This window comes from Salvelinus namaycush, chromosome 1, assembly GCF_016432855.1.
Source record: "Salvelinus namaycush isolate Seneca chromosome 1, SaNama_1.0, whole genome shotgun sequence".
NCBI lineage: Eukaryota > Metazoa > Chordata > Actinopteri > Salmoniformes > Salmonidae > Salvelinus > Salvelinus namaycush.
Window position 1 is genome coordinate 17,151,983 of NC_052307.1, and position 72,089 is coordinate 17,224,071.

General features: G+C 42.3%; 2 protein-coding genes and 1 pseudogene across 2 annotated transcripts; 2 read left to right on the forward strand and 1 right to left on the reverse strand.

Moving 5' to 3' along the window:
• The first annotated feature begins 6,799 nt into the window (after window positions 1–6,799).
• Window positions 6,800–14,264, forward strand: LOC120054108 (annexin A1-like). Its single transcript, XM_039001498.1, has 12 exons — window positions 6,800–6,847; window positions 7,711–7,801; window positions 8,113–8,207; window positions 8,384–8,497; window positions 9,631–9,721; window positions 9,812–9,891; window positions 9,987–10,043; window positions 10,142–10,235; window positions 12,780–12,875; window positions 13,249–13,307; window positions 13,606–13,728; window positions 14,205–14,264. The coding sequence occupies exons 1-12, from the start codon at window positions 6,800–6,802 to the stop codon at window positions 14,262–14,264; spliced, it is 1,008 nt and encodes a 335-aa protein (XP_038857426.1).
• An 8,637-nt stretch (window positions 14,265–22,901) lies between these two features.
• LOC120054112 (annexin A1-like) lies at window positions 22,902–41,764 on the reverse strand. Its single transcript, XM_039001514.1, has 13 exons — window positions 41,677–41,764; window positions 40,840–40,911; window positions 40,331–40,421; window positions 39,580–39,674; window positions 39,292–39,405; window positions 34,922–35,012; window positions 34,750–34,829; window positions 34,583–34,639; window positions 34,372–34,465; window positions 24,772–24,867; window positions 24,326–24,384; window positions 23,908–24,030; window positions 22,902–23,302 (listed from the first exon to the last, which is right to left on the reverse strand). The coding sequence occupies exons 2-13, from the start codon at window positions 40,897–40,899 to the stop codon at window positions 23,243–23,245; spliced, it is 1,020 nt and encodes a 339-aa protein (XP_038857442.1). The 5' UTR covers window positions 40,900–40,911; window positions 41,677–41,764; the 3' UTR covers window positions 22,902–23,242.
• A 14,236-nt stretch (window positions 41,765–56,000) lies between these two features.
• LOC120050668 lies at window positions 56,001–57,157 on the forward strand (annotated as a pseudogene).
• Window positions 57,158–72,089: the final 14,932 nt, after the last annotated feature.

The following is a 72,089-nucleotide window of genomic DNA, read 5'->3' on the forward strand; positions in this document are numbered from 1 at the left end:
AAGGACTCTATAAGACCATCTCTATTGGACTTTTCCCTACAGACCAGCTTCTATCACTTTATACAGTAGTACTTCACCATAGGAACTAGTTCCCATTACCAAAAACATCACCATAGACAGCTAAGATAACTAGGCATTTGGATTTATGTACACCACAGACCTGAGATGACATAACTCTTGTGGCCAGATAGGCTCGAGCAGATCAGTGGGCGGTGATTAAGCACACCCCCCTGAGGGGACTCCGTGTTGAGGATGTGTTATTACCTACCCTTACCACCTGGGGGCAGCCTGTCAGGAAGTCCAGGATCCAGTTGCAGAGGGAGGTGTTTAGTCCCAGGGTCCTTAGCTTAGTGATGAGCTTTGAGGGCACTATGGTGTTGCACGCTGAGCTGTAGTCAATGAATAGAATTCTCACATAGGTGTTCCTTTTGTACAGGTGGAAAAGGGCAGTGTGGAGTGCAATAGAGATTGCATTATCTGTGGATCTGTTGGGGCGGCATGCAAACTGGAGTGGGTCTAGGGTTTCTGGGATAATGGTGTTGATGTGAGCCATGACCAGCCTCTCAAAGCACTTCATGGCTACAGACGTGAGTGCTACGGGTTGGTAGTTATTTATTTAGTGTTCTGGGGCACAGGGACTATGGTGGTCTGCTTGAAACATGTTGGTATTACAGACTCAGACAGGGAGAGGTTGAAAATGTCAGTGAAGACACTTCCCAGTTGGTCAGCGCATGCTCGGAGTACACGTCCTGGTAATCCATCTGGCCCTGCGGCCTTGTGAATGTTGACCTGTTTAAAGGTCTTACTCACATCGGCTGCGGAGAGTGTGATCACACAGTCATCTGGAACAGCTGATGCCCTCATGCATGTTTAAGTATTACTTGCCTCGAAGTGAGCATAGAAGTTATTTAGCTCGTCTGGTAGGCTCATGTCACTGAGCAGCTCTCTGCTGTGCTTCCCTTTGTAGGCTGTAATAGTTTGCAAGCCCTGCCACATCCGACGAGCGTCGGAGCCGGTGTAGTAATTCACCACATTCCTAAAGAAACATTTTAACTTTTTACTCCGTACATTTTCCCTGACACCCAAAGTGCTTGTTACATTTTGAATGCTTAGCAGGACAGGAAAATGGTCCAATTCACACACTTATCAAGAAAACATCCCTGGTCATATCTACTGCCTCTGATCTGGCGGACTCACTAAACACAAATGCTTAGTTTGTAAATGATGTGTCACACCCTGATCTGTTTCATCTGTCTTTGTGATTGTCTCCACCACCCCTCCAGGTGTCGCCCATCTTTCCCATTATCCCCTGTGTATTTATACCTGTGTTCTCTGTTTGTCTGTTGCCAGTTCATTTTGTTTCGTCCAGCGTCTTTCCCTCTGCTCCTGTCTCTCGATTGTTCCTGTTTCCTAGTTTTCCCGGTATTGAAATTCTGCCGGCCCTGAGCCTGCCTGCCGTCCTGTACCTTTGCCCCACCTATCTGGATTACTGACTTCTGCCTGCCCTTGACTTGCCTTTTGCCTACCCCTGTTTGATTAATAAACTGTTGTTACTTTGAAGTTGTCTACATCTGAGTCTTACCTGAAACGTGTTATGATGTCTGAGTGTTGGAGTGTGCCCTTAGCTATCTGTAAAGAAAAGAAAATGTTGCCATCTGGTTTGCTTAATATAAGGAATTTGAATACTTACAGTTTGGAAGTTTACGTACACTTAGGTTGGAGTTATTAAAACTCGTTTTTCAACCACTCCACACATTTCTTGTTAACAAACTATATTTTTGGCAAGTCGGTTAGGACATCTACTTTGTGCATGACACAAGCAATTTTTCCAACAATTGTTTACAGACAGATTATTTATCACAATTCCAGTGGGTCAGAAGTTTACATACACTAAGTTGACTGTGCCTTTAAACAGCTTGAAAAATACCATAAAATGATGTCATGGCTTTAGAAGCTTCTGATAGACTAATTGACATCATCTGAGTCAATTGGAGGTGTACCTGTGGATGTATTTCAAGGCCTACCTTCAAACTCAATGCTCTTTGCTTGACATCATGAGAAAATCTAAAGAAATCAGCCAAGACCTCAGAAAAAAATTGTAGACCTCCACAAGTCTGGTTCATTCTTGGGAGCAATTTCCAAACTCCTGAAGGTACCACGTTCATCTGTACAAACAAGAGTACGCAAGTATAAACACCACGAGACCACGCAGCCGTCATACCGCTCAGGAAGGAGACGCGTTCTGTCTCCTAGAGATGAGCGTACTTTGGTGCGAAAAGTGCAAATCAGTCCCAGAACAACAGCAAAGGACCTTGTGAAGATGCTGGAGGAAACAGGTACAAAAGTATCTATATCCACAGTAAAACGAGTCCAATATCAACATAACCTGAAAGGTCGCTCAGCAATGAAGAAGCCACTGCTCCAATACCATCATAAAAAAGCCAGACTACGGTTTGCAACTGCACATGGGGACAAAGATCGTACATTTAGGAGAAATGTCCTCTGGTCTGATGAAACAAAAATAGAACTGTTTGGCCATAATGACCATTGTTGTGTTTGGAGGAAAAAGGGGGAGGCTTGCAAGCCGAAGAACACCATCCCAACCGTGAAGCACGGGGGTGGCAGCATCATGTTGTGGGGGTGCTTTGCTGCAGGAGGGACTGGTGCACTTCACAAAATAGATGGCATCATGAGGTAGGAAAATTATGTGGATATATTGAAGCAACATCTCAAGACATCAGTCAGGAAGTTAAAGTTTGGTTGCAAATGGATCTTCCAAATGGACAATCACCCCAAGCATACTTCCAAAGTTTTTGCAAAATGGCTTAAGGACAACAAAGTCAAGGTATTGGAGAGGCCATCACAAAGCCCTGACCTCAATCTTATAGAAAATTTGTGGGCAGGACTGAAAAAACATGTGCGAGCAAGGAGGCCTACGAACCTGACTCAGTTACATCAGCTCTGTCAGGAGGAATGGGCCAAATTCACCCAACATATTGTGGGAAGCTTGTGGAAAGCTACCCGATACGTTTGACCCAAGATAAACAACTTAAAGGCAATGCTACCAAATACTAATTGAGTGTATGTAAACTTCTGACCCACTGGGAATGTGATGAAAGTAGTAAGACCTGAAATAAATCATTCTCTCTACTATTATTCTGACATTTCACATTCTTAAAATAAAGTGGTGATCCTAGCTGACCTAAAACAGGGAATTTTTACTAGGATTAAATGTCAGGAATTGTGAAAACTGAGTTTAAATGTATTTGGCTAAGTAAGGTGTATGTAAACTTCTGACTTCAACTGTAAGTATATTTACTTTTAGACTTTTACTTAATTAGTATCTTACTGGGTGACTTTCACTTTTACTTGAGTCATTTTGGATTAAGGTATCTGTACTTTTATTGAACTATGACAATTGCATACTTTTTCCATCACTGATCATGCGCAACAATGTGAGGTGTTTTCACTTATGGAAAGCAGTGAAAAAGGGAAAAACGGTTTCCTCTCACTAATGTCTACAGATTTATTAAAACAAACAAATATGTAGGTAACTCTTAAAGACATTGACACGGGCAATCCTCGTTACCTACCTTTCCAAAAATGTATTGTGTTATTTGGATGCTATAATTGCAGTATGTACTTCACTGTAAAATAACTACATTTGAACTGCAGTTGAACTACAAAATGACGGGACTACTGCAGGTACAAAATGAGGATGTGTCACGTTCCTGACCTGTTTTCTTTTGTCTTGTATTTATTTAGTTGGTCAGGGCGTGAGTTGGGTGGGTTTGTCTGTGTGTGATTTTCTATGTTGGGATGTTTGTGTTCGGCCGGGTATGATTCTCAATCAGACGCAGCTGTCAATCGTTGTCCCTGATTGAGAATCATACTTAGGCAGCCTGGGTTTCACGTGTGTTTTGTGGGTGTTTGTTCCTGTGTCAGGTTTTGTGCCACACAGGACTGTTTTATATTTTGAAGTGTTTTGTTGACTTTCAGTAAATAATGAACACTGACCACTCTGCGTTTTGGTCCTCTCCTTCTGTCAGCGAGGACAGCCGTTACAGGATGCAGTAATTATAAATGTTAATTGATATTTTGCTTCTGGACATGGGGAGGTGTGCCCCTTATTTTGTCCAATAAGGAATTTTCTGAAAATATATCTGTCCATTAAAGGGGCAATCTGGGATTTAAGCAACAACAAAACGGACACCACACCACTTTTTGGTAAACAGCTGAGGGGGTGGAGAAATGTGTCCAAATGTGTCCATTCTGAAATTCATAGACAGAGCAATGGATTAAAGGACCGACCATCCACAGCTGTGGGATGTTGTGTTTAGCGGGCCATCATCGGCCTGACTGCCTCTGCAATCTCAATCTTATCCTCTTTGATTGTAACTGCCAGTGAAAGTTATTTTGCTAGATCTCTGATGCAGTCTTGTTACTCAGAGACAGAGCTTCTCACAACAACCTTGCTGAGATATGAGAATCATTACTGAAGACAAATCAGTTAACACTCAAACGGCATATTCTGAATCTGTTTGATAGGTTATTAATAGCTTTCATTTTCATGGAGTCGATTAAGCCATGACACAGGTAACCAAGTTATTTTTATGATGAAATAGGTAGACCAGGGATGGGCAATTAGAATTTCCCCCCAACCCTAGCAAACACAGCTGATTAAATGTATTGCTTTCTAAACGGAAGATCATGATTAGTTGATTATTGGAGGTGTGTAGGCTAGGGCTGGGTTAAAAGTGAGACACCAATCAGACCCCCAAGGACTGGAGTTGCCCATCCCTGAGGTAGACAGGGTTGTGTAGGTTACTTTCTAAATGTAGTCCGTTACAGTTACTAGCTACCTGTCCAAAATTTAAATCAGTGACGTAACTTTGATTACCCAAATGTAGTAACGCAATTGGATAACTTTCAGTTAATTTTGGATTCGTTATCCCTTAAGAAGCATTAGAAGAAGACAAAAAGGATCCATCAAATGCATTTGGTGTGTCATCTGACTTGTGATCACTCGCTCAGGTGGAACAAACTTAAACATACACCTTTTTTCAAAGCTGAATTGAATGTCATTGAGAAAACAGAAAGAATTTCTGAATGTAAAAGTAACTCAAGTAATTCAGTAATTATTTAGTTTTTCAAAAGTATCTGTAAGAGTAGCTTTGGAGAGGTTGTCGTGTAATCTTTCTGAGTAACTTGTCCAAAGATCCCCATAGGAATGTTCAAACAAGTTGGACAGGTATCTTACAGTTAGTGTCAGGTCCCAGACCGTCTTGTGGCCTTGACAACCGCAAGAGGTAGCTAGTAAACAACACCCTTTACCACCAGCTGCAAATGAGGATTATACATGAGATCAAAATGATAGTTTTAACCATGTTTTGAAGCTCTACAGTGTTTGTTTACAATTACATTGTTTCCAATCAATGTAGTAAAACAAGTTTATATTTTGGACTCATGGGTAACGCAGCTCATTTATAGGTTATATCCTTCAAGACTCAATGGCTAATTAACTTAAAAATCCAATAATGAATCTAGCTAATCCCATTTAAGGGAACCCCTTTTGGCCTACCGGTAACTGCGCCCCCCATATCGAGGCACAACTTCCATAGCCTAAGAAATCTCATTTCACTTCAATTTATACTGTCTACATTAAATATTGAATTTGTTAACATCATCTCAAGAGGGAACCTTGCTAAACATTCCACATCTGTTTTCATGTAACCAAATTGTGTCAGATCTGTCAGTTTTCTACTGCTGGCTGCTATTCATTTACTGACAACTTTACTGGGTTGCATGGAAAGGTTTACACAGTCTCGCAACCAGCAGTGCCTGTCCAATGATAGCGTCGAGTGTGGGCTGCACCATTTCTAGGTGGGGTTTTTCATGTATATAAATATGAGTGCATCTTCCCAAGGCCCATGCAATCTGTCTGAGAGAGTTTCACAGTCCCTACCTTTGTCTAGCTGGTAAGATATCCCTTTTTTTATTCAATAGACCTTCTCCAGGAAATTGAGCATCTCGACTTCCAATTCTAGGTAACAATCATTTGTTCACTTCTCTCCTTTTTAGGGACTGAAACCATGTTTAGATGGGAAACTAACTTCACCGCTGTATGAATACATTCTAAATGCAGTGTAACGTTACCCTAGGGAACTTTACCATGCGCACATCCCTGTTTCTTTGTTACTCACGTCGCTCATATCAGATAGCCAGTGTGGCTGTGGTGTAGTTGTGATATTTCAGAATGATTTTTGATTCATTATTTTCTGTAACGGATCCATATACCTCAGATCCTGTTATGTCTTGAAAAGCACTGAACTAACTGAGTAAAAGTGAGGAAAAGGTTCAAGTTTTGGGTGAGTTCTATCTACATGATTCCAGTTAGGCGTGGTCACCACCAGATTTTTTGCCAACATTGTGAAATAGATGGTGCAGTGACAAATAATTAATCTGTGCACCCTCATAAACACACATTTCTATCCAGTTGTTCTAGGAATATAATTGTATTCTATGGAATGATGATTAGCCGATATAAGCGGCAGCCTATCATAGGCAGAGACATTGTTTACTTTTTTGTTGGGGATGAGTCCATGAAATACAGTTTGACAAAATATATGCATGGTCTGGTACTGTTACTGTAGCATATGCTGGCATCAAAGAATGAGCTTTTCAACACTAATTATTTTAGAAATTCAATAGACTTTGATGTCAATATAGAGGATTTTATTAATACTGTACTGTGGTTATTACTGAATATCCCTGTTTCTCTCTGCAGACCTGTGCCACCATGTCCTTCTTGCAGCAGACCGTCTATCTGGGCATGGCAGATGATTCGGTAGGGTTCTGTTCCACTTGAGGGAAACCCTAAAAAAAATATATATATTGTGGAATGTGGAACAACTTACCAGGCTGTGTTTGTACACTTGTAGCCAGTGATGTAAAGTACTTTTGTAAAAAAAAAAACGTTAAAGTACTCTAAGTATTTATGTAGGTTTTTGGGGTATCTTATTTTATATATTTTTGGCAACTTTTACTTTAACTCCACTACATTCCTAAAGAAAATAATATATTTTTTACTCCATAAATTTTCCCTAGCAACCAAAAATGCTCATTACATTTTGAATGCTTAGCAGTAGACAAATTGTCAAATTCACGTACTTAAAGAGAACATCCCTGGTCATCGCTACTGCCTCTGATCTGGTCGACTTACTAAACATAAATGTAAAGAAACCAAGAAAGCCATGCAGTCTGGTTTTCATAATATAAGGAATTTGAAATTATTTAAACTTTTAGTTTTACTTTTGATTCTTAAGTATATTTTAGCAATTACATTTACTTGTGATACTTAAGTATATTTAAAAACCAAAAACTTTTAGACTTTTACTCAAGTAGTATTTTACTGGATGACCTTTACTTTTACTTGACTCATTTTGACAATTGAGTACTTTTTGTAGCCGCATAAAAATTAGGGGGAAGGGGAGGGAGGAGGACAGAGGAAGAGTGAGAGAAAAATAGACGGATGTTGAGGATAGCAACAGAGAGTCTGAGAAACAAACTGCACAATTCCTTCTCTTTCCCACTCTATCCCTATTCCTTGTATGGGATGTTTCTCCCTTTGCTTCTGAACTATTCTCTACATTTTGTGAAGGTATCCATCGATTCACTGCATGGCAGCTAAGTGAAATTGTTCTGTCTCAGACCCAACTCAATCAGGGCACTGTGACTCCCTACCCACATTTCAGTGCCGATGGGGATGCAGGCATCTTGGATAAGGCCATCAAGGCCAAAGGTGAGGTTGTCACACACACACAAATAATGTTTGAATGTGTTTCATAGCAGAGAAGCTTAGTTGAATAGAACTCACTCCGTGTGTAACATGATGGAGCATAGAAGGACATTCTGAGGGCATGTGACCGTGTGTACATTTCCGGGTCCGTGTTTTCATTGTCTCTTACTGGGGAGTAGTCAGAGCTGCCTAACCGTAAGCCCGGGGCCACACACACTTAATGTTCATAAAGAAATTGATAAGGGCTCATGGATTAGAGTATGCAACAACGTTTCTTATTGAACAAGTCCTTCCATCTTGTCTCTGTGACGTAGGTGTAGATGAGAACACCCTCATTGATGTGCTGGTGAAGAGGAGCAACGCCCAGAGACAGCAGATCAAAGCTAGCTACCAAAAGGCTAGTGGCAAGGTAAGACGGGACACCCACTAGGTGCGTTTGGTTTGGCAGCTCGTGGGTGGAATTCGCACTTTAGGACTAATGGAACAATGCAAAACGTGCAAACTCCAGCCACCTGGTGCACCTGGAAAGCTAAAACACACACGTGTGTATGACTGTGGAAGTGTGTATCATCCCTCTGTCTGCAGCCTCTGGAGACTGCCCTGAAGTCAGCCCTAAATGGAGAGCTGGAGGAGGTGGTTCTGGCACTGCTCAAAACACCAGCCCAATATGACGCCCAACAGCTCAAACTGGCCATGAAGGTACACATGCACGCACTCCTACTAAGAATATACAATACTACTTAGAATACAAACAAATGTGAATCTTTCCCTCCGTTCGGGTGGCCTAGAGACGGTAATAGATACAATACAAAATTAAAGTGTAATGATTATCTTCTAAAGAGGACGCTGGGATGACGTCATCCTGTATTCTTGCTTAGCTGTTTAGTATGACCCACCCACTTCCTAACACCCTACCCATAGTGACACTATTCTGCTGTATTGTTGTGTAGTTGTGTAATAACGGTGGGACTTTTAAAATGGGTGGGACTGTCTGTCTTCTTCGTACAATGGGTGTGACTGTTTTAATATGTGAGGAGACGGTAAGAAAAGTGGTGATGAGTACCTACTATACTTTTGGTTTAACGATACACAAGTCTGTGCATGTGCAGTGTGTGAGCCCAGCTAGCACATTTGGTTCCTTGGAAGTTGTGGGAACGTACGTTTTTGGTTTCCCTTTGGTTCTGTGAACGAAGCCATAAGTTTCCTGACTGGTAAAATGGTTGCAGGGAGGTTCTGAGAATGTTGTTTTAAACGTTCTGAGAACAGAAGTGAAAATGTGTCTTGTTCTGGGAACGTATATTTTTAGGTTGCAGGGAGGTTCTGGGAATGTTTAGAACTCCAAGCACCGACGGGACACATGGAAATTCATTTGCTTAAGCATTAATAATGCAAACACATTTATTTTTTATTTTGGCACAGTCAGTGAGATTTGAACCTTTGACCTTTTGTTCTCTATCAATGGAATTATAATTTGTGTTTCTTAAATGTGCTGAGTGTTTCAATGCCAAACAACTATCCAGCACCATTCCCAGAAAGTTATGGGAAGGTTGTATGCAGAATAACCATGGGAAAACCACGGTCTCACCAATCTCTAAGAAACATACAGTGTTCACAACGTTATGTGCTAGCTGGGAGGTGTCTGGCATAGTGGTAGACCTGTAGGTGCAGGTAGTGCCATGCTTCAGTCTGTTCTGTTCCATTTGGGGTATAATGAACATGGCCCAGCTCCTTATGTGTTTGTGTCATCCAATCCTGGGCTCTTTTGTCTCAGCTTTGACTCGTGACCCTTTTGTCCTTGTTGACCCTTCACCCCTCTCACCTATCTCTCTCAGGGATTGGGCACAGATGAGGATACTCTGATTGAGATTCTGGCCTCCAGGACCAATAAAGAGATCAAAGAGATAAAGAAAGCCTATCAGGAAGGTGTGTAATATGTGAATATGTATATGTAGATGTCCTGTACATGATGTGATAGTTACAACAAGACAATAATCCTGGCTTTTTTCTTGCTAGAATACAAAAACGAGCTGCAGAATGACATCAAGTCTGACACAGGCGGAGACTTCAGAAATGCTCTGCTCTCGCTCTGCAAGGTGTGTGTGTGTGTTTATTTATAGTTTCTTTAACTTTAGATGAATAGTATGGCACAATTAACCTCACTGCCCCCGCTCTCCCTCACATACTGTAGGCTACTAGGAATGAGGACTTCATCGTGAACCAGGAACTTGCTGAAAGTGATGCCAAGGTATGGAGGAGAAGAAAGAAATCAACGTTTGACACTGGCACAGAGTCAATGTGTAATTTAATCCCTGTGATGCCTGTGCCTACTCTATCGATCCATAGGCCCTGTATGAGGCTGGAGAGAAGAAGAAGGGAACGGACTGCTCTGTCTTCATAGACATTCTGACCACCAGAAGTGCTCCTCAGCTCCGCCAAGGTGAATATGTGACAGCACAGCTATGTGAGCTAAATAAAAGTACAGACTCAGAGCTTCTGGTATATCAAACACTGTAGTTTGACAAAACATGGTAAATTATGCTGCTAAACTTGTAAAACCACTTAGGAGACAAGTAGTAGAAATGCCCTTGCTAGAGTGCTCCTCTTTGTTTAAGCCCATTCAGCATCGTTCACACCCTTTTAAGCCTTAGCCACACCTATTTAAGTATTCATATGTAAACGCATGTAAGTCAGCATGGCATTGTCTTCCAGAAACTAGTCTCGCTACTTAAACTTTCTCCCACTGAACTTTGTCGATAAATAGCACCTGCTCAATTGAGGGCAGAAAAGTTGTTGAGAGTTGTAGCAACACTTTTGCAGTTGTCCATAGCTTTCCAAAAATCTGCAGTAGCAAAGATGATCTATATACTGACCAGTATATTAATGTGGATGCTACCGTGATTACAGATAATCATTAATTAATTGTGAACAATGATGAGTGAGAAAGTTAGAGGGATAAATATCATACCCCTCAAAAATGCTAACCCCCCATTATTGGTAATGGTGAGAGCAGGGCCGGCAAACGTGTGGCGAGCAGCATTTTCCCAGCACTTTTCAATTAGATGAGGCAGTGCTACACCACTTTTGATTTAGTTTAATCATTATTTTTTTTACGCAAATGTGTTGAAATCAAGGACAAACTGTTTCTTTGATTGACTTGCCTTGTCTGATAATTTGTCAACTCACACAATTAGTAGCCTATGTCCTTCTCATCAGAGTACTCCAGGTTATCGTGTGGGCTCACACCGTAGAACAGGGTTTCCCACACTCAGTCCTGGGGCCCCCCTGGTGCACGTTTTGGTCTTTGCCCTAACACTACACAGCTGATTCAAATAACCAACTCTTCATCAAGATTTGATTATATTTATCAGCTGTGTAGTGCTGGGTAAAAAAATGAAACGTCTACCCAAGGGAGGCCCCAGGACTGAGTGTGGGAAACCCTGCTGTAGAGCAATAGGATAGTGGCTTGCGCTCTGCTCACCTCGACCAAAAGTTACACTTCCAGTGTAGCAGGTTTAAAAAAAACATCACCTCCTCCCTCCCGACATACTTGACCCTCTCCAATTCGTCTACCGCCCTGACAGATCCACAGACAACGCAATTGCACTGCACACTGCCCTCAAACACATAAACAAAATAAATGCATATCTGAGGCTGCTGTTCATCAGTTACAGCTGGGCCTTCAATACCATATTGCGCTCTAAGCTCATCACAAAGCTCAAAACCCTGAGACAAGTCCTTATTCAACTGGTTCCTGGACTTCCTGACAGGCCGCCCCAGGTGGTGAAGGTAGGCAACATTATGTCCTCAGTCCCCACCTGTACTCCATGTATACCCACGACTGCGTGGCCTCACGCCGTTCCAACTCCATCACAAAGTTCGCAGACGGCATGACAGTAGCAGGCCTGATTACCAACAACGACGAGACAGCCTAGGACGTAGGCACTCTGACGGTATGGTGCCAGGTAAACATCCTCTCCCTCAACGTCAGCAAAACAAAGTAACTGATTGCGGTATACACATCTCCAATGAGCTGAAATGGTCATATCCACACAGACATCGAGGTGAAAAAGGCACAGCAGCGACTCTTCAATCTCAGGAGGCAGAAGATATTAGGCATTTGTCCGGGGGCCCTCAGTCTCCTACAGGAGCACCATCGGGAGCATACGGTCAGGCTGCATCATGGCCGGGTACAGCAACTCCACTGCCACTGACTGCAAGGTTCTACAGAGGGTGGTACGCTCAGCCGAACGTACAATTGGGTGCTCATTACCTGCCATCCAGGACACCTACAACACCAGGTGTTGAAGGAAGGCCAAGAAGATCATCAAGGACCTCAGACAAGCAAGCCACAGCCTGTTCTCCCCGCTTCCATTACTCAGACGCGGGCAGTATAGGAGTATGACAAAAACTGTCGGACTGACCAATAGCTTCTACCCCCAGACCATCAGGCTGCTGAATAGTCACTAGGCAGCTACCTGCTCCCCCTCCTGCCCCCTTTGCAGCTCTCTCTATGCATATTCTACCCCACCGCCCCCAATGAACATTTACGTATACTCAAGAATTTCACTGTACACTTCGATTACATCTGTGACCCTGTGCATGTGACTAATAAAACGCATCTAATCTATTCATGAAATAATCTTTAGGGGTGTCAATAATTTTTGACCCATACCTTTTTGATTATTTAACAAGTATTAGCTAAAATCTCTTTATTTGAGCAATAGGACAAATATAAGCACCCACCAAATTATTATAATTATTTAATTACACACACTTATTTCTCACCACCTGTTAATTACGTTGTAGCCCTATCTATAGGGTTCTTTGTTTTTGTCATCACTTAGACACTGATGAATACTACTACAATCTAGATGTGCGTGTGTTTTCCCTCTTTCGTACACTGCAAGTACAACCACAAATTATTTGATACTGTTTGAACATTTCAAGTACATCTCTCTCGCTCTCTCTTTCTCTCTCTCAGGGTTTGAGAAGTACTTCAAGTACAGTAAGGTGGATGTGACAAAGGCTATCGACCTGGAACTGAAGGGAGACATTGAGAACTGTCTGACTGCCTTGGGTGAGATGGCACTGCCAGGACCAAGTCTAGTAATGTTCCAATGTCTTTTAAATAATCTGTGCATCACCCTCAATCCATGTCTTCTGCTGCATCACACCCTTCACTGGGCATCAGTCCTGTAACATTCCACTATGTCCTTCATTTCCTCATGCACAAAAAGCCCACACTGTGAGCAAATTAACATTGGTCTCGAGTATAAAATAATCACTTATAAATAGATGGGATGGCACATTATCCAAAGGCACATTCACTATACTGCAATGCACTGGTCACATGGCCATTCCGATATCCTTGCGACAGCTTTGGGGAATGCTGCCTCTTGTCTATGCAGCTCTATGATGTCATCTGACTGGTTTTGCTATCTGTCTTTCAGTGAAGTGTGCTGGAAGCAAGCCTGCTTTCTTTGCTGAGATTCTCAACTTGGCCATGAAGGTCTGTTTACTGTTAAACATAGTTACAGTATGTTTTATGTGCCAGATAAGAGTTTGACCTGGGTTGTGTTCATTAGGGTATGCAACAGAAAAGCTATTAAAAATGAAAATAAATGTTTCTTATCGGACAAATCCAGGTACCTGTTACAGTCCAAAACGACCCTATTTTAAGATTTGACAATCTACAGAAGAACATGCAAATACTGTACAAGAAAGCACAAACAGATCTCGGTTCAAGCTAAGGATCTTGCACCATCTGGTTATAAATCTTCAGTTTGTGTGCCTGTGCCATACCCCAGGGTAAAGGAACCAGGACCAAGATTCTGACCCGTATCATGGTGAGCCGTTCTGAAGTGGACATGGCCCGGATCAAACAAGCGTACCAGAAGACGTTTGGGAAAACCCTCTACCAGGATATTCTGGTGAGCAAACATCTCCACTGCCAAAGTGGCAATAAAAGACAAGGAACTGTTTCCGACCCAGATTAAGCATAGTACTAGACCTTAAAGCTTTTAACAGATTCTCCATTGAGAATGAGTTTAAACCCAGGACTAGGCTTAATCGGGGTCCAGAGTTTTAAGGACATGCATCAGATTGTACGAAGTATTCAGATTTCTGGGTCCAATCTGAGATAGGATAGAAGACTAACCATGTGTGAAATGGGAAAATATGGCATCTGAAAAATAATATGTTATATTATGGTGTCTAAACATGATTTATATTTTGTAGAGTAACTCTTATTTAATTTAACTTGGCAAGTCAGTTAAGAACAAATTCTTATTTACAATGACGGCATACACCGGGCAAACCCAGACGATGCTGGGCCAATTGTGCGCCGCCCTATGGGACTCTCAATCCCGGCCAGTTGTGATACAGCCTCTGTCTCTTACCCCCTTAGAATGACACCAATGGCGACTATGAGAAGATCCTACTGGCCTTGTGTGGAAGTGACAGCTAACTCTCTCTCACCTAGCAAGAATGGCATTCACACCATTTTAGAAAACATTACCCTCCAATGCCTCAATGTGCACTTCCCAAAATATAATGGTTCATGACAAATATCTGAAATGGCAGTCCTGATGTATTTTTGCTAAATGCTAACAGCAATAAGCAGTTAGTATGTTAAGCAGCATTGCATAATTTAGCCTAGCTTCAGTAGACTTGGTGATCTATTCCATAGTGCAATATCACACACTTAACCATTTGTGTGCCAAGAATATACAGTGGCATTGTACCCTGGTTGAATAACTGGTCCTTTGTGAAAATAAAGCTTTATGTGGATCCAAATTGTCTGAATTTGACTGTGTATATATTTTTTATTCTAATTTTTTTAAATTATTAGTATCATTTTTTGCAATGTAGCCTGTCTATGAAAGTTATAATTTGATAATGACCCACCTCAGACCATGTCATGAGTTACATTTACAACACAGACATTGTGTAATACAAATGAGATATCTCACTCTAGAATTTAGATGTAATTATTTGTATTAGGTCTACAGTAGCAAGATGTAATTTTGAAGGATGGTCACATGTAAGGCCATTCTTGAAGACAGAGGAGAGTAGAATACAGGTTTTGAACAAACTGACTTCTTAATCTTATTAACATAAGCCTAATTCAAATTCCAACAAAGAAAAACTATGGAACCATCTGAGGCAAAAATGTACGAAAATATGTGTTCGGACCTGGGTGGTCTAATCAATAACACATTGCTAACCATGTAAGTAAAGAAATGACAATCAAACGTATGAATTTCAACACAGTAGGCCTACATTCTCATGGAGGAATGCCGTGTCATGAACCACAGATATAGTAGGCTACTGATAACAGTTTTGATTAGGCCTAAACAGAGAAAGATGTTTGTTTGAGTCTTGATTAAGCTGAAAAACCCTTGTGGTTTGCTGAAAAGAAATTACGTCCATTGTGGAATGGGTCAGATTGACCCGCACAGTTTAAACACACTCAAGACAGTCAAAGAATCACGTAAAAACAGCCAATACTTTATTTTGTCTTGTCAGACCTTTCAGAAATAAGAAACCCAAGAACATTTGATTTCAAAAACTCCATATTTAAGAATTTTGAAAAAAAAAAAATCCTCACAAATAAGCATTTTCTGGAGCTCATTTTTGAATGTGTGTCAGATCTGCTGTTCTCGCACTGAGGAGAAGCTTGGGAAAACTCCTTTTCTCCCAAAGGTAATGATAAGTGTTTAATTTGGACCTGTGCAAATATCTAGACAGATGAAAGCCTCCGGGTCAAAATGACCCACAACATCATGTTTATATACAAAATCTACACAGACATCCCACAATCAAATCAAATTTATTTATAAAGCCCTTACATCAGCTGATATCTCAAAGTGCTGTACAGAAACCCATTCTAAAACCCCAAACAGCAAGCAATGCAGGACTAGAAGCACGGTGCCTATAAAAACTCCCTAGAAAGGCCAGAACCAAGGAATAAACCTAGAGAGGAACCAGGCTATGAGGGGTGTCCAGTTCTCTTCTGGCTGGGCCGGGTGGAGATTATAACAGAACATGACCAAGATGTTCAAATGTTCATAGCTGACCAGCAGGGTCAAATAATAATAATCACAGTGGTTGTCGAGGGTGCAACAGGACAGCACCTCAGGAGTAAATGTCAGTTGGCTTTTCATAGCCGATCATTCAGAGTATCTCTACCGAAAGAAAAAGAGAGAATTAGAGAGAGCATACTTAAATTCACACAGGGCACCGGATAAGACAGGAGAAATACTCCAGATATAACAGACTGACCCTAGCCCCCCGAAACATAAACTACTGCAGCATAAATACTGGAGGCTGAGACAGGAGAGGTCGGGAGACACTGTGGCCCCATCCGACAATACCCCCGGACAGGGCAAAACAGGCAGGATATAACCCCACCCACTTTGCCAAAGCACAGCCGCCACACCACTAGAGGGATATCGTCAACCACCAACTTACCATCCTGAGACAAGGCCGAGTATAGCCCACAAAGATCTCCGCCACGGCACAACCCAATGGGGGTCCAACCCAGAAGACGGCATGAGTGGGACATCTGACTGCCCTCAAAGTAATTCATAGCGCTTTATTTTGAAGAAGTAGACTGAGGTATTCAAGAAATAAGTTGTTTCATCTAACATGTCCAAGCAGGAATGCATGATTATAGATATTTTCATGTGTAACCTAATCCAGTGATTGTCATGAATTTTGGGTTGACAAGACTAAAGTTGCTATATTTCAGTCAAAATATAAAGTTTTTTTAGTCAGGGTTGGGTAGGTTACTTTAAAAAAGTAATCCGTTGCAGTTACTTGTCTAAAATTGTATTCCGTAACGTAACTTTTGGATTACCTAAACTCAGTAACGTAATCTGATTACTTTGTTACTTTTTGATTATTTCACTCATAAAACAAGAAAAAAAAGATGACCAATTAAACAGCATTTATTGCAGGATGTTTGAGCCACATTAAAAGACGTCACAAAACATTGTGACAACTGTATTTAAGCCCTCTATACCTGCCTCTAGCACGCATCCTTCATCCTGATCTTGTCCATTTACACCTATAAGATCTGATTACAGTCAGACCACAATGCGTCTTAATGCAAGATCGAATCCCGAGCTGACATGGCACAAATCTGTTGTTCTGCCCCTGAACAAGGCAGTTAACCCACTGTTCCTAGGCCGTCATTGAAAATAAGAATTTGTTCTTAACTGACTTGCCTAGTTAAATAAGTAAGGGCTTAAGTAACACAGCAGCATGGATGATGCTAAACACTTATCCCAAGAGACACCAGTACAAAAATAAAAATGTATGCACCCACTACTGTAAATCGTTCTGGATAAGAGCATCAGAGAAATGACAAAAAATTGAAATGGAAATATGAAGAAAACAGTGTAATCACACATTTTGTCCACTAAGTAGTTTAAGTTTAAGCAAAAAAAGTGCAGCTTGGTGCAATAAACCCACATATCAGACATGGCATTGCAGTAGGCCTATTCTGAAGCTAGCCTACTCACATGAAGGCAGAAATTGCTTTTGTATTGTAGCAAGAGGACATGCTCTAATGAGCATCAGACATTCTGTTTCACTGAGGGGTAAACAGTTTCCACCATAGCTGAAAAGGCACTCAACTGGGGCACTGGAGGGCAGTGTCGTGTTGTACTTCAGAAACAAGTTTCGGACTGCGGGGAACGATTTCAATGAGTCCAAAGACTTGTCTTTGAGGAACTTCCTCACCTCATCCTCTGCAGTGCCACTGGCCCTTGTTGTTGCATCTCCGAACACAAAAAAAATTGTCTTCTGACTCAGACTCGTTCTATGCTCCCTCATCAACCTCTTCGGAGTGTGTGTTCTCCATAGAAACTGCATCTCCTCTCTCTTTCCAGGGTTGAGAGGCATTTTCTCTGAGAGCTTAGACTTGAAGCTTAGGATTGTTGGGATAAGAAAGCCAAGAAAACACTTCTCTCTCTGAAGAAGATCAATAGAGAATGCAAGTGGCTGTAAGACTGTACTGTACTCCTTGAGAAAAGCAATCTCACGAGGATGTAGTTTGCTGCTCACACCCAGGTCTTCACAGATTTGCCCCAACTGTTCATATGTGAGGGCTATGAGTTTGGAGATGGCACGGTACTCTGAGCTCTATCTTGTCACACGTTACTTTCATGCTTGCAATGTCCTCTATTACCTCTGAAGCTAATGTGGACCAGTGTGCGTTGTTCCAAATGAAGGAAACATTTTGACATTGCACTTCTTTCTGTACAATTGGGATGGACCTTGGGATGCAGCTTTGTTCACCTCATTGGTGGCGATACATTTAAATAATAAATAATACCAGCATTTACTTGGGTTGAAAAAACAATTGAACAGCAGGCAAACTGCAGTGTGTCTATTGATTTGGGTAGCATGTTACTCTGAAACCATAGCAAACTTTAAACCCGATTCCGTACAATGTGCGCAACTGCAACATTCAAACGAGGCTACAAAGAAAACTAATGGGACTCTAGCGACTGTGTTGACTTCAAAATCGGGGGTGTGAACTAGGTTTCTATTCAAGCGTTGATCGACATGGTAATGGCTCGATAGTATTGGAGAAAAGTTGGAAAAAACGTACCCTCCGTTACATCGTGACGTGTCATGCCGTAACGTACAGCACGCATAAAGCAACTATTTCTGTCTTACAATCTCTCTCCACCAGGTGTAGCACTTCTCTCATCCTTTAAAAACAAGAAATGGACAGTGACGGGGGTAACGTTAAGGGGGGGGATACCTAGTAATTTTCTCATCATTGCATGCGATCATCATTCTCAAAGCCGCTGTTTACTTCTAAGAACACTTTAGCACCGCCCTAAAAACCTGATTCAAATTCGACACAAACCTTCAAATAGGTATGTAATGACACATTATATAAACTCTTTATAGTGTTTTATTTATATTTTAGAGGTGATAAGTTGGACAGATCGAGTGAAAAAAAGCAATTTTCCCACACAACATCTCTCCTTCTCACTATCACGCATTAGTTTCGCTTCCCCACCCGCCATTTTTAAAAAGACCCGACGGGGCTCATTGCCTTCTTGAATCATGCAGAAACGGGCAACGCTGGGGTCATGTAATTGATTCTGTTGGAAAGGGGAGAAATTGTGCTTTACAATGGTATTGACATTACAGTTGATCTGGAAGTATTACGTTTTTGGGGCGCTACAATAAGGTCAATTGTACGGACCAAGGCGATGTACAAAAGTGAGTGAGTTTACGTCGTAAACTCACCCCATTCCGTACAAATGTGCGTAACCGCGACATTCAAACGAGGCTGCAATGAAAACGAGTGGGACTGTAGTGACTGTTGGCATCAAAATCCGGGGTGTGAACTACGTTTCGATTCAGCGTTGATTGACATTGTCATGGACTAACAGTATTGGAGAAAAGATGAAAAAAAACTGACCCCCCTGACGCTGTACGTTACATCGTGACGTGTCACTACGTAACGTACGGCGCGCATTTGCAACTCATTTTGTGCCGTACAGCCTCTTTCCACCTGGGGTAGCCCTTCTCTCGCAGATTAAAATCATGCTTAACCATATACACTTGTAAGAAAACTTCATTATTTATGATTTTTGTCTAAATTAACCTCTCTAGGGTACGTGAGATGGTAGCGTCCCACCTCTTCAACAGCCAGTGAAACTACAGGGTGCCAAATTCAAAACAGAAATTCCATAATTAAAATTCCTCAAACATACATGTATTTTACATCATTTTAAAGATACACTTGTTGTAAATCCAGCCACAGTGTCCGATTTCAAAAAGGCTTTACGATGAAAGCAAACCAAACGATTATGTTAGGTGAGTGCCTATTCACAGAATAACACAGCCATTTTTCCAGCCAAAGAGAGGATTCACAAAAAGCAGAAATATAGATAATGTATCACTAACCTTTGATGATCTTCATCAGATGACACTCATAGGACTTCATGTTACACAATACATGTATGTTTTGTTCGGTAAAGTTCATATTTATATCCAAAAATCTGAGTTTACATTGGCACCTTACGTTCAGAAGTCACAAAACATCCTTTGATTTTGCAGAGAGCCACATCAATTTACAGGAATACTCATAATAACATTGCTAAAAGATACAACTGCTATGCATGGAATTTTAGATGCACTTCTCCTTAATGCAACCGCTGTGTCAGATTTCAAAAAAGCTTTACGAAAAAAGCAAACCATGCAATAATCTGAGTCGGCGCTCAGAGCCCAATCGAGACACAAATATAGCCGCCATATTATGCAGTCAACAGAAGTCAGAAGTAACATTATAAACATTCACTTACCTTTGATGATTGTGACGATTTTCTTCTTCATCGGATGAGGAGTATGAAGGATCGGACCAAAATGCAGCGTGGTAAGTGTCCATGTTACTTTAATATAACAGAACACGAAAAAATACAAAAATAACAAAGTGAATGACAACGAAAACCGAAACAGTCCTGAATGGTGAAACAAACACAAAACAGGAAACAACTACCCACAAACACAGGTGGGAACAGGCTACCTAAGTATGATTCTCAATCAGAGACAACGATTGACAGCTGCCTCTGATTGGGAACCATACTAGGACAAACACAGAAATACAACACATAGAACAAAACATAGAATATAGAACATAGAATGCCCACCCCAACTCACGCCCTGACCAAACCAAAATAAAGACATAAAAAAGGAACTAAGGTCAGAACGTGACAACGATCTTCATCAGAATGCACTCCCAGGAATCCCAGTTCCACAATAAATGTTTGTTTTGTTCAATAATGTCCATCATTTATGTCCGAATTCCTCCTTGTTGTTCTAGCGTTCAGTACACTTTCCAAACTCACGACGCGCGGGCAGGTCCAGCGGAATGTACGGACGAAAAGTTAAAAAAGTTATATTACAGTCCGTAAAAACATGACAAACGAAGTATTGAATCAATCTTCAGGATGTTTTTAACATAATTCTTCAATAATGTTCCAACTGGAGTATTCCTGTGTCTTCAGAATTGCGATGGAACAGAGCTCGCTCTAACGTGAACACACATGGTCAGGGCATGTTCAGGTCATGGCAGACCTGACTCATTCCTCTCTCCTTCGGCCCCACTAAACAGTAGAGGCATCAGACAAGGTTCTAACGACTGTTGACATCTAGTGGAAGCCTTAGGAAGTGCAACATTACCAATATCCCACTGTATCTTCAATAGGAGCTGAGTTGAAAATCGACAAACCTCAGATTTCCCACTTCCTGGTTGAATTTTTTCTCAGGTTTTTGCCTGCCTGATGAGTTCTGTTATACTCACAGACATCATTCAAACAGTTTTAGAAACTTCAGAGTGTTTTCTATCCAAATATACTAATAATATGCATATTCTAGCTTTTATGGCTTTGTAGCAGGCCGTTTACTCTGGGCATGCTTTTCATCCGGACGTGAAAATACTGCCCCCTACCCCAAAGAAGTTAATATAATTATTGCTAATATTTCATGACTAGGGTGCCAATTGCATTTTTTTGCACGTCATTACTGCGAGCCATCATGACACTCAAAAGCCGGAACAGCTGCAGTTCACTTGTGAGGCTAACGTTAGCGCAGCCCTAAATCCCTCTTCAAATTCGACACAAACCTTCAAACAGGTATGTGATGAGACATTACATGAACTCTTTATGTTTTATTTACATTTTAAAGTTAATTAGTTGGACAAATCGGGTGAAAAAACCTGTTTCTTCACACAACCTATTTCCCCCTTTCAAGATCACTTCGTAGCCTTCGCTCCCCACCCGACATTTTTAAAAAGACCCGACGAAGCTCATTACCTTCTTGAATTATGCAGAGATGGGCATCATGAAGATCTCATCATTCATTTTGTTGGAAAGGGGAGAAATTGTGCTTTACATTGGTTTTAATATTACAGTTGATCTGGGAGTATTACGTTTTTTGGGCGCAAAAATAAGCTCAATTGTACGGACCAAGGCGATGTACAAAAGTGAGTTTACGTTAGTTAGCTACAAATCTGACTAACTAGTTAGCTAGTGCTCTCTGAAATCCCAGACATATGCTGGAACATTGGTAACATTGGGAAGACAACCTGGCTGTCTCTAAAGACTAGATAGCTAAGCAAGCTAACGCGCCACACCAGCCAATCGTCATCCTTACCTCCAAGTGTTTCTTCAGGTTTGCGGTCGAGTCTCTGGATGTCGACAGCAGCTTTCACCATGGGCAAACATAGTTTGCATTGAACTGTTGCATTCCTTCCTTTTCTTCTTTGAACACAAATTGTTATTTGAAACGACATCCAAAAATGCACTGCGCTGGCACGCCATACCTTTTTCTTTTTTGACCATGTATGTTGCACAGGCAGGAAGATCAAAGTAGCAGTTTTTCGCCGTTTAATCAAGACACAAACAAGCATCTTTCTCCGTTTAAGCCTAATCAAAACGGTTATCAGTAGCCAATATCTGTGGTTCATGACACTGCATTCCTCCATGACCGCGAGAATGTAGACCTACTGTATTGAAATTCATGATTTTGAATGTCGTTTCTCTACTCACATGGTTAACATTGTGTTACTGATTAGAATCCCGGGTCTGAACAAACACATATTTTCGTAACCTTTTGCCGCTGGTGTTTAAAAATAAATTTAATACAGGTTTTTCCTCATTGGATAAAATCTATTTTTCAAAGCAGACCCGATTTCGATTTAATTTAGGCTTATGTCTATAAGATTGAGAAGTCAGTCGTTTAAATAAAAAGGTGTCATCTACTTTTCGGTCTTCCTCAAGAATGGCTTTACATTTAACTGTAGTCTCACGGGACCATCCTTCCAAAGCCTGTCATGCTATTTACTGTAGGCCTAATACACATGTCTATCGAAATTCTAGTGTTACACACCATATCTGTGTTTTACAATGTTGTAAATGTAACTCATGACATGGTTCATTCTCAATGGGTCATTATCAAATTATAACTTTTCATAGAGAGCATTATTTTTGTATTATTTTGTAGCCTAATTATTAACATGCAATGTTGCATAGAATGAAAAATATATACACAAACATTCAACAGACAATATGGATCCACATAAAATGCTTTATTTTCACAAAGGACCAGTTATCCAACCAGGGTACAATGCCACTGTATATTCTTGGTGTGCGATAGATTGCACTATGGATCACCAAGTCTGCTGAAGCTAGACTAAATTATGCAATGCTGCTTAACATGCTAACTGTGCTTATTGCTGTTAGCATGTAGCGAAAATACATCAGGACTGCCATTTCAGATAGTTGTCATGAAACATATTTAGCATTTGGCAAGAGCATTTGAGACATTGGAGGGTAATGTTTCATCATGTACATTATTCTCCATTGGAACTCATGCACTGTGGTAGACAGTATCTCCTGGTGAGATAAGAGAAAGTTAGTTGTCACTTCCACACAGGGCCAGTAAGATCTTCTCATAGTCTCCATTGGTGTCATCCTAAGGGGATAAGAGAGAGCACAGTTACTCTACAAAATATAAATAATGTTTAGACACCATATTATAAACTGGGTGGTTCAAGCCCTGCAGGCAGATTGGCTGACGGCTGTGGTATACCACAGGTATGACAAAATAGTTATTTTTTTTACTGTCCTAATTACGTTGGTATAGAGTATATAATAGCAATATGGCACCTTGGGGGTTTGTGATATATAGCCAATATACCATGGCTAAGCGCTGTGTCCAGGCACTCCACGTTGCGCGTAAGAACAGCCCTTAACCATTGTTTATTAGCCATATACCACACACCCTCAGGCCTTATTGCTTAAATATAACATATTTTGACAATTATTTTCAGATTACAAATTTCTCCATTTCACACATGGTCAGTCTTCTATCCTATCTTGAATTGGACCCAGAAATCTGAATACTTCATACAATGTGATGTCCTTAAAACTCTGATTAAGCCTAGTCCTGGGTTTAAACTCATTCTCAATGGAGAATCTGTTGAAAAAGCTTTAAGGTCTAGTACTATGCTTAATCTGGGTCGGGGAAACAGTTCCTTGTCTTTTATTGCCACTTTGGCAGTGGAGATGTTTGCTCACCAGAATATCCTGGTAGAGGGTTTTCCCAAACGTCTTCTGGTACGCTTGTTTGATCCGGGCCATGTCCACTTCAGAACGGCTCACCATGATACGGGTCAGAATCTTGGTCCTGGTTCCTTTACCCTGGGGTATGGCACAGGCACACAAACTGAAGATTTATAACCAGATAGTGCAAGGTCCTTCGCTTGAACCGAGATCTGTTTGTGCTTTCTTGTATAGTATATGTGCATAAATGTTTTCTTCTCTAGTTCTTCTGTAGATTGTCAACTCTTAAAACTGAGACGTATTCATTAGGTAGAAAATTGACAGAAACAGGTAGGGAATACATGGATGTGTCCAATAAGAAACACATTTTTGCTTTAAAAATGTTTGTCTAGTACATAAAACATACTGTAAGTATGCTTAAGAGTAAACAGACCTTCATGGCCAAGTTGAGAATCTCAGCAAAGAAAGCAGGCTTGCTTCCAGCACACTTCACTGAAAGACAGATAGCAAAACCAGTCAGATGACATCATAGAGCTGCATAGACAAGAGGCAGCATTCCCCAAAGCTGTCGCAAGGATATCGGAATGGCCATGAGGTGACCAGTGCATTGCAGGAGTTGTAGTATAGTGAATGTGCCTTTGGATAATGTGCCATCCCATCTATTTATAAGTGATTATTTTATACTCGAGAGACCAATGTTAATTTGCTCACAGTGTGGGCTTTTTGTGCATGAGGAAATGAAGGACATAGTGGAATGTTACAGGACTGATGCCCAGTGAAGGGTGTGATGCAGCAGAAGACATGGATTGAGGGTGATGCACAGATTATTTAAAAGACATTGGAACATTACTAGGCTTGGTCCTGGCAGTGCCATCTCACCCAAGGCAGTCAGACAGTTCTCAATGTCTCCCTTCAGTTCCAGGTCGATAGCCTTTGTCACACCCACCTTACTGTACTTGGAGTACTTCTCAAACACTGAGAGAGAAAGAGAGAAAAATAATGATGTACTTGAAACGCTCACACAGTATCAAGTCATGTGTGGTTGCACATACAGTGTATGAAAAAGGGAAAACCCCACGCACATCTACACTGCTCAAAAAAATAAAGGGAACACTTAAACAACACAATGTAACTCCAAGTCAATCACACTTCTGTGAAATCAAACTGTCCACTTAGGAAGCAACACTGATTGACAATAAATTTCACATGCTGTTGTGCAAATGGAATAGACAAAAGGTGGAAATTATAGGCAATTAGCAAGACACCCCCAAAAAAGGAGTGATTCTGCAGGTGGGGACCACAGACCACTTCTCAGTTCCTATGCTTCCTGGCTGATGTTTTGGTCACTTTTGAATGCTGGCGGTGCTCTCACTCTAGTGGTAGCATGAGACGGAGTCTACAACCCACACAAGTGGCTCAGGTAGAGCAGTTCATCCAGGATGGCACATCAATGCGAGCTGTGGCAAAAAGGTTTGCTGTGTCTGTCAGCGTAGTGTCCAGAGCATGGAGGCGCTACCAGGAGACAGGCCAGTACATCAGGAGACGTGGAGGAGGCCGTAGGAGGGCAACAACCCAGCAGCAGGACCGCTACCTCCGCCTTTGTGCAAGGAGGTGCACTGCCAGCGCCCTGCAAAATGACCTCCAGCAGGCCACAAATGTGCATGTGTCTGCTCAAACGGTCAGAAACAGACTCCATGAGGGTGGTATGAGGGCCCGACGTCCACAGGTGGGGGTTGTGCTTACAGCCCAACACCGTGCAGGACGTTTGGCATTTGCCAGAGAACACCAAGATTGGCAAATTCGTCACTGGCGCCCTGTGCTCTTCACAGATGAAAGCAGGTTCACACTGAGCACATGAGCACATGTGACAGAGTCTGGAGACGCCGTGGAGAACGTTCTGCTGCCTGCAACATCCTCCAGCATGACCGGTTTGGCGATGGGTCAGTCATGGTGTGGGGTGGCATTTCTTTGTGGGGCCGCACAGCCCTCCATGTGCTCTCCAGAGGTAGCCTGACTGCCAATAGGTACCGAGATGAGATCCTCAGACCCCTTGTGAGACCATATGCTGACACATGCACATTTGTGGCCTGCTGGAGGTCATTTTGCAGGGCTCTGGCAGTGCACCTCCTTGCACAAAGGCGGAGGTAGCGGTCCTGCTGCTGGGTTGTTGCCCTCCTACGGCCTCCTCCACGTCTCCTGATGTACTGGCCTGTCTCCTGGTAGCGCCTCCATGCTCTGGACACTACGCTGACAGACACAGCAAACCTTTTTGCCACAGCTCGCATTGATGTGCCATCCTGGATGAACTGCTCTACCTGAGCCACTTGTGTGGGTTGTAGACTCCGTCTCATGCTACCACTAGAGTGAGAGCACCGCCAGCATTCAAAAGTGACCAAAACATCAGCCAGGAAGCATAGGAACTGAGAAGTGGTCTGTGGTCACCACCTGCAGAATCACTCCTTTTTTGGGGGTGTCTTACTAATTGCCTATAATTTCCACCTTTTGTCTATTCCATTTGCACAACAGCATGTGAAATTTATTGTCAATCAGTGTTGCTTCCTAAGTGGACAGTTTGATTTCACAGAAGTGTGATTGACTTGGAGTTACATTGTGTTGTTTAAGTGTTCCCTTTATTTTTTTGAGCAGTGTATATTCGAGTAGCATTTGTGGTGCGTTGACAAACATTTTGCCCGACTTCAGTGTCTAACTGATGACAAAAACAATGTAATTAACAGGTGGTGAGAAAATGTGTGTGTGTACTTAAATAATCATTTGGTGGGTGCTTATATTTGTCCTATTTCACACATGCACAAGTGAATATTAGATGCATGTGTGACTTGGAAATGTATTTTTTGCACATCCCAAATCTGAGACAACCTCTCTCTCTCTCTCTGTGTGTGTGAGTGAGTGAGTGAGTGAGAGAGAGAGAGAGGGGATTCAAGAAGTTGGTCATTTGGCACTGGTTCCTTCTTCACAGTAGGGATGTTAGATTATTATTATTTCTTCAGAAATGCCTTTGAACATTCATGTGCCTTAATAACAAAGTGTGTATTTTCTGTAAAATATGAATACATCTGAAACATGTTTAATTACAAGCCTAGTTTAGCCAAGGAGAAAGCACTGAGCTACACTGGAGCTACAAATTCCAGTAGGCCTATCTGAAATGGATCTTTGTGGTTAAATTGTTTAAGCGAAAGATGGACAATTTATGGCATTTACGGCAGCCAGTCAAGTTGAGCCCGCTCTGTGGTTGTCCCATTAGGCAAGGGATTTTTTAAAAACTGAACACAGAATTCCAGCAGCCGAACAGTGCTACACTGGGGCGTCGCAAAAGCAGTTGATTTTTTTAAATTTACATTAGAGTGTCTAGTTTGAGAAACAGATGCCTCACAAGTCCTCAACTGGCAGCTTCATTAAACAGTACCCGCAAAACACCAGTCTCAACGGCAACAGTGAAGGGACTCCGGGATGCTGGCCATCTAGGCATAGTTCCTCTGTCCAGTGTCTGTGTTCTTTTGCCAATCTTAATCTTTTCTTTTTATTGGCCAGTCTGAGATATGGCTCTTTCTTCGCCTCTTCACTGTTGACGTTGAGACTGGTGTTTTGCGGGTACTATTTAATGAAGCTGCCAGTTGAGGACTTGTGAGGCGTCAGTGTCTAGTTTGAGAAACACTAATGTACTTGTCCTCTTCCTCAATTGTGCACCGGGGCCTCCCACGCTTTCTATTCTGGTTAGAGCCAGTTTGCGCTGTTCTGTGAAGGGAGTAGTACATTGTGTTGTACGAGATCTTCAGTTTCTTGGCAATTTCTCACATGGAATAGCCTTCATTTCTCAGAACAAGAATAGACTGAAGAGTTTCAGAAGAAAGGTCTTTGTTTCTGGCCATTTTGAGCCTGTAATCGAACCCACAAATGCTGATGCTCCAGATATTCAATTAGTCTAAAGAAGGACAGTTTTATTGCTTCTTTAAATCAGCACAACAGTTTTCAGATGTGCTAACATAATTGCAACAGGGTCTTCTAATGATCAATTAGCCTTTTAAAATTATAAATTAAAACGCAACGTTCCATTGGAACACAGGAGTGATGGTTGCTGATAATGGGCCTCTGTACTACTATGTAGATATTCCTTAAAAAAAAAATATATATTTTTAAAATCAGCTGTTTCCAGTTACAATAGTCATTTACAACATTAACAATGGTCTACGCTGTATTTCTGATCAATTTGATGTTATTTTAAAAATGGACAAAAAAAAGTGCTCTTTTCTTTCAAAAACAAGGACATTTCTAAGTGACCCCAAACCTTTGAACGGTGGTGTGTGTATATAAACTCAGCAAAAAAGTAAACGTCCTCTCACTGTCAACAGCGTTTATTTTCAGCAAACTTAACATGTGTAAATATTTGTATGAACATAACAAGACTCAACAACTGAGACATGTGACTAACAGAAATTTAATAATGTGTCCCTGAACAAAGGGGGGGGGGGGGGGGGTCGGTCAAAATCAAAAGTCAGTCAGTATCTGGTGTGGCCACCAGCGGCATTAAGTACTGCAGTGCAGTACTCATGGACAGCACCAGATTTGCCAGTTCTGGCTGTGAGACGTTACCCCACTCTTCACACCAAGGCACCTGGAAGTTCCCGGACATTTCTGGGGGGAATGGCCCTAGCCCTCATCCTCTGATCCAACAGGTCCCATTAGGTGCTCAATGGGATTGAGATCCGGGCTCGTCGCTGGCCATGGCAGAATACTGACATTCCTGTCTTGCAGGAAATCACGCACAGAACGAGCAGTATTGTTATGCTGGAGGGTCATGTCAGGATGAGCCTGCAGGAAGGGTACCACTTGAGGAACGAGGATGTCTTCCCTGTGTCGCACAGCGTTGAGATAGCTTGTTGTCATTGCAGGCACAGTCCAATGATGCTGTGACACACCGCCCCAGACCATGACGGACTCCAGAGTACAGGCCTCGGTGTAATGCTCACTCCGACGATAAACGCGAACCGACCATCACCCCTGGTGAGACGAAACCGCAAATCGTCAGTGAAGAGCACTTTTTGCCAGTCCTGTCTGGTCCAGCGACGGTGGGTTTGTGCCATAGACGACGTAGTTGCCGGCGATGTCTGTTAAGGACCTGCCTTACAACAGGCCTACAAGCCCTCAGTCCAGCCTCTCTCAGCATATTGAGGACAGTCTGAGCACTGATGGAGGGATTGTGCGTTCCTGGTGTAACTCGGGCAGTTGTTGCCATCCTGTACCTGTCCCGCAGGTGTGATGTTTGGATGTACCAATCCTGTGCAGGTGTTGTTACACGTGGTCTGCCACTGCGAGGACGATCAGCTGTACATCCTGCCTCCCTGTAGCGCTGTCTTAGGCGTCTCACAGTACTGACATTACAATTTATTGCCCTGGCCACATCTGCAGTCCTCATGCCTATTTGCAGCATGCCTAAGGCACGTTCACGCAGATGAGCAGGGACCCTGGACATCTTTCTTTTGGTGCTTTTCAGAGTCTGCAGAAAGGCCTCTTTAGTGTCCTAAGTTTTCATAACTGTGACCTTGCCTATCGTCTGTAAGCGGTTAATGTCTTAACGACCGTTCCACAGCTGCATGTTCATTAATTGTTTACGGTTCATTGAACAAGCATGGGAAACAATGTTTAAACCCTTTACAATAAAGATCTGTGAAGTTATTTGGATTTTTCAGAATTATCTTAGACTGAAAAAGGACGTTATTTTTTTTGCATATATATATATATTACACATACTTACATACATACACGAAGTCGGAAGTTTACATACACTTAGGTTGGAATCATTAAAACTTGTTCTTCAACCACTCCACAAATTTCTTATTAACAAACTATAGTTTTGCCAAGTCGGTTAGGACATCTACTTTGTTCATGACACAAGTAATTCTTGCAACAATTGTTTACAGACAGATGATTTCACCTTATCACAATTCCAGTGGGTCAGAAGTTTACATACACTAAGTTGACTGTGCCTTTAAACAGCTTGGAAAATTCCAGAAAATGATATCATGGCTTTAGAAGCTTCTGATAGGCTAATTGACATAATTTGAGTCAATTGGAGGTGTACCTGTGGATGTATTTCAAGGCCTACCTTCAAACTCAGTGCCTCTTTGCTTGACATAATGGGGAAATCAAAAGAAATCAGCCAAGACCTCAGAAAAAAAAGATAGACCTCTACAAGTCTGGTTCATCCTTGGGAGCAATTTCCAAATGCCTGAAGGTATCTCGTTCATCTATACAAACAATAGTACGCAAGTATAAACAACATGGGACCACGCAGCTGTCATACCACTCAGGAAGGAGACGCGTTCTGTCTCCTAGAGATGAGCGTACTTTGGTGCGAAAAGTGCAAATCAGTCCCAGAACAACAGCAAAGGACCTTGTGAAGATGCTGGAGGAAACAGGTATAAAAGTATCTATATCCACAGTAAAACGAGTCCTATATCGACATAACCTGAAAGGCCGCTCAGCAAGGAAGAAGCCACTGCTCCAAAACCGCCATAAAAAAGCCAGACTACGATTTGCAACTGTACATGGGGACAAAAATCATACTTTTTGGAGAAATGTCCTCTGGTCTGATGAAACAAAAACAGAACTGTTTGGCCATAATGACCATCGTTATGTTTGGAGGAAAAAGGGGGAGGCTTGCAAGCCGCAGAACACCATCCCAACTGTGAAGCAGCATCATGTTGTGGGGGTGCTTTGCTGCAGGAGGGACCGGTGCAAAATAGATGGCATCATGAGGCAGGAAAATTATGTGGACATATTAAAGCAACATCTCAAGACATCAGTCAGGAAGTTAAAGCTTGGTCGCAAATGGGTCTTCCAAATGGACAATGACCCCAAGTATACTTCCAAAGTTGTGGCAAAATGGCTTAAGGACAACAAAGTCAAGGAATTGGAGTGGCCATCACAAAGCCCTGACCTCAATCCCATAGAAAATTTGTGGAAAGAACTGAAAAAGCGTGTGTGAGCAAGGAGGCCTACAAACCTGACTCAGTTACACCAGCTGTCAGGAGGAATGGGCCAAAATTCACCCAACTTATTATAGGAAGCTTGTGGACGGCTTCCCGAAACATTTGACCCAAGATAAAAACTTTAAAAAGGCAATGCTACCAAATACTAATGGAGTGTGTATGTAAACTTCTGGCCCACTGGGAATGTGATGAAAGAAAGAAATGAATCATTCTCTCAACTATTATTCTGACATTTCACAATCTTAAAATAAAAGTGGTGATCCTAACTGACATAAGACAGGGATTTTTTTTACTATGATTAAATGTCAGGAATTGTGAAAAACTGAGTTTAAATATATTTGGCTATGGTGTATGTATACTTTCGACTTCAACTGTATACATACATACATACATACATACATACATACATACATACATAGCGAAAGTATTCACCCCCTTGGCATTTTTCCTTTTTTGTTACCTTACAACCTGGAATTAAAATATATATTTTTTTGGGGGGGGGGGTATATCATTTGATTTACACAACATATTGTGAAACAAGAAATAAGACAAAAAAACTGAACTTGAGCGTGCATAACTATTCACCCCCCCAAAGTCAATACTTTGTAGAGCCACCTTTTGCAGCAATTACAGCTGCAAGTCTCTTGGGATATGTCTCTATAAGCTTTGCACATCTAGCCACTGGGATTTTTGCCCATTCTTCAAGGCAAAACTGCTCCAGCTCCTTCAAGTTGGATGGGTTCCTGCTGGTGTACAGCAATCTTTAAGTCATCCCACAGATTCTCAATTGGATCGAGGTCTGGGCTTTGACTAGTCCATTCCAAGACATTCAAATGTTTCCCCTTAAACCACTCGAGTGTTGCTTTAGCAGTACGCGTAGGGTAATTGTCCTGCTGGAAGGTGAACCTCCATCCCAGTCTCAAATCTCTGGAAGACTGAAACAGGTTTACCTCAAGAATTTACATGTATTTAGCACCATCCATCATTCCTTCAATTCTGACCAGTTTCCCAGTCCCTGTCGATGAAAAACATGATGATGATGTTCTCGGGGTGATGAGATGTGTTTGGGGAGTCTCCCACATGCCTTTTGGGCGAACACCAAACGTGTTTGCTTATTTTCTTCTTTAAGCAATGGTCCTATGGACAGATACTCCAATCTCCGCTGTGGAGCTTTGAAGCTCCTTCAGGGTTATCTTTGGTCTCTTTGTTGCCTGTCTAATGCCTCCTTGCCTGGTCTGTGAGTTTTGGTGGACGGTCCTCCCTTGGCAGGTTTGTTGTGGTGCCTAATTCTTTTCATTTTTTAATAATGGATTTTTATTTTTATTTATTTTTTAAATGGTGCTCCGTGGAATGTTCAAAGTTTCTGATATTTTTTTATAACCCAACCCTGATCTGTACTTCTCCACAACTTTGTCCCTGACCTGTTTGGAGAGCTCCTTGGTCTTCATGGTGCCCCTTGCTTAGTGGTGTTGCAGACTCTGGGGCCTTTCAGAACAGGTGTTTATATACTGAGATCATGTGACACTTAGACTGCACACAGGTGGACTTTATTTAATTTATTAAGTGACTTCTGAAGGTAATTGTTTGCACCAGATCTTATTTAGGGGCTTCATAGCAAAGGGGGTGAATACATATGCACGCACCACTTTTACGTGTGTATTTTTTTAAATATTTTTTTAATTTCACTTCACCAATTTTGACTATTTTGTGTGTGTCCATTACATGAAATCCAAATAAAAATACATTACATTGCATTACAGGTTGTAATGCAACAAAATAGGGAAAAAAACACCAAGGGGGTGAATTATTTTGGAAGGCACTGTGTGTGTGGGTGTATATACATACACCCACACATACACTTTCATTACATATAAAGATAGAGCTTTACAGCCTTATTCTAAAATGTATTAAATAGCCCCCCCCCCCCTCCCCCCCCTCTCAATCAATCTACAAACAATACCCCATAATGACAAAGCCAAAACAGGTTTTTAGAATTATCACATTTACAGAAGTATTCAGACCCTTCACTCAGTACTTTGTTGTCTTTTTGGGTATGACGCTACAAGCTTGGCACATCTGTATTTGGGGAGTTTCTCCCATTCTTCTCTGCAGATCCTCAAGTGCTGTCAGGTTGGATGTGGCGCTGCACAGCTATTTTCAGGTCTCTCCAGAGATGTTTGATCGGATTCAAGTCCGGGCTCTGGTAGGGCCACTCAAGGACATTCAGAGACTTGTCCTGAAGCCCCTCCTATATTGTCTTGGTTGTGTGCTTAAGGTTGTTGGCCTGCTGGAATATGAACCTTCGCCCCAGTCTGAGGTCCTGTGTGCTCGAGAGCAAGTTTTCATCAACGATCTCTCTATACTTTGCTCCTTTCATCTTTCCTTCGATCCTGACTAGTCTTCTAGTCCCTGCCGCTGAAAAACATCCCCACAGCATGAAGCTACCAACACTATGCTTCACTGTAGGGATGGTGCCAGGTTTACTCCAGATGTGATGCTTGGCATTCAGGCCAAAGAGTTCAAAGTCTCATGATCTGAGAGTCTTTAGGTGACATTTGGCAAACTCCAAGCTCACTGTCATGTGCATTTTACTGAGGAGTAGCTTCCATCTGGCCACTATCATAAAGGCCTGATTGGTGGAGTGCTGCAGAGATGGTTGTCCTTCTGGAAGGTTCTCCCATCTCCACAGAGGAACTCTGCAGCTCTGTCAGACTCCCTGACCAAGGCCCTTCTCCCCCGATTGCTCAGATTGGCCGGGCGGCCAGCTCTAGGAAAAGTCTTCTTGGTTCCAAACTTCTTCCAATTAAGAATGATGGAGGCCACTGTGTTCTTGGTGACCTTCAATCCTGCAGAAATTATTTGGTACCCTTCCCCAGATCTGTGCCTCGACACAAGCCTGTCTCAGAGCTCTACGGACAATTCCTTCGACCTCATGGCTTGGTTTTTGCTCTGACATTCACTGTCAACTGTGGGACCTTATCTAGACCGGTTGTGTGCCTTTCCAAATCATGTCCAATTAATTTACCACAGGTGGACTCCAATCAAGTTGTAGAAACAGCTCAAGGATGATCAATGGGAACAAGATGCACCGGAGCTCAATTTCGAATACTTACTTATGTAAATAAGGTATTTCTGTTTTGTATTTTTAATACATTTGCAAAATTGTCTTAAAACCGGTTTTCACTTTGTCATTATGGATATTTTTGTAGATTGATGAGCTAAAAAACCATTTGATTAATTTGAGTAAGGCTGTAACGTAACAAAATTCCGGAAAAAGTCAAGGGGTCTGAATACTTTCCGAATGCACTGTATATATGGAAAAATAAATAAGGACATCTTTCGGTCGACCAAGATTTTTTTGTTTTTGGGGACACCCCTAGTGGTTTTACAAGTTTGTCAACTTTCAAAGCAGCATAACTTTCCATGTTTCGAGTAGACTTAAGCTCACAGAGCTGTGCCGTCACATATTCACCTTGGCGGAGATGAGAAGCACTTCTGTTGGTCAGAATGTCTATGAAGACAGAGCAGTCTGTTCCCTTCCTCTTCTCTCCAGCCTCATACAGGGCCTATGGACCGATAGAGTAGGCACAGGCATCACATACAGGAATCACATTACACATTGACTTCTTAAATTCTCTCACATACAGACACAAACACACTCCCTCTCCCTCTTTTCTCCATACCCTGGCATCACTGTCAGCAAGTTCCTGGTTCACCATGGAGTCCTCAATCCTAGCAGCCTACAGTGTGTGAAGGGGGGGAGGGGGGTGGGTTTATTGTTCCAAACTATTCATCCGAAGTTAAACAATAACACACACACACACACACACACACACACACACACACACACCTTGCAGAGCGAGAGCAGAGCATTCCTGAAGTCTCCACCTGTGTCAGACTTGATGTCATTTTCCAGCTCCTTTTTGTATTCTAGCAAGAAAAAAAGCCAGGATTATTGGCTTGTTATAACTATCACATCATGTACAGGACATTTACATATTGCAGACAAACATATTACACACCTTCCTTATAGACCTTCTTTATCTCTTTGATCTCTTTATTGGTCCTGGAGGCCAGAATCTCAATCAGAGTATCCTCATCTGTGCCCAATCCCTGAGAGAGATAGGTGAGAGGGGTGAAGGGTCAACAAGGACAAAAGGGTCACGAGTCAAAGCGGAGACAAAAGAGCCCAGGATCGGATGACACAAACACAAAGAGCAGGGCCATGTTCCTTATACCCCAAATGGAACAAAATAGGCAAACAGGGGACTACCTGCACTTACAAGTCTATCACTATACCAGACACCGCACTGCTAGCATATAATGTTCTATGAACCAAATGTTTCCTAGAGCTTGGTGAGAGCGTGGTTGTCCTATGGTTATTTTGCATACAACCTTCCGGGAATGGTGCAGGATAGTTGCTTGGCTTTGGAACATTCTCAGCACATTTAAGGAACTTGACCAAAAAATATATATATATAATAATAATTGCCATTTCATTACCTTAACATTTACTAAAACCACAATAAAACATTAAAACGTTCAAAGAACGTTATAAAGCGAATTTAGGCCTAAATTCAGTTTGTGAGAAAACAAGCAACTATAGCGTAGAGAATCATTGTACCATCTAAACCGCTATGAAATGTGACCTTTTCAGGAAGCTAAATGTATGTCGCACGTCACTACAGGAGAGGCATTTAAATATAAACAAATACATTTTGTTTATAGTGACTTGACAACAGGACAAACAAGTGTTCATCCATGTATACAGGTAAGAGTCTAGCTTCATTTTCTGGTATTATACATTTCTAATTTAGTCAGAAATAAGTTGTTTTCATTTTAAGTTAAAGCGTACTGTTAGCTAGCTTGCGAAAGATAGCTAGCCAGCCAGCAACCTAACGTTAGGTGGATGATCTGCAATCCATTTCCATTTCTAGTTATAGTCTATTGTTAGCTAGCTAACATTGAACCTAGTTGGTTCGCTTTAGCTACCTGAATATTCAAACTACAGCATTTCATGCATGGTGGCTAGCTACAACAATCCATTTGTACTGTAGCTATGGGTTGGGATTATGGTTTATTGTTCAGCTACCTACCTGTCTAAACAGAATACTCCACTTCGCCAGACGATTACATAACCCATCAAGTTAGCCAGGTGTGTCTGGGGGTGATTATGGTGATCTATTGTATTTCATGAACATGTGTACATGTCTAGACAATAGTGACCCCTCCACTTAGCTTGATGTGGCTAGGTTGGTGGTTATAGCATTTCTTTCACATGAACCATCAATTTAGACAATATTTGTATAACCATTTCACTGTTCCGTTTACACCTTTATCCTGTACACGTGACAAATACATTGATTTAATATACTGTGTATTTACCAGAAACGGCAATATGAAGAACAGGACCTGCACCAAAGTCAGATTAGGATATAGGACTAGAGAGTGTATTTTTATTACTATTTTTTATATTACTTTCAGCACTTTTAGTATTGACATTTTTGGATGTTTACTACACTACCTTACTCACTCTGTTTAGCACATGGCCTCATGTGAATCCTTAAAGAGATGGGTGGGGTTTAAGAGGGTGTGAACGATGCTGAATGGGTGTAGACAAAGAAGAGCTCTCTAGTAGGTGTACCAAAACATTCAAGGACCATTTTCTCAAAGCAGAATTACTTTCCCATTGTTCCTCAATTGCAGTGTATGATATACCACTGTAGCTCTGAGTCTGTACTTTTATCCAATGTAAAAAACACAATTTAAAATGTTGACACATAAGACTGAATTGAGGTGGTGGGTCAAATATATTTTCCATAACCAATAATATTGTAATTTCAGCCGTTTGAAACTGGTGTACAAAACCAAACGTAAAAGACGCAAAAACAAAACTTAACGGTAAGCATAGAAAAAGTGCACATAGAACAGATCTACTGCTTCTTAGACTTGCTTTCAACGAGAATGACAGATGTATAACTCACATTTCTATGTGAATTTGGTCGGGTCACCCAAAAAGTTACACAATGCAGCTTTAAATGTATTCAAATGTATTAATTGGCCACACCTGATCTTAATGAGCACTTATTTTCCTTTGAAATGGTGTTTGTTTGAATAGACTAAAATGAACCGCTTTGTATGTGTTAAAAAGATATGGCATGGCGCAATAAACTAATTCCATGGATAGAGAACAGAAGATTATAGGTTCGAATCGGACTGACTCCATGCCACAATTAAAAAAAGAAATGTGTTTGCATGATTAATAATGCCTTAGCAAATTAAGTTCCATGTGTCCTGTGATTGGAGTTAACGCAAACTAAGTTAGCCGTGTTATTATACTGAACAAAAATAAAACGCAATTTCAACAATTTTACTGAGTTACAGTTCATATAAGGAAATCAGTCCAATTAAATAAATTCATTAGGGCCCAATCTATGAATTTCACAAGACTGGGAATACAGATATGTAGTTGTTGGTCACAGATACAAAAAAAGGTAAGGGCGTGAATCAGAAAACCAGTCAGTATCTGTTGTGTCCACCATTTGCCTCATACAGCATAACATCTACTTCACATAGAGTTGATCAGGCTGTTGATTGTGACCTGTGGAATGTTGTCCTAGTCCTCTTCAATGGCGGTTCAAAATGGCTGGATATTGGTGGGAACTGGAACACGCTATCATAGAAGTGAATCCAGAGCATCGCAAATTTGCTCAATGGTCTGGTGAGTATGCAGGCCATGGAAGAACTGGGACATTTTCAGCTTCCAGGAATTGTGTACAGATCCTTGCGACATGGGGCTGTGCATTATCATGTTGAAACATGGCAGCGGATGAATGGCACAACAATGGGCATCAGGATCTTGTCATTTTATCTCTGTGCATTCAAATGACCATTGATAAAATGCAATTGTGTTCGTTGTCTGTCGCTTACACCAGCCCATACCATAACACCACCATAGGGCACTCTGTTCACAACATCGACATCAACAAAACGCTCACCCACACGACGCCATACTGCCCGGTACAGTTTAAACCTGGATTAATCCGTGAAGAGCGCACTTCTCCAGCGTGCCAGTGGCCATCGAAGGTGAGCATTTGCCCGCTTAAGTCAGTTACGACGCCGAACTGCAGTCAGGCCAAGACAATGGTGAGGACGATGAGCACACAGATGAGCTTCCCTGAGACGGTTACTGAATGTTTGTGCAGGAATTCCTCGGTTGTGCAAACCCAGAGTTTCATCAGCTGTCCGGGTGGTTGGTCTCAGACAATCCCGCAGGTGAAGAAGCCTGATGGAGGTCGTGGGCTGGCATGGTTACACATGGTCTGCGGTGGTCTGCGAGGCCGGTTGTACAATCTGCCAAATTCTCTAAGACAACGTTGGAGGTGGCTTATGGCAGAGAAATGAACATTCAATTCTCTGGCAACAGCTATGGTGGATATTCTTGCAGTCAGCAAACCAACTGCATGCTCCCTCAACTTGAGACCTGTGGCATTGTGTTGTGTGACAAAACGGCACATTTTAGAGCGGCTTTTTCTTGTCCCCAGCACAAGGTGCACCTGTGTAATGATAATGCAGTTTAATCAGCTTATTGATATGCCACACCGGTAGGGTGGATGGATTACCTAGGCAAAGGAGAAATGCTCACTAACAGGGAAGTAAACAAATTTGTTCCAAAAATCTGAGAAATAACCTGGGGGGGGGTTCAGCTCATGAAACAGAGACCAACACTTTACATGTTGCATTTATATTTCTGTTCAGTATAAAAAAGTCTAATTGAAACATATTCACAGAACCTTATTAAATTACCTTTAAATAAACTATAATTTCCATTCTTAGAACATTAATAAAACCTCCCAGGAAAACTTTAAAGGAACCATAGGAACCTCCATGCAACCATTTTACCAGTCAGGAAACGTATGGCTTAGTTACCAGAACCAATGGGAAACCAAAAACATACATTCCCACAACTTCCTAGAAACCAAATGTGCTAGCTGGGCTCACACACACTGCACATGCACAGACTTGTGTATCCTGAAACTTAAAGTACCGTGAAACTTAAAGTACAGTAGGTACTCATCACCACTTTTCTTACCATCTCCTCACATATTAAAACAGTTCCACCCATTGTATAAAGAATACAGACAGTCCCACCCATTTTAAAAGTCCCACCGTTATTACACAACACTATAATAAAGCAGAATGAGTCACTATGGGTAGGGTGTTAGGAAGTGGGTGGGTCTGACTAAACAGCAGAACAAGAATACAGGATGACGTCATCACAGCTTCCTCTTTAGAAACAATTCATTACTCTTTAAACATTTGTACTATACAGTATCTGTTACCATCTGTAGTATTGTATATTCTTAGTAGGAGTGAGTGCGTGCATGTGTACCTTCATGGCCAGTTTGAGCTGTTGGGCGTCATATTGGGCTGGTGTTTTGAGCAGTGCCAGAACCACCTCCTCCAGCTCTCCATTTAGGGCTGACTTCAGGGCAGTCTCCAGAGGCTGCAGACAGAGGGATGATACACACTTCCACAGTCATACACGTGTGTGTTTTAGCTTTCCAGGTGCACCAGGTGGCTGGAGTTTGCACGTTTTGCATCGTTCCATTGATCCTGAAGTGCGAATTCCACCCACGAGCTGCCAAACCAAACGCACCTAGTGGGTGTCCCGTCTTACCTTGCCACTAGCCTTTTGGTAGCTAGCTTTGATCTGCTGTCTCTGGGCATTGCTCCTCTTCACCAGCACTTCAATGATGGTGTTCTCATCTACACCTACGTCACAGAGACAAGATGGAATGACTTGTTCAATAGATGGGTTGGCTGACAACGTCACGAAAATGATGAGCATGCATCGGTGTGGCCAGAAGGTGTGTGTTATGATTCTGAACGGTCAGATAGCTAGCAACAAATGACAAAAAGCTGTCATGTAGGGAATCGTGGGTATCTTTTTATTGATACCATGTCTTGTTTTGACTAATGTACTCTCTTTGCTAATATGGCTAAAATTCACTAGATAGCTAACCAACAACTTCAGACAAAGTATAGCCAATCCCATCTGTTTTGCCACATAGTTGTACACTCGTCAGTTTTGTTGCTAAACAGCCAACCCGTCTCTAGGAAACACCATTGCCTAGCTTAATCCATGAACCCTTATCCATTTTTTAACTAACACAAAGAATCTGTGTGGCCCCAGGCTTACGGTGAGAAATCTTTCACTGCTCCCAAAGCAAAAGACAATAGAAACAGACATGTACACACATGCTCACATTCCCTCCCAGAATGTCCTTCTATGCTGCCTCATGTTACACACGGAGTGAGTTCTATTCTAACACATTCAAACATTATTTGTGTGTGTGTGTGTGTGTGTGTGTGTGTGTGTGTGTGTGTGTGTGTGTGTGTGTGTGTGTGTGTGTGTGTGACAACCTCACCTTTGGCCTTGATGGCCTTATCCAAGATGCCTGCATCCCCATCGGCACTGAAATGCGGGTAGGGAGTCACAGTGCCCTGATTGAGTAAGGTCTGAGACAGAACAATTTCACTTAGCTGCCATGCAGTGAATCAATGGATGCCTTCACAAAATGTAGAGAATAGTTCAGAAGCAAAGAGAGAAACATCCCATACAAGGAATAGGGATAGAGTGGGAAAGAGAAGGAATTGTGCATTTTGTATTTTTGGTTTCTAATGGTTCTGAACCGAAGGGCTCCACCTACTCAATTCCTTCTATGAATCACAAGATAAGTATGGTCATCCATCTCTCCTCCCATGACTCTCTGTCTCAGACTGACCCTCTTTCTTTACCCTCAACATCCATCACTTTTGCTCTCACTCTGTCCTCCCCCGTCCCCTCCTCTCTATCTGGCTAGAAATGTAGAAACACAGCCTGGTAAATATTTGCAGATTCAAGGCTATTCCTCAAGCAAGTGGAACAGAACCCTACCATGTCATCGGGCATGCCCAGATAGACGGTCTGTTCCAGGAAGGCTGCAACGAAGGACATGGTGGAACAGGTCTGCAGAGAGGAATAGGGGGATTCAGTAATAACCACAGTACAGTATTAATAATATCCTCTATATTGACACCAAAGTCTATTGAATTTCTAAAATAATTATAGTTGAAAAACTAATTATTTGATGCCAGAATATGCTACAGTAACAGACCATGCATATATTTTGTCAAACTGTATTTCATGGACTCACAAAAGTAAACAATGTCTCTGCCTATGATAGGTTGCCACTTAGATCTGCTAATCATCATTCCATAGAATACAATTATATGCCTACAACAACTGGATAGACATGTGTTTGAGGCTGTACAGATTATGTATGTCACTGCAGAACAAACTGCCCCCATCTATCGCACAATGTTAGCAAAAAATCTGGTGATGACCGCGCCTAACTGGAATCATGTAGAACTCACACAAAACTTTAACCGTTTCGTCACTTTTACTCAGTTAGTTCACAATGCTTTTCTGCTTTTCAAGACATAACATGATCTGCTCACTCAGGTAAATGCAACCGTTACAGAAAATAAGGAATCAAAATAACTCTGAAATGTTACTACTGCGCCACAGCCACTGGCTACCAGATCAGAGCGACAAAGAAACAGGGAAGTTAGTTTCCCATCTAAACACGTTTCAACGTCCCGAAAAAGGAGAGTTCCCAAATGCTAAATATAATGGTTCATGACAACAACAAATTATTGTTATCTAGGATTGGAAGTCGAGGTGCTCAATTTCCTGCAGAAGGTATATTGAATCAAAAATTGGATATCTTACCAGCTGGCCACAGGTAGGGACTGTGAAACTTTCTCAGACTGAGATTGCAGGGGGGTTGGGAATTTGCACAACCATGTATATATATGCGAAAAACCCCACCTACAGTAGCAACGGTGCAGCCCACACTCGCAATACGTACCATTGGACAGGCACTTCTGGTTGCAAGACTGCGTAAACGTTTCCATGTAGCGCAATAAAGTTGTCAGTAAATTAATAGCAGCCATGTCGAAAAAAAACTGTTGGTCCTGACACAATTTGGTTAAATGAAAACAGATGTGGATTGTTTAATAAGGTTCCTTCTTGTGTCGATGTGAACAAATTCAATATTTAATGTAGACACTATACATTGAAGTAAAATGTGATTTCTTAGCCTATGGAAGTTGTGCTTCGATCTGGGGTTACAATTACCGGTAGGCCAAAAGGGGTTCCCTTGATTTTTAAATTAATGATATTTAGCCATTGAGTCTTGAAGAATATAACCTATAAATACTTCATGACCTGCGTTACCCATCAGAGCCCAATATATAAGCTTGTTTTACTACATTGTTTGTAATATTTTTTATTTATTGTAAACAAACACTGTAAAGCAGGGTCCCCAACTGGTGGCCGGGTGGTTTTATGTGCCCCAAGTTTAATGAGCAAACATAATAAACTGTAAAAACACCAGGAAATAAGTCCCAAGTGATTCTTATTTAAGAAATCTGTTCTTGAGTATTCCCATGCATAATAGAGAGACATGTGAACAAATATAAGCAAGGCTTGAAATTATTCACTTTTAGTCAAACATATCTGTTTGGACTTCTCGTGGTCAATTTGCAGTCTACGCTCAAGAAAAACCATCCGCTTAAGAAAAAAATCATCCATGGCTGAATCTAGTTGATGATCCCTGCTGTAAAGCTTTAGAACATGATTCAACTATCACTTTTATCTCATGTATAATCCTCCTTTGAGGCTGGCGGTAAAGAGTGCCTCACGGGTGTGGTTGTTAAGGCCACAGGTCTGAGACCTGATGCTACCTGTAAATTGCCTGCCAAGCTTGTGCCTGCCTCTGTCAATGTTATTTTAAAGAGTTACCTGCATATTTGTTTGTTTTGATACATCTCTATAGATTAGTGAGAGGACACCACCTTTTCACTTCTCTTTGGTAATAGGTAAAACCCTTTGGGTTCCCACCTTTTAGGTTCTGCTTTGCCTCATTGAAAACACCTTAAATTCCTGCTCATGATGACTGACTGTCCATCCACACCTGTACAACACCTGTAGCAGGCAACCAGCAGACACCGCCCACAGATCTGCTTGAGCGTACACGCTTTCAAAAAAGGGTTTCAAAAGGGTTCGGCTGTCCCTACAGGAGAACCCTTTTTGGTTCCCTCTGTGACATGGAATCCAAAAGGGTTCTACCTGGAACCAAAAGGGTTTTTACCTAGTACCAAAAAGGGTTCTATAAAGGGTTATCCTATGGGGACAGCCAAATAACCCTTTTAGGTTCTAGATAGTACATTTTTGGGTTATAGATAGCCACAAGTGTTATATCATCTCAGGTCTATGGTCTACGTAAAACCAAACACACCTGGTTATCTTTAATGTAGGCCTATCATCCATGACTATGTGAACAGTGATTCCCAGAGATCCTCCTTTGAGGCTGGTGGTAAAGAGTGGCTCAAGGGTGTGGTTTACTAGCTATCTCCTGTGGTTGTCAAGGCCACAAGACTGTCTGGGACCTGACACTAACTGTAAGCTACCTGTCCAACATGTTTCAACATTCCATGCTTCATACAATGAAGATGTTTGTACAAGTTACTCAGAAGGAGTAGACTACAACCTTTTCAAAGCATGCACATAATAGGGTTGAGGAGAAACTGATTACATGTAATATTGTAGAGGATTCATTATTGGATGACTTTTAAATTCAGTAAGGATGTTTTTTGTTATCGACCAAATTGTATTTATTTTGTAATATTTTATAATTATCAGTTATCTCAGCAGGGTTGTTGTGAGAAGCTCTGTTACCCTGAGTAACAAGACTATCAGAGATAAAGTGAAATAACATTCACTGGAAGTTACAATCAAAGAGGAAAAGACTGAGATTGCAGAGGAACAGCTATGGATGGTCAGTCCTTGCATCCATTTCTCTGTCTATGAATTTGAAAGTGGATATATTTCTCCACCCCATCAGCTGTTTACCAAAAAGTGGTGGGGTGTCCTCTTTGTTGTTGAATCCCAGATGGATCCTTAATGGACAGATATATTTTCTGAAAATACCTCATTGGACAAAATAAGGGGCACACCTCCCTACACCCAGCAGCAAAAGATCAATTAACATTTACTGCATCCTCACTTTTGTAACTGTAGTAGTGCAGTCATTTTGTAATTAAACTGCAGTTCAACCTTAGCTATTTTGCAGCCAGTCCTTCAGGGTGGGGGTCCTTCAGGTCGCCACTGAGCCCCACATTTTTAGCCCCACATTTGGGGGGGGGGGGGGGGGGGTTCGCCTGCTTTGCATGTTATTTTGGCATTGATACGTGTCACATATCACTTTTCAAGCTATGTAAAAAAATATATACATTGAGTTAATAAAGCCGCATACAAACATGGTCTCTTTTTTGCTTTTTTGAGTAAGACAGCTCCAAAATGCAGGTGTTTCAGCCTAGCTCAGTGCTTTCTGTGGTGGTGGGACAGCCAGCGGAAAATACGGAGCGCTCAATGTTCTGTTACTCATCGGGACACTATGTCACCACCAAATCTAAGGGTAAAGCTCGAAATTCAAGCCCCTTGGGTGCTGCCATAGAGTTACAGTGCCCATCCAAGAAGGGTCAAGGTCATTGGCCACAGATAAAATGACGTCAAATCACTTTATATCTACAGTAGCTTTGATTGGACTGATCATGTCAACGTCATACTTTCAAAAAGCTAGTAGTCATCATCATCAATCAAGTCGACAATCTACTGGCAAATCCTTTTTAATCCTTGTCATATGAAGAGAAATTATAGATAAAACGTATCGGTGCTCATCGGCAATTGGACATTTTTTACATTTTATTTAACCTTTATTTAACTAGGCAAGTCAGTTAAGAACTAATTCTTATTTACAATGACGGCCTACCCCGGCCAAAACCGGACGACGCTGGGCAAATTGTGCGCCGCCCTATGGGACATAAACATTACACAACTAGTTGGATATCGCAAATTCAACAATGAGTGTTATGGAAGGAATCAGTGGCTAACTGCAAGCATTGCAAAGCAATCACTAGCCTGCTATTCAACGGACCATGTTCTGAATTCTGTCGCTGTACATTTCAAAAGTGCTGAACAATTAGTATTATTGACTATGTCTGTCTAGCTCGCTCATTAATGTCTTAATCGAAATTACGGATTGCCTCTTATCCGCTTGTCGTCCCTTTAAGCCGTGTTTTGTACATCTCAATTGTCAGTAGAAACCCCATTTGTTTAAGCAAGTCAGCCATATCAGCTATGTTTTTTTTAAAGGCAGTAAATGAGGCTGAATGAACTGTTTCGCTGCCAGACAAGGCTCAGCTGATAGCCAGGTGTAGCAGTGGTAAGGTGTTGGGACTGCTGTTGGGACAGCTTTATGTAGGCCCTAACAGTTTGTGGACACCGTTTGTCACCGTCATAGTGCAAATCATGTATTTTTTGTGTTGTGTTGTGGCTTTGCTAAAATCGCCACTGATACTGCATACAAATTAACACTGTTTATTTTTGTAAAGGTAGGTATCAAGGATTGCCTGTCAATGTCTTTTTAAGAGTTACCTACATATGTTTGTTTTGATAAATCTCTATACGTTAGTGAGAGGAAACCTCCCTTTTTCACTGCTCTCCATATTTGAAAACACATTCCTGCGCATGATGAATGCGTGTCCATCCACACCTGTAGCAGGAAACCAGCAGACACTGTCCACTGATCTGATCGAGCCTACCTGGCCACAAGGGTTATGTAATCTCAGGTCTATGGTGTACGTAAAAACCAAACACCCCTAATTATCTTTGCTGTAAGCCGATCATCCTTGACTGTGCAAGCAATGATTTCCAACTCCTGTCCTCCAGTCCCCCAACACCATACTATTTTGTTGTAACTCCAGAAAAACTCAGCTGATTCAACTCATTCAGGGCTTGATGATTAGTTGACAATTTGAATCAGGTGAGTTTGTCTGGGTCTACAACAAATATATGTGCAGTTGGGGGACTGGCGTTGGGAAACACTGCTCTAGAGATCCTCCTTTGACGCTGACAGTAAAGAGTGCCTCAAGGATATGGTTGAATAGCTAATTCCTGCAGTTGTCAACACCACAAGACTGTCTGGGACCTGACACAACCTGTAAGCTACCTGCTCAACTTGTTTGAACATTCCATGCTTCATAAAATGGAGATGTTTGGACAAGTTACTCAGAAAGATTAGGCTACAATCTCTTCAAAACTTGCACTTATTATAGTCCACTTCAGCGATGGGGAGCTCTAGTCCTCGAGGGCCTGATTGGTGTCACAGTTTTGCCCCAGCTCCAGATAACACACCTGACTCCAATAATCATCTAATCATGATCTTCAGTTTAGAATGACATTAGTTTAATCAGCTGTGTTTGCTAGGGATGGAGAAAAAGTGTAACACCACTCAGGCCCTCGAGGACTGTAGTTGCCCATCCCTGGTCTACCTATTTCATCATCAAAATAACTTGGTTACTTGTGTCATGGCTTAATGGACTCCATAAAAACAAAAGCTATTAATAACCTATCAAACAGATTCAGAATATGCCGTTTGAGTGTTATAAGAATCATTACTGAAGACAAAATTGTCAATGATCAGTTATAATGATCAGTTATTTCAGCAGGGTTGTTGTGAGAAGCTCTGTCTCTCTGAGTAACAAGACTGAATCAGAGATGAAGTTAAATAACTTTCCCTGGCAGTTACTATCAAAGAGGATAAGACTGAGATTGCAGAGGCAGTCAGGCCGATGATGGCCCGCTAAACACGACATTCCATAGCTGTGGCCCTTGGAGAGTTTTGTGGCACTCTTACTTGCTAGATCCCTGGCAGGGAGGCAGAGAGACTAGTGGTTAACATTTTAGCGCCAGTAACCGAAAGGTTGCTGGTTTGAATACCCAAGCCGACAAAGTGAAAATCTGTTGATGTGCCCTTGAGCAAGGCACTTAACCCTAATGTGCTCCAGGGGCGCTGTACTACTACTATGATCCTGTAAAACAACACATTTCACTGCACCTATCCCGTGTGTACACTGAGTATATCAAACATTAGGAACACCGTCCTAATATTGCACCCACCTTTTGCCCTTAGACAGCCTCAGTTCATCGGGTCATGGACTCTACAACGTGTCGAAAGCTTGTTGGCCCATGTTGACTCCAATGCTTCCCACAGTTGTGTCAAGTTGACTGGATGTCCTTTAGGTGGTGGACCAATGTTTTGTATACTCAGTGTGTATGGCAACACAACATATTTATATATGTATGTGTGCCTGGCATGCATTGTTAACTGTGAGTGAGTTAGTGACTGACTGACTGACTGACTGACAGATCTGTATCTGTCTACCAGGCTATGGATGTCCTCTGGGTATTTTGGGTAGTGGAAGCAGAAGCAGGGATGCTATTAGTCATTTCCTGCCAAGTCAGGATGTTCATTAAAAAGGCATAAGTATGGGTTTAGGGCATCTGGGTTATACCAGATGCTCCCTTTGTGCCTTTCAATTCAGATCTTTAGATGGCGCATGGGTGGTTTCATACCTTTTTTCCTGGCCATGTGACCTGATTACTGCAAATCTTACAGATTGTGGTTTTAAAGTAAGTCACTAATAGTCCTCTGACCTTCCTGTTGGCCAGGTCACACTGTTTCTGCTCTGGACAACTCTGCTGTTGTTCGGCATGACAACAACAATAACAAAGTTGGCGAAAGTTACTATTCATAAAGCATCTCAGATCTTGGACCAGTTTTGCCTTTTAGATGATAATTAATAAAATCCTGATGCTACATTTTAGCAGATGCTCTTATCTAGAGCAATTAGGGTAAAGTGCCTTGCTCAAGGGCACATCAACAGATTTTTCATTTAGTCTAGTTACAATCTCTAACTCACACACTGGAAACCTGCTGATTGTTTGAAGTTCGTCCTCTGCAGCGAACAGGGCAAGCTAATATCAAAGTGGTAAAACCCCATCTTAAAGTATAATATTTAAGGATTAATTTAGTTTGTATCATTTTTGGATACAATGTTAATGCCATACTTGACATATAACTGTTTGTTGTGCTTTAGCTGTCACCTTGAGACATTGGCTGCACTAGCTAGCTAGTGCTTCACTCGCGGTAAAGTTAACAGAACTGTGGGAAAGCAGTGTTCGACAGGCGCTGACAGTGAGATTTTCTACATTGTAGAATAATAGTGAAGACATAAAAACTACGAAATAACACATATGGAATCATGTAGTAACCAAAAAAGTGATCAACAAATCAAAATATATTTTATTTGAGATTCTTCAAAATAGCCACCCTTTGCCTTGATGACAGCTTTGCACACTCTTGGCATTCTCTCAACCAGCTTCATGAGGTAGTCACCTGGAATGCATTTGACTTATCAGGTGTGCCTTGTTAAAAGTTAATTTGTAGAATTTCTTTCCATCTTAATGCGTTTGAGCCAATCAGTTGTGTTGTGACAAGCTAGGGCGGTATACAGAAGATAGCTCTATTTGTAAAATATCAAGTCCATATTATGGCAAGAACAGCTCAAATAAGCAAAGAGAGACGACAGTCCATCATTACTTTAAGACATGAAGGTCAGTCAATCCGGAACATTTCAAGAACTTTGAAAGTTTCTTTCATGTACAGTCACAAAAACCATCAAGTGCTATGATGAAACTGGCTCTCATGAGGACCGCCACAGGAATGGAAGACCCAAAGTTATCTCTGCTGTAGAGGATAAGTTCATTGGAGATAACTGCACCTCAGATTGCAGCCCAAATTAATGTTCAAGTAACAGACACATCTCAACATCAACTGTTCAGACGAGACTGCATGAATCAGGCCTTCATGGTCGAATTGCTGCAAAGGAACCACTACTAAAGGACACCAATAAGAGGAAGAGACTTGCTTGGGCCAAGAAACACAAGCAATGGACATTAGACTGGTGGAAATCTGTCCTTTGGTCTGATGAGTCCAAATTTTTGATTTTTGGTTCCAACCGCTGTGTCTTTTGGAGATGCAGAGTAGGTGAACGGATGATCTCTGCATGTGTGGTTCCCACTGTGAAGCATGGAGGAGGAGGTGTGATGGTGTGGGGGTGCTTTGCTGGTGACACTGTCAGTGATTTATTTAGAATTCAAGGTGTTCTTAACCAGCATGGCTAACACAGTGATACACCATCCCATCAGGTTTGGGACTATCATTTGTTTTTCAACAGGACAATGACCCAAAACACACCTCCAGGCTGTGTAAGGGCTATTTCACCAATAAGATGAGTGATGGTGCTGCATCAGATGACCTGGCCTCCACAATCACCCAACCTCAACCCAATTGAGATGGTTTGGGATGAGTTGGACCGCGGAGTGAAGAAAAAGCAGCCATCAATTTCTCAGCATATGTGGGAACTTCAAGACTGTTGGAAAAGTTTTGAAGCTGGTTGAGAGAATGCCAAGAGTTTACAAAGCTGTCATCAAACCAAAGGGTGGTTACTTTGAAGAATCTCAAATATAAAACATATTTGGATTTGTTTAACACTTTTTTGGTAACTACATGATTCCATAGGTGTTATTTCATAGTTTTGATGTCTTCACTATTATTCTACAACGTAGAAAAGAGTAAAAAATAAAGAAAAACCCTGGAATGAGTAAGTGTGTCCAACCTTTTGACTGGTACTGTATATTTGTTTACTGCATCAGGGATAGTGTACACAGACGTTTCGGCTTTACACTCAATATGGCCACAGGTTCACCCTTCACAGAACGGTGACTTGAACGGAAATGTCCATTCTAGTCCCTCTATTTCTATGGGAGTAGCAAAGGGAGTGTGTTGGAGAGGATTGGTATATTTTGGTGTAGAGAGAATTAGGGAGCGAGTGGGTGGAAAATAAACAATGACATTTTCTAGAATACTTAGGCTTGACTGAAGAGTCAGGATGAGGAAGATTTTGTGTATTTTGTTAGACTGTGTGTGGATTCTCTACCGCTGACAAGCATCTCTCAATCTCTGCCATCGGGGTGGAAGCAGAGGGGTCATGGAGGTCCAGATTTACATCCCCTACGAGTCAGCTGAACTGCATTACGCAGATACAGTGACATTCATATGTCAGAGAATATCTGGGGGAAATTAACATTACAAAGAGTTTTTATGGTACTATACAGTACATTCGGAAAGTATTCAGACGTCTTGATTTTTCACACATGTTGTTACGTTACAGCCTTATTTCCCCTCCCTCGTCAATCTACACACAATAGCCCACAATGACAAAGCCAAAACAGGTTTTTAGAAAATAAAAAAGTATAAAAAATACATAATATTCAGAACCTTTGCTATGAGACTCGAAATTGAGCTCAGGTGCATCCTGTTCCCATTAATCATCATTGAGATGTTTCTACAACTTGATTGGAGTCCACCTGTGGCAAATTCAATTGATTGGACATGATTTGGAAAGGCACACACCTGTCTATATAAGGTCCCACAGTTGACAGTGCATGTCAGAGCAAAAACCAAGCCATGAGGTCGAAGGAATTGTCCGTAGAGCTCCAAGACAAGATTGTGTCGAGGCACAGATCTAGGGGAATGTACCAAAAAATGTCTGCAGCATTGAAGGTCCCCAAGAACACAGTGGCTTCCATCATTCTTAAATGGAAGAGGTTTGGAACCATCAGGAATCTTCCTAGAGCTGGCCACATGGCCAAATTGAGCAATCGGGGGAGAAGGGCCTTGGTCAGGGAGGGGAGGCAACAAGAATCTTATGGTCACTCTAAGAGAGCTGCAGAGTTCCTCTGTGGAGATGGGAGAACCTTCCAGAAGGACAACCATCTCTGCAGCACTCCACCAATCAGGCCTTTATGGTAGAGTGGTCAGACGGAAGCCACTCCTCAGTAAAAGGTACATGACGGCCCGCTTGGAGTTTGCCAAAAGGCACTTAAAGGACTCTCAGACCATGAGAAACAAAATTCTCTGGTCTGATGAAACCAAGATTGAACTCTTTGGCTTGAATGCCAAGCGTCGCGTCTGGAGGAAACCTGGCACCATCCCTACAGTGAAGCACGGTGGTGGCAGCATCATGCTGTGGGGATGTTTTTCAGCGGCAGGAACTGGGAGACTGGTCAGGATCAAGGGAAAGATGAACGGAGCAAAGTACAGAGAGATCCTTGATGAAAACCTGCTCCAGAGCGCTCAGGACAGTTCACCTTCCAACAGGACAACGACCCTAAGCACACAGTCAAGACAACGCTGGAGTGGCTTCAGGACAAGTCTCTGAATGTCCTTGAGTGGCCCAGCCAGAGTCCGGACTTGAACCCGATCAAACATCTCTGGAGACCTGAAAATAGCTGTGCAGCAACGCTCCCCATCCAACCTGACAGAGCTTGAGAGGATCTGCAGAGAATAATGGGAGAAAATCCCCAAATACAGATGTGCCAAGCTTATAGCGTCATACCCAAGAAGACTCAAGGCTGTAATCGCTGCCAAAAGGTCCTTCAACAAAGTACTGAGTAAAGGGTCTGAATACTCATGTAAGTGTGATATTTCATTTTTATATTTGTTATAAATTTCCAAACATTTCTAAAAACCTGTTTTTTCTTTGTCATTATGAGGTATTGTGCGTAGATGAGGGGGGAAAATGTTTTAATCAATTTTAGAATAAGGCTGTAACATAACAAAATGTGGATAAAGTCATGGGGTCTGAATACTTTCCTGAATGTACTGTAAGTGTTTAGCATTTCTGTGAAGCCACATAGTAGACTATTGAGTTCAAGAGCAGTAATCATAATGCAATGTACAGAGAAGGAATGGGTTAAAATAGTCAGACGTGTGACTCAGGAACAGGCCTGATGTTGATGTGGGAAAAGAAACACACAGTGAGTTCATTGATAGAGATAGTGTTGTGTTCTCCTCTTTACTCACATGTCTGTGGCTCCTTCTGCCTAGAGGCGTGTGTGTGCGTGCATTTGCATGCAGATCAGATTAGAATTACCTGGTGTTTGTGATTTGTCAGTCTTTATCGCTATGTAATCTGTGCTGTCATGCTGCTGTAAACTCTTTGTGTGTATATGAGTCATTAACCTTTGTCCTGGCATATTATCAGTTGACTGATCTTAAATCAAATCAAATAGTCACGTACACAGATTTGCAGGTGTTATAGCAAGTGCAGTAGAATGCTTATGTTACTAGCTCCAACTGTGCAGTAGAATGTCTGACAAATACACAAATAATCCCCCCAAATTAACAAGAAATCAAGAAATAACAATCCAAAGTAGATATATTAGAGTGAGCACACATGAGAATCCAGAATTTTCACTGAGTGCACAAAACATTAGGAACACCATCCTAATATCGAGTTTTGGCCCTCAGAACAGCCTCAATCGGGGCATGGACTATTCAAGGTGTCGAAAGCTTCTTTTGTCTTGCCCATTCACCCTATGAATGGCACACACACAATCCACGTCTCAATAGTCTTAAGGCTTAAACATCATTTAACCTGCTTCCTCCCCTTCATCTACACTGATTGAAGTGGATTTAACAAGTGACATCAATAAGAGATCTTAGACTGACCAGGTGAATCCAGGTGAAAGTTCTCATGGAAAGAGCAGGTGTTCTTAATGTTTGGTACACTCAGTGTAAATGTTTTCCATTGTGATCAGGTATTCAGTTTTATGGAGAGTTGCTAGAAGTTCCCCCAAAATGCTTTCGTTACCTTAATTGTGATGGTAAGGATTGGGGGTAGAGTAATCTGATCCTTGATCTGTGGTTACTGGCAATTTCTACCATAAGCATTCAGTGTAGTGGGGTTGTGACTTTGAGCACTGAGCAGGCTTTGTGGTCCATATGGGTGCAGTGACACAGTGCTGCCTCTGGAGGGGGCCCAAGCCCGCCTAGAGAAGTTGAAGGAGAGTCTATATACTGGAGAGAGGGGCTAAAACCCAAATCCCCCCTTCCCCTTCTCGTCACCCCTCGGCCCTACATTTGAGCGTACACTTGTGCCTCCACCACTTGAACAAGTGTCCCAAAGCTGAGGGAGTGACAATTTTGATTGTAGGGTCTAATTAGACCCTCGGACACTTCGACTGAGAGGCTGCAATGCTGCAGGCTTCAGAGCGAAGTGCTATCCCGACACGCACTGCGATATGTTTGTAATTTGCACGATTTCATCAAAAGAATGGAGAGGTGGGCTTAATTATATTCCATTTGCATTTGTTTGTCTGATTTTGAGACTTGACACATAATGTAACAGATGAAGTTCTTCCCAAATTAAATGTTTACCTGTTACTGAGGTTAATATCTTGTAAAACGACAGACGGGATTTGTTCATTTGAATTTGTATTATTTAAAAGTGGAACATGAATTCCATCATTCAAGTCAGGAAGGTGTCCTGAAGTTGATGTTTTTTTTTTACCCTATCCCCTTGGAGTTTTGTCAGCAACATGTAACAATTGAGGGCCCACCGAGCAAGTTGGTAGGGGCGAGGTTAGGGGGTGGTTTGGGATTCATAAGAGATTACTGAGCTCCTGCATGCAGAGCAGACACCATCCCACCTGTCTCTATGGCATAGCCCCCATGGGGTGGCCTGCTCTGCACTGTCATTGAGAAGGTGAGGCAGTCTTGAAATGTCTCCATTATACAGTGTCTTTTAAAAAGTATCTAATCTCGGAAACCCAGAACTAAAATCTGTCAACGAGAGATTAAACAGTCTCCATTATGTTTATGTACTGTATGTAGCCCCAGGGCTACATACAGTATTGACTATATAGCTATACAGTATTGACTATATAGCACTGATCTTTATTATCATCATTGAAGCTATGGAAAGTAAAAAGGAAGGAGCACTGCTTGAGGGCCAGTTTCCCAGACACAGATTAGTCCTTGTCCTGGACTAAAAAGTGCTTTCAATGGAGAATCTCCTTTGTGAATGCTTTTTAGTCCAGGTCTAGGCTTAATTAGTGTCTGGGAAACTGTCCCTTAAAGAACCGTGAGGAGAACCGTGTGGCCTTGTGCCAAGCAAGAGAGAAGCTTGACTATATGTCACAACTACTTTATTAAGGAAAAATGTACTCACTATAACTGTGAAATCTGGTTGGCCCACCTAGCTATCTTAAGATGAATGCACTAACTGAAAGTCACTCTGGATAAGAGTGTCTGTTATATAACTAGAATTGAAACATTTTAATATAATATGACAGCAGATGACCACAATCGCAAAGAGGAGGACAATCCTGACCCAGAATGGTCAGTATACAAACTACAATGCTGATTTCCATCCCATGAAAATGTCTTTGACTTACTGTAGCTTCCTTTCCAGCCATGGAATCTTCCTTATTCAATCTTGTTCTTAGGGCATCTCTGCCTCAAGGGCAGAACAAATGTGGTTGTGTTTAGGCAAGAAGTCCCAATTGGTTAGGGTTGAGGCTAAGGTTAGTGTTGAACAGTGATATGGACATGAAGCTACAGTTAGGATTAGAGTTGAGGCTAGGATAAGGGTTGAACCAGGATATCGACATGAAGCTACGGTTAGGATTGGAGTTGAGGCTAGGATAAGGGTTGAACCAGGATATGGACATGAAGCTACGGTTAGGATTAGAGTTGAGGCTAGGATAAGGGTTGAACCAGGATATGGACATGAAGCTACGGTTAGGATTAGAGTTGAGGCTAGGATAAGGGTTGAACCAGGATATGGACATGAAGCTACGGTTAGGATTAGAGTTGAGGCTAGGATAAGGGTTGAACCAGGATATGGACATGAAGCTACGGTTAGGATTGGAGTTGAGGCTAGGATAAGGGTTGAACCAGGATATGGACATGAAGCTACGGTTAGGATTGGAGTTGAGGCTAGGATAAGGGTTGAACCAGGATATGGACATGAAGCTACGGTTAGGATTGGAGTTGAGGCTAGGATAAGGGTTGAACCAGGATATGGACATGAAGCTACGGTTAGGATTAGAGTTGAGGCTAGGATAAGGGTTGAACCAGGATATGGACATGAAGCTACGGTTAGGATTAGAGTTGAGGCTAGGATAAGGGTTGAACCAGGATATGGACATGAAGCTACGGTTAGGATTGGAGTTGAGGCTAGGATAAGGGTTGAACCAGGATATGGACATGAAGCTACGGTTAGGATTAGAGTTGAGGCTAGGATAAGGGTTGAACCAGGATATGGACATGAAGCTACGGTTAGGCTAAGGGTTGCGGTAAGTTTTCGAACCAACAACCTTTTGAATGGAAACCTGTGTGGAAGCACTAAAGAGACCATAGCTAACCCCTATATTACATAGTACCCTTTAGATAGTGGGGCAAAAAAGTATTTAGTCAGCCACCAATTGTGCAAGTTCTCCCACTTAAAAAGATGAGAGAGGCCTGTAATTTACATCATAGGTACACTTCAACTATGACAGACAAAATGAGAAAAAAAAATCCAGAAAAACACATTGTACGATTTTTAATGAATTTATTTGCAAATTATGGTGGAAAATAAGTATTTGGTCAATAACAAAAGTTTCTCAATACTTTGTTATATACCCTTTGTTGGCAATGACAGAGGTCAAACGTTTTCTGTAAGTCTTCACAAGGTTTTCACACAGTTGCTGGTATTTTGGCCCATTCCTCCATGCAGATCTCCTCTAGAGCAGTGATGTTTTGGGGCTGTTGCTGGGCAACACGGACTTTCAACTCCCTCCAAAGATTTTCTATGGGGTTGAGATCTGGAGACTAGCTAGGCCACTCCATGACCTTGAAATGCTTCTTACGAAGCCACTCCTTCGTTGCCTGGGCGGTGTGTTTGGGATCATTGTCATGCTGAAAGACCCAGCCACGTTTCAATCACCCCCCTCAATCATTCTTAAATGGAAGAAGTTTGGAACCACCAAGACTCTTCCTAGAGCTAAAACAGGTGAGAGAGGAGAATGGGAAAGTCGTGGAGAACTACACTTCAGAGAGGACAATGAGGAAGAAATACTACAACATGGTGGAGGACATGAAATGTAGTTATCCATCATTGGGACCAACTAGGTTTGAACACAGGTCTTCTACGTGCCCAAAGACTATTTCAGTTGAGCTTAAGCTTAGGCGCAATTTCAGTACTGTACAGTGTGGGGTCGCTTGACCTTTGCGGTTGCTTTGTCGTGGTGCAGATTACATGTTGGTGTTCTGTCAGATACAATCAATGAGCCAGGCCAAGCCAGCTCAGGGAGGGGACATTGCCGTGGAGCATCTGGACGATTACTCTGTTACCGTGGAAACGCCAAGGGGGCCAAGAGCGTTCCGAATCGACCGGGTATTCAGCGGTGAGAGCTCCCAGGAAGATGTGTTCCAAAACACCAACATGTGATGCTGCCAATCTTAACATCCTTTTATTGGTTAAAAGTGAACTAAAGGAAACAAGAAAGGAGGAAAGCCTCTGCCAAAGCCCATCCCTAACCCCTTTACCCCTATCGCAGATTCAGCAAGTCTGTCACGAAATACAGCACTGAGCACTGGGATTGCTTGAGCGTAATCAGGGGTTGAATGGGTTCAGTTGAGGTGGTGGAACTGGAAATGTACTCAAAGGTATTTTTTCAATTAAGAATTTTGTTCTTCTTGTACGCACCGTTGTTTAACTAAACCCAACCTCCTGCTCTTGATTGTTGCCAATGTTTTCGCTGGCCCACAGTAGCTCGAGGACATTAAGCATACCTGTTTGAACCAGTCATGTTTCCAGCATGATCCAGTCAGCCATCGACGGCTACAACGTGTGTATCATTGCGTACATTCAGACAGGCTCCGGAAAGACATTCACCATGGTGGGTGACAGAGACCAGAGAAGCCCAGGCATCATGCATGCTGAGAGCGTTCAGCGCCATATTTGACATCCTCCAGGAGAATGCCCCAAGTTTGACTTTAAGGTGAGGGCTAAGAAGTCTCACTGAGCGAGGAGAAACTATTTGCCTATTGTTCATCAGCAACAAGAAGCAAATACACCTTATATTAAACATAAAAAGACATCCATCTAATTTTTTCTCCTCTCCCCTCTTTTCTCCTTTCTCCTCTCCTCTTCGTGCTACGCTCTCCCTACATGTTGGAGCTGTATAATGACTGGCTCCAGGACCTCTTTGTGAGTGGACCAAGGTCCTGAGTAGGCGGGTGGAGATTAAGAGGAACAGAAAGGGGCTTGTGTTTGCCCAGGGAGCAGAGACAAAGGAGGTCCCCAGCGCCGGGGAGCTCTTCACCATGTTTCAGCAGGCCTGCGCCAACCGCCATATCGCAGCCACCAGTACACCCAAACGCCCGCGCCCCATTTCAAAGGGGCCCTATTAAATTGGTTTAGTCAGAGTGTGAATAGTAGGTACATCATTACAGACCCGGGCTCAGAGAGGGATAGCTGCCAATCAAGGCATACGTAAAAGGAGATCGGGGGTCTTAGCACAATGACTGGCTCTTTAATGTACTTCAGGGGTTAATGTGACAACCCTGATACCACCCTTCTTAATTCAACCTCATGTCATGATGCAGTTTTGCAGATAAAATATGATACAATCAGAAAATAGGAATAAAGTAAACAGGAAATAAATATATATACAGTACCAGTCAAAAGTTGACACACCTACTCATTACAGGGTTCTTCTTTATTTGTACTATTTTCTACATTGTAGAATAATAGTGAAGACATCAAAACTATGAAATAACACATTTTGAAACATGTAGTAACCAATAAAGTGTTAAACAAATCAAAATATATTTAATATTTGAGATTCTTCAAAGTAGCCACCTTTTGCCTTGATGACAGCTTTGCACACTCTCTTCAGTTATCCCGGGGAAGCTCTAGCAGGGCAGAAATTTGACGAACTGACTTGTTGGAAAGGTGGCATCCTATGACGGTGCCACGTTGAAAGTCACTGGGCTCTTTAGTAAGGCCATTCTACTGCCAATGTTTGTTTATGGAGATTGCATGGCTATGTGCTCGATTTTATACACCTGTCAGCAACGGGTGTGGCTGAAATAGCTGAACCCACTAATTTAAAGGGGGTATATAGTGTACATCTAACTTATATATTGTACAAATTTATGTACTCTAACTAATATCATAGGCTAATTCATTTGGGGCTCAACACCTGAGGAAGTGTAAAATCAAAACACATGAACTAATACCCACTGCTAGTAGCTAAGTATTAATCCAACAGTAAATGTAATGTCCTAAAAACTTTGTAGTTGTAGGCTACTACCAAATGAGACCTATAGGCCTATGCCCTCGCAATGGCCGGTGTGCATTAAACACTCACGCCACTCCATAATCGCAAAGATTTATAAAATATTTTGGTTGTGAAATAGTTCATCAACTATGAAATAACACATGTAGTAAAAAAAAAAAAAAAAAAAAAAAGTTATATTTGAGATTCGTCAAAGTAGCCACCCTTTGCCTTGACAGCTTTGCACACTCTTGGCATTCTCTAAACCAGCTTCATGAGGTAGTCAACTGGAATCCATTTCAATTAACACGTGTGCCTTGTTAAAATTGCATTTGTGGAATTAATTTCCTTCTTCATGTGTTTAAGCCAATCAGTTGTGTCGTGACCAGGTAGGGGTGGTATACAGAAGATAGCCCTATTTGGTAAAATACCAATTTCATAAATTGGCAAGAACACCTCAAATAAGCAAAGAGAAACGACAGTCCATCATTACTTTAAGACATGAAGGTCAGTCAATCCGGAACATTTCAGAACATTGAAAGTTTCTTCAAGTGCAGTCGCAAAAACCATCAAGTGCTATGATGAAACTGGCTCTCATGAGGACGGCCACAGGAAAGGAAGACCCAGAGTTACCTCTGCTGCAGAGGATAAGTTCATTGGAGTTACCAGCCTCAGAAATTGCATCCCAAATAAATGCTTCAGAGTTCAAGTAACAGACATATCTCAACATCAACTGTTCAGAGGAGACTGCTTGAATCAGGCCTTCGTGGTCTAATTGCTGCAAAGAAACCACTACTAAATGACACCAATAAGGAGAAGAGACTTGCTTGGGCCAAGAAACACGAGCAATGGACATTAGACCGGTGGAAATACGTCCTTTGGTCTGACGAGTCCAAATTTGAGATTTTTGTTTCCAACCGCCATGCCTTTGTGAGATGCAGAGTAGATGAATGAGGATCTCTGCACTGTGAAGCATGGAGGTGGAAATGGTGTGTGGAGGTGCTTTGCTGGTGACACTGTCAGTGATTTATTTAGAATTCATGGCACACTTAGCCAGCATGGCTACCACAGCATTCTGCAGCGATACGCCATCCCCTCTGGTTTGCGCTTAGTGGGACTATGATTTGTTTTTCAACTGGACAATGACCCAACACACCTCTAGGCTGTGTAAGGGCTATTTGACCAAGAAGGAGAGTGATGGAGTGCTGCATCAGATGATCTGGCCTCCACAATCACCCGACCTCAGAGTGAAGGAAAAGCAGCCAACAAGTGCTCAGCATGTGGGAACTCTTTCAAGACTGTTGGAAAAGCATTCCAGGTGAAGCTGGTTGAGAGAAGCCAAGAGTGTGCAAAGCTGTCATCAAGGCAAAGGGTGGCTACTTTGAAGAATATAAAATATATTTAGATTTGTTTAACACTTTTTTGGTTACTACATGTTTCCATATGTGTTATTTCATAGTTTTGTCGTCACTATTATTCTACAATGTAGACAATTGTAAAAATAAAGAAAAACCCTTGAATGAGTAGGTGTCCAAACTTTTCTTTAGTAACATATATATATATATAATTTCCCCCCATGGATATCATTGTTGAATACTCCTGTCTTTCTCTCGCTCTCTGTCCCTCCCTCCATTCCCGCTCTTTCTGAGGCTAGCTCCATTAACTTCTACTTGGTCACAATCCCGGATCCGGGAGCACCCCCATCAGTAAAAAAGCTGACTAGCATAGCCTAGCATAGCGTCACAAGTAAATACTAGCATCTAAATATCATTAAATCACAAGTCCAAGACACCAGATGAAAGATACACATCTTGTGAATCCAGCCATCATTTCTGATTTTTAAAATGTTTTACAGGGAAGACACTATGTATTTCTATTAGCTAACCACGATAGCAAAAGACACAACTTTTTTTTCCCACCATTTTTTTCCTGCATAGGTAGCTATCACAATTCGACCAAATAAAGATATAAATAGTCACTAACCAAGAAACAACTTCATCAGATGACAGTCTGATAACATATTTATTGTATAGCATATGTTTTGTTAGAAAAATGTGCATATTTCAGGTATAAATCATAGTTTTACATTGCAGCCACCATCACAACTCTCACCAAAGCAACTAGAATAACTACAGAGACCAACGTGAATTACCTAATACTCGTCATAAAACAAGATCTTGTGAATCCAGCCAATATTTCAGATTTTTTAAGTGTTTTGCAGCGAAAACACAATATAGCATTATATTAGCTTACTACAATAGCCAACCACACAACAGCATTGATTCAAGCCAACAATAGCGATAACGAATAAACCAGCAAAAGATATTAATTTTTTCACTAACCTTCTCAAACTTCTTCAGATGACAGTCCTATAACATCATATTACACAATACATATAGAGTTTGTTCGAAAATGTGCATATTTAGCAGCACAAATCGTGGTTATACAATGAGAATAGTAGCCAAGCTGCCAACAAAATGTCGGGAGAAATCTTGGGAGAGGCACCTAATCTAATCAGTAACTAATCATAAACTTGACTAAAAAAATACAGGTTGGACAGCAAATGAAAGATACATTAGTTCTTAATGCAACCGCTGTGTTAGATTTTTAAAATTAACGTTACTACGACATACAGCGTGCGTTAAAGCGAGACCGCACCGAAATTAATGGCGGAATAGTAGGTCAACATTTTTCAACAGAACAACGAATTAACTTCATAAATAGTTCTTACTTTTTGATGAGCTCCCATCAGAATCTTGGGCAAGTTGTCCTTTGTCCAGAGGAATCGTTGCTCGGTTGTAGATTGTCGCCTTCAACTTTGGAATTAGCAGTAAACATTAGCCATGTGGCGAAGACGTGTCCAACTCACTATAACGCAGCACTAAGAAATATCCGAAAATCGCAATATACTGATATAACTCGGTTTAAAATAACAACATTATGATGTCTAACACCTATATCGAATAAAATCAGAGCCGGATATATCTAAGGCCTATAACGGGAGCTTTCCAGAACGCAATCCTGAGGTCTGTCTTGCGTCATGGCGAATGAAGAAAAGACTGGACCCCACGTTCCCAGACCCTTTATATGGCCTCAGATCTGCCTAGCAACTCCATTCCAATTCTCACTATTTGCTGACATCTAGGGGAAGGCGTATGCAGTGCATCTCGACCAATAGAAGACATGCAAATTAATAAACTGACCTCAGAACAGCCTGCCTGATTTCAGATTTCTCACTTCCTTACAGGAAAATTGCTCCAACTTGAGTTCTGTTTTACTCACAGATATAATTCAAACGGTTTTAGAAACTAGAGAGTGTTTTATATCCAATAGTAATAATAATATGCATATTGTACGAGCAAGAATTGAGTACGAGGTAGTTTAATTTGGGAACGAAATTTTTACAAAGTGAAAACAGCACCCCCTATTGAGAAAAGGTTTTAACAAGTCTCTGAGTGCTCTGGGAGATGTGATCTCGGCCATGTCATCAGAGCTGCCCTATATCCCCTATAGCAGGGTTGCCCAACTGGCGTCCCGGGGGTGTTTTTTATTTTATTGTTTGACATAAGACTGTAATAACACAGGCAAACAATTTTAGAAATCTGTTCCAAAGTATTCCCACACATAAGAGAGATATGTGATCGTATACAAATGTCAAGGTTTGAAATTATTACATTTTAGGCCGATAATATAACTGTTTGGGCTTCTTGCGATAAATTATTTGTAATTATCTTTCCGGACCCATGCTAATCTCCCTCATGTGAGAGATACTTACCAAACACACCGGGACCAAAGACCCGGACAACAACACACACACCTATAAGAAAATAAACAAAAATGGCCCATGCCCATATGGGTACAAAATGCTGAAATCACATCTCTTCATCCTTACCTGGCTGGAGCACCAGGAAATGGATAAACTGTAGTATGCAAAACATAGGTAACCATTCTGCATAGTATCATGGTTTTGTCCGAATAGGCAACCCTTGCTTGGGTTTTTCTTAGAAATGTTGTTTGTATGATGTATAGTGAGAGGATTTGATCAGTGTATGGCGAAATATGATGAAACTTCCACCTAGCCTGTTAGAGGGCAAGGTGGAGCTCTTGATTACACCTGTCAAATCCTCTCAGCTCTCCGCTAGTGCATAGGGCTTACGGGTCCATTTGGGATTGGACCTATGTGTACTGTGTTTGTGTGTGTGTGAGCGTGTGTATGTATGTGTGTACAGTATGTATTGTATGTTTACTGTCTGGCTGGGGGCTAGGTTTATGGCTGGGGGGGGGGGGGGGTGGCATTGCGTGCAGGGTGTTAATGGGAGCCCCTGGGCAGCAGAATGGGGCCCACAGAGGACCAGCGGGGCAATTAGGAAGTCACTTGGCCAGTTTGTGCTTCTATTGTGGGAAAATCATTCAGTGTGAAGCGCATTAGCGTTCGCTTGGCAGGTAGAGGCCCGCACTGAGCTGCCCATGGCCAGCCACTGTCACGCAGTCAGATCCCATAGCAGGGAACAGACAGGGTCACACTCAAACACGCAAAGGCCCTGTCATGTTGGTTTTGAGAACGACGGGGAGTCCAATAAAATTAGAGCATTCGGAACAGGCAACAGGAGGAGGGGTGGGTGGGGGCTGAAAGGATGCCTGGGTTTTAGTGGTTTGAGGGGAGTGGATCGGGTACGAACTGGCATTTTCTGGAAACTGTTACCACTGGTGAGCTTGATTCCACTGGTTTCTCTTTTACTCATTTCTCTCTGTGGTTTCCTCTTCTGGTGTTTATATATATATACACACATACACAATATGTCCCAGCAGGTGTCAATAAAAGTACAAATTCAAAATGGGCTTGTCTACTGTTGTGAGTGTAGCAAGGTAATTTTGTTCCCTAAGGTTATGAACAAGATAGTGGTATACCAAAGTAAAAACTGGTTCTTGGTACATTCTTACTTTAATACAGCAGAGTGATCTTAGAGTGGACTGGGTCAATCAGGTTACTTCAGGGGTAATTCCATTTCTGAATGAATATTATTCTGGTGTTATTGCTTTATTATTTATCATGACTGTGTGTTTTCACCAAACTACATACGAATCTGTCAAGTAATGAAACATTACGATCAAGACTAGAATGTCTCGGTCTGTTTCCCGTGAACTTGTTATAACCCCATTAGATGTTCTTTCCTTCTGCTCCTTTCGATGATTGGTTAAAAAAAACATTCTAATTGTGACATTAGTGTAATTTCACCCTATTTGTGAAATATATGTTACTTGTTTTAAACTTTTCATACATTGAGTTAGAATTTTGTTTGTTCAGAATATTATACACTACATTCCCTTCTTGTTATGTTTCAGCCTTATTCTAGAAGGCATTAAATAAAAACACTCAATCTACACAGATTTAGCCATTTTTGAAAATGTATTAAAACAGAAATACCTTATTTACATGAGTCTCATAGCAAAGGGTCTGAATACTTTAAATTTAACTCAGGTGCATCCTGTTTCCATTGATCATCCTTGATGTTTCTACAACTTGATTGGAGTTCACCTGTGGTCAATTCAATAGATTGGACATGATTTGGAAAGGCACACACTTGTCTATATAAGGTCCCACAGTTGACAGTGCATGTCAGCAAAAACCAAGCCATGAGGTTGAAGGAATTGTCCTTAGAGCTCCGAGACAGTATTGTGTCGAGGCACAGATCTGGGGAAGGGTACCAAAATATGTCTGCAGCATTGAAGGTCCGCAAGAACACAGTGGCCTCCATCATTCTTAAATGGAAGAAGTATGGAACCACCAAGACTCTCCCTAAAGCTGGTCGCCCAGACAAACTGAGCAGTCAGGGGAGAAGGGCCTTGGTCAGACAGGTGACCAAGAACCCGGTGGTCACTGATAGAGCTCCTCTGTGGAGAATCTTCCAGAAGGACAACCATCTCTGCAGCATTCCACCAATCAGGCCTTTATGGTAGGGTGGCCAGACGGAATCCATTTCTCAGTAAAAGGCACATGACAGCCCGCTTGGAGTTTGCCAAAAGGCACCTAAAGACTCTCAGACCATGAGAAACAAGATTCTCTGGTCTGATGAAACCAAGATTAAACTATTTTGCCTGAATGCCAAGCGGCACGTCTGGAGGAAACCTGGCACCATCCCTACAGTGAAGCATGGTGATGGCAGCATCATGCTGTGGGGACGTTTTTCCACCGGCAGGGACTGGAAGACTGGTCAGGAGAGAGGGAAAGATGAACGGAGCACAGTACAGTGCAATCCTTGATGAAAACCTGCTCCAGAGCGATCAGGACCTCAGACTGGGGTGAAGGTAGAACAAGATGGCGGCGGAAGAAAATGGCAGCCGTTTTACAGGCGCCTAACCGATTGTGCCATTGTTTTGTTTTCGCGTTATTTGTAAGTTATGTTTGTACATAATGTTTCTGCCACCGTGTCTTGCGGCAAAAAAATAACTTCTGCATACCAGGACAGCGAGCAGTCACCTCGGCTTAGACAAAGATTTTATCTTCAACAAGCAGGACGCACGGGATGTGTTTCAGACACCCAACAAGGCCAAAATCCCCGTCATTGGCAAGAGACGCAAGTATAGAGGACACAGGGCGGGGTGCCTCGTAAGGATCCGCCAACGGCGAGGGGAAATCTGCCATTACCATCAATATGACTTGCCAACGTACAATAAATTAGACGAGGTACGAGCACGAATATCCTACCAACGTGACATCAAAAACTGTAATGTCTCATGTTTCACCGAATCATGGCTGAATGACGACATGGAAAACATTCAGCGAGCGGGATATACGCTGCACCGGCTAGATAGAATAGCACACTCCGGTAAAACGAAGGGGGGGCGGTCTGTGTATATTTGTAAACAGCTGGTTCACGTAAGCTAAGGAAGTCTCTTGATTTTGCGCGCCTGAAGTAGAGTATCTCATGATTAGCTGCAGACCACACTATTTGCCAAGAGTTTAATTTTTTTTACCACCACAGACGGACGCTGGCACTAAGACAGCACTGAGTCAGCTGTATAAGGAAATAACCAAACAGGAAACCGCTCACCCAGAGGCGGAGCTCCTAGTGGCCGGGGACTTTAATGCAGGGAAACTTAATCAGTTTACCTAATTTCTATCAACATGTTAAATGCGCAACCAGAGGAAAACAAAATTCTAGATTACCTTTACTCCACACACAGAGACACATACAAAGCTCTCCCTCCATTTGGCAAATCTGACCATAATTATATCCTCCTGCTTATAAGCAAAAATTAAAGCAGGAAGCACCAGTGACTCGGTCTATAAAAAAAGTGATCGGATGAAGCAGATGCTAAACTACAGGACTGTTTTGCTATCACAGACTGGAAAATGTTCCGGGATTCTGCCGATGGCATTGAGGAGTACACCACATCAGTCACTGGCTTCATCAATAAGTGGATTGAGGATGTCGTCCCCACAGTGACTGTACATACATACCCCAACTAGAAGCCATGGATTATTTATTTTTTTAAGTTTACTCCGCTAGCCAGCACCTCACCGAAATAGGTGTGCATTTCTTTTTCCTCTAGACTTATCTATTGTTTACCTAATACCTATTTTTTACTTATATTGCACTGTTGGTTTGGGCTTGTACGTAATCATTTCACTGTAAGGTCTACACCTGTTGTAGTCAGCGCACGTGACAAATAAACTTTGATTTAATTTGAGGTTCACCTTCCAATAGGAAAACAACCCTAAGCATACAGCCAAGACAACACAGGAGTGGCTTTGGGACAAGTCTCGGGATGTCCTTGAGTTGCCCAGCCAGAGCCCTGTCTTGAACCCGATCGAACATCTCTGGAGAGACCAGAAACTCCCCAAATAAATGTGTGCCAAGCTTGTAGCGTTGTACCCAAGAAGACTTGAGGCTGCAATCGCTGCCAAAGGTACTTCAAAGTATTGAGTAAAGGGTCTGAATACTTAAGTAACTGATTTCAGGTCAATTTTATATACATTTGGGGAAAAAAAATAAAACCCTTTTTTTGCTTTGGCTTTGTCATTATGGGGTAGTGTGTAGATTGACGAGGAACAAAATGCAGAAAAAGTCAAGGGGTCTGAATACTTTCCAAATGCACTCTATTTGCACAACCTCAATGGAATGTTCACCATATAATGTTGAGCACAAACTGCTAGCTCTCTATGTTGTTATTAGCATTACATGTTAGCTTTTCAGCTGTGCTGTTATTTCAGGTAAACAAACTTGCATTATATTCTCACTGTTGAGGCACTGGAGAGTTATTGCTTTAAAAATCCAACAGGCATGGATACAGTTAAGAGACATTTAACTGAATGCCTCTTTCTATATGCAGGTATTGTACCTTATTCTGTGAAAATGTCAAATTTGTTTAAAATAAAATTTAAAAAAATCTGAAATGTAATGTGCATGTTAATTGTGTTGCCGTGTGAATTCTGCTCCAATCGAAGAAGGCAAGGTTTCAGTTGACACATTCTCTATTTCTGTAACTATGCAGGTAGAAAATATGCTGAACAAAATACAGTTGAAGTCGGAAGTTTACATACACTTAAGTTGGAGTCATTAAAAACGCCACAATTCTTATTAACAAACTATAGTTTTGGCAAGTGGGTTAGGACATCTACTTTGTGCATGACAAGTAATTTTTCCAACAATTGTTTACAGACAGATTATTTCACAAATCTAGTGGGTCAGACGTTTACATACACTAAGTTGACTAGACCTCCACAAGTCTGGTTCATCCTTGGAAGCAATTTCCAAACGCCTGAAGGTACCATGTTCATCTGTACAAACAAAAGTACGCACCTATAAACACCATGGGACCACGCAGCCGTCATACTGCTCAGGAAGGAGACGCGTTCTGTCTCCTAGAGATGAACGTACTTGTGTGAAAAGTGCAAATCAATCCCAGAACAGCAAAGGACCTTCTGAGGATGCTGGAGGAAACAGGTACAAAATTATCTATATCCACAGTTTCCTGAGGGTGTGTGATGAAAGAAATAAAAGCTGAAAAATCATTTACTATTATTCTGACATTTAACCTTAAAATAAAGTGGTGATCCTAACTGACAGGGAATTTTCTACTAGGATTATATGTCAGGAATTGTGAAAAACTGAGTTTAAATGTATTTGGCTAAGGTGTATGTAAACTTCCGACTTAATGTTTTTTCAAGATGAGGAGAGAATCGTCCAGCCCATTGGGTCTCTCACTACACCCCCACATGCCATGTCTTGAAACATGCAGACAGAAGGATTAGAAGTACATATATATTAATACTTCTGACAGCCAACTTTCTAGCACCACCAACAACTTCCAGACTTCTTAGCATTCCCAGAAAGCATGGATTATTGAGTCATTATTAGTTTTACACTTGAGGCATGACTCTGCCATTGTGCTATAGAATTTGTGAATTTTGTCTTGTATAATAAATTCTATACATTAGTTTATACCGGATGAAGTGTAAATTTACAGTACCAGTCAAAAGTTGACACCTGTAATGAATACGCCAGGAGAAAGAGGTGTAGATTCACGCGCAGAGCGCGGCAGATGTTTGCACAACCTCAGGTTCCCCTCCGACATCCAACGGAGACTGGAGGATGAAGAGGACTGTGGGTGACCGGTTTTAACAGAGACACATGGAAGGATGAGGAGATTTTATACTGACGGGGTAACTGGAGGCGATACGTGACAGGGTTGATGCGATGGGTCATCTTGAAGGGACCAATGAAGCGAGGACAGACATTTTTGCAGGTGAAGCGGATGTCTCTGGTAGAGAGCCACACATGCTGTCCGGGGTGAAGGAGTGGCGTTGGTCAGCAGCGTCTGTCAGCAAAGCGTTTCTGGGTATTAGAGGCTTCCTGCAGATGCCGTTGAGCGGTCTCCCATACCCGCTCACTACGCCAAAGCCAGTTGTTGACAGCTGGGACAGTACCAGGCTCTGCAGCCCAGGGGGGGGGGGGGGAATTGGTAACCAAGGACACACTGAAACAGATTAAGGCAGAGGGATGAGTGCATGAGTGAGTTCTGAGCGTATTCGGCCCAGGCCATATACTGACTCCAGTCATTTGGAGAGGCAGAACATTGTTGGAGGAAGTACTTCCCTATTTCTTGGTTCAGGCGTTCCGTTGGTCTGGGGGTGGTACCCGGAGGAGAGGCTGAGGGCGACCACCATTCGGTCACAGAAGGCTCACCATACCCGGGAGACAAACTTGGGCCCGCGGTCAGAGACATTGTCCTCCGTAACCCCATACAGATGGAACACACACTACGCCAATTCCATGGCATTAGGTAGATGAAGAGGAACCAGACGACACATTTTTGAAGAAAAAAAGGTCTACTATGACAAGGATGGAGGTGTTACCAGAAGATTCAGGAAGGTCTGTGATGAAGTCAACAGCTGTGTGGGACCAGGATCTGTGAGGGATTGGCAAAGGTTGAAGCTTCCCAGAAGGGAGATGAAAAGGGCTTTTGATTTGGGCGCAGACTGGACAGGAGTACATAATCCCTTACGTTGGATGCCAGTGAGGACCACCAGAACTTCCGGGCTAGAAGTTCGGTGGTTCGTGTAATGCCCGGATGTCTTGACCCCAAGGACGTGTGACACATTGCATCAGTTGGGGTCTAACAGCTGCTGGTACGTAACTCTTCCCAGCTTGTGTCTCAGGAGGAGCCGGGTCTGAGGTTAGGGCTTCTTGTTTGGCAGAGTGAACCTCCCACTGTACCGGTCCCATAATGCAAGAGGAAGGAAGAATGGGTGTAGGGTCTGATTTACTGGTCGGAAGGTCAGATGGCGGGAGAGAGCATCAACTTTTACGTTTCTTTCCAGGGAAGTAAGTAACATGATAATGGAAGCGTGTGAAGAGAGCCCAGCGGGCTTGTCTGGAGTTTAACCCCTTGGCCCCTCTGATATAGTCCAGATTATGATGATCGGTTAGGATGAGAACAGGATGTTGCACACCCTCCAACCAGTGTGCGCCACTCCGAGGGCCAGCTTGATGGTGGAGTTCTCGGTTTCCCACATCGTAATTGCTCTCAGTGGGGGAATAACTTTCTGGAGAAGGCACAGGGATGTGATTTGGGAGGTGTTACCACCCACCGGGAGAGTATGGCTCCTACTCCTACTTCAGAGGCATCCATCTCCAGGGTGAAAGGAAGGGTCGGATCAGGTTGGCGAAGGACAGGAGCTGAGGTGAAGAGGCGTTTCAAGTTGTTGAACGCAGTCAGGGCGATATCAGTCCATTGAAGGGTCCGGGTCTTTTGGCTGGTAAGGGCATTGAGGGGAGCGGCCGTAGAACTGAAGTTCCGAATGAACCGGCAATAGAAGTTGGAGAACCCAATGAAACGTTGGAGTTCCTTAACGGTGGTGGGTTTGGGCCAGTTACTGATGGCGGTGACTTTGCTCTCATCCATGCTGACCCCTCTAGGTGTCAGTACGATGCCGAGGAAGTATACCGAGGTTACATGGAAGGCACTCTTTTCAGTCTTCACAAAGGTTATGGTCAAGGAGCCGATGAAGAACCTTTGGCACATGCTGTTTGTGTTCCTTCAGGAAGTAGGAGTAAATCAGGATGTCATCAATGTAGACAATGAGAACGCGGTTGATCATATCTTGGGAAACCTCATTCATAAAGGATTGTAAGACGGCGAGTGCGTTCGTAAGGACGTAGGGCATGACCAGGTATTCGTAATGCCCTCGAGCGGTGATAAAGGCCGTCTTCCATTCGGTCGCCTTCACGTATATGGACAAGGTTATATGTACATCGCAGGTCGAGTTTAGTATAGATGTTGGCGCGGCCCACTTGTTAAAGGGTTGCTGGGATCAGAGGAAGAGGGAAACGGTTCTTGACCGTGACGTCATTCAGAGAACGATAATCAATAGAGACCACCGTCCTTTTTTCCAACAAAGAAGAAGCTGGACGCAGCCGGGGAAGAAGGATGAATGAAACCGCTTGAATGATTCATCAACGTAGTTCTCCATTGCCTCATTTTCCAGGATAGATGGGGGTAAACACGGCCCTTCGGTGGGGACACTCCAGGGAGTAAGTCAATAGCACAGTCTCCTGGGCGATGCGGTGGCAGAGTGGAGGCCTTGGTTTTGCTGAAGACATTGCTGTACTGGGCGTATTCAGATGGTATGGTGGGTGGCACTGCCGAGGCAGATTACTCAATAGTGGTGGCTCTGCAGGGTAGGCTGAGACAACTGGAGAAGCAGGTAGAAGACCAGGACAGTAGTTCACCTTGTTGCCACAAGATGGCAGGGTCATGACGACAAAGCCAGGGGTGTCTGAGAATGAGTGGCTGTTGGGGAATGAGAGTTCCATGAGTGTGGAAAACTCCAATCTGGAGGGTGACGCTCTGTGTCAGGTGCGCAATGAGGCCCGTGCCCATTGTCTGCCTGCCCAGGGTGTTAATCCTGCATGGCAGCGGGGGGACCCTTCTCATCTCTCCGTTGGGGGGGGGGGGGGGGGGGGGGGGGGGCTCACAGGGCAATGGCTGAGTAGATGATCTTTCCCTCCACAGTATAGGCAGAGCCCTTCTTGGATCCACTTTTGATGTTTGATACACGGGAGAGGAGCATGGCCCAACTACATGGGCACTGGAAGACTCGGACGGGATGACGTAATCATGGACAGAAAAGGTTTCGGGTTCCTGGGTGGCAGAGTTCTTCGGCGGTCGGCGATGAGGTGGTCAATGGAGATACGAATGTATTGATTTAAATCCAGAAGGTCACCTCTACAGGCCAGCGCCACCTGAAGTTCCCTGTTGAGCCCTCTTTGGTAGATGGTAAGAAAAGCAGCCTCAGTCCATCGAGGGCATACACGGCAGCTGAATTACGTCCTTGTTGAAGTTCTATGAGGAGGTCTCCTATAGGACGACTGGAGGGAGAGTACTGGAGGGAGAGTGATCGAATACCTTTTTGAAGAGGGTGTGGAAATGGTTCTCGGATCCGAGTTCTGTGCTGTTGGCAGTCCATATGGCGGTGCCCCAATACAGGACTTTGCCTGTGAGTAGAGACACAACACAATCCATCCTGCTCTTGTCGGTGGCGAAGTTAGTGGGGTTGTGCTCAATGTATTTGTTGCATTGCATCAGAAATCCCTAACATTTCCCAGGCAAACCGTCATATTTTCCAGGCATGGGTATGAACGAAGGAGGGCTATGGGTTACAATACCTGGCATTGGAGGTGTAGGGATAGGCTGGCGGAGAAGATGGCAAATTTACTCCACAAGTTCCTCTTGCTGGGTTAGGCTCCGCTGTCGCTCCGCTGAATCCATTCCGTTTTTAGGTGAGGTATTCTGTAATGAATACTAAAGATCAAACACAGGTAGGCAGTCAAAAACAAACAATAACTCACAACCATACAAACAGAAAGAACTGAACTAAATAGGGAGCTAATGAGACCAGGTGAGAAACGAACACAGGTGAAATCAATTAACAAAAATGAAAGACAGGGCTAGGTTCCAGAACACAAAGAAACAGGGCTACGTTCAAGAACACAAAGAAAAAGAACACAAGGTTGACTAAGAAATGAAAATGTTGTTTTCTACATTGTAGAATAATAGTGAAGACATCAAAACTATGAAATAACACATATGGAATCATGTAGTAACCTAAAAAGTGTTAAACAAATCAAAATAGATTTTAGATTTTAGATTCTTCAAAGTAGCCACCTTTGCCTTGTTGACAGCTTTGCACACTCTTGGCATGGAAGATATCCACACCTGCAGAGTGCGTTACGCGACTAAATAAGGTACATTTGAATACCAAATACTGAGAAGTGCGTAGGAAAGGCGTGTGTAGGAAAGGCATAAATTCATAAATCTGAATTGTCCCCTTAGTGCATAAGAACCTATTATAAACATGGCCCCAGGAATAACCAGTCTAGTAGTTGACCCTTTATTGGAACCCTGGGCTTGCCTATGATATATGTCCAGGGATGAGCCAGGACAGCCTTAGGCTAAGACTAGCTCTACCATGCTTTCGGAGCCCTGGTGTTTAACCCTGGTCAAACCCTAACCTAGAACAGTCCAGTGTAAATAAGAACCATATACCGAGCCAAGAG

What these genes read in the sequence shown, in the direction of transcription:
- LOC120054108 (XM_039001498.1), top strand. Translation starts at nt 6,800, where the DNA reads ATGTCCTTCTTGCAGCAGACCGTCTATCTGGGCATGGCAGATGATTCG. An exon ending in ACCAAAAGGCTAGTGGCAAG is followed by an intron (nt 8,208 to 8,383) that starts GTAAGACGGGAC and finishes CTCTGTCTGCAG; the next exon opens with CCTCTGGAGACTGCCCTGAA. An exon ending in TTCTCAACTTGGCCATGAAG is followed by an intron (nt 13,308 to 13,605) that starts GTCTGTTTACTG and finishes GCCATACCCCAG; the next exon opens with GGTAAAGGAACCAGGACCAA.
- LOC120054112 (XM_039001514.1), bottom strand. Translation starts at nt 40,899, where the DNA reads ATGTCCTTCGTTGCAGCCTTCCTGGAACAGACCGTCTATCTGGGCATG. An exon ending in CTCTGCTCTCGCTCTGCAAG is followed by an intron (nt 34,640 to 34,749) that starts GTGTGTGTGTGT and finishes CACACACTGTAG; the next exon opens with GCTGCTAGGATTGAGGACTC. An exon ending in GAACTGTCTGACTGCCTTGG is followed by an intron (nt 24,385 to 24,771) that starts GTGAGATGGCAC and finishes TCTGTCTTTCAG; the next exon opens with TGAAGTGTGCTGGAAGCAAG.